At 42.2% G+C, this 72,089-nt stretch overlaps 2 long non-coding RNA genes and 1 pseudogene across 7 annotated transcripts; all 3 read right to left on the bottom strand.

The window, feature by feature from the left end:
• Positions 1-1,471: 1,471 nt before the first annotated feature.
• LOC120614533 (uncharacterized) lies at positions 1,472-1,586 on the bottom strand (annotated as a pseudogene).
• A 28,446-nt stretch (positions 1,587-30,032) lies between these two features.
• LOC120614383 (uncharacterized) lies at positions 30,033-52,115 on the bottom strand. Of its 6 annotated transcripts, XR_005655952.1 has the most exons (6): positions 49,470-52,115; positions 47,251-48,232; positions 40,541-40,592; positions 39,572-39,743; positions 35,332-35,525; positions 30,033-33,553 (listed from the first exon to the last, which is right to left on the bottom strand). It is a non-coding gene; the product is annotated as an uncharacterized LOC120614383 (long non-coding RNA). The 6 variants fall into 6 exon arrangements; XR_005655954.1 differs by lacking the exons at positions 39,572-39,743; positions 40,541-40,592 and having other exon boundaries at positions 30,034-33,553; positions 49,470-52,114; XR_005655955.1 differs by lacking the exons at positions 39,572-39,743; positions 47,251-48,232 and having other exon boundaries at positions 30,035-33,553; positions 49,829-52,096.
• A 1,240-nt stretch (positions 52,116-53,355) lies between these two features.
• Positions 53,356-57,619, bottom strand: LOC120614384 (uncharacterized). Its single transcript, XR_005655958.1, has 2 exons — positions 57,232-57,619; positions 53,356-54,950 (listed from the first exon to the last, which is right to left on the bottom strand). It is a non-coding gene; the product is annotated as an uncharacterized LOC120614384 (long non-coding RNA).
• Between the last annotated feature and the right edge of the window lie 14,470 nt (positions 57,620-72,089).

The following is a 72,089-nucleotide window of genomic DNA, read 5'->3' as shown; positions in this document are numbered from 1 at the left end:
GAATGGACCTAGAGGGCATTATGCTAAGTGAAATAAGTCAGAAAGAGAAAGACAAATACCATGTGATTTTACTTATATTTGGAATCGAAAAGACAGAACAACCAAACAGAACAGAAACAAACTCATAGATACAGAGAACCAACTGATGGTTGCCAGATGAGAGTAGGATTGGAGGGGTGGGTGAAAAAAGTGATGGGATTAAGAAGCACATATTGGCAGTTACGAAATAGTCACTGGGCTAGAGAGCACAGCGTGGGGAATATAGTCAGTAATATCGTCATCGCTGCGTGTGGTGTTAGGCTGGTACCATGGTTATCAAATGAGATCGCCTCACAAATTATACGAACATGTAATCACTATGTCGTACATGTGAAACTAATAGAATATCGAATATCAACTATAATTAAAATAAACAACAAAAATGGAGGGAAAAAAGATGCAACGTGGAAGCAGCATTAACCAGCCTCCAAAAGTGAAATTTGGAAATAGAGGATAATCAGGTGTTCTTCCGCCAAGGGCCGTTTTTATGTCCTTGCCACAAGACACTTTTAAAGGATTCATATTTTATTTTTAACAGGCCGTGTTGCCTTAGCCCTTTCAAGAAGCTGAGGCCGAGAAGAGAGTAGAGATGTACGGAAAAGTCCCTGGGGATGTTTCTGCAGGACCAAGGGCAGGAGCGGGGGGAGGCCGGCAAGCCCGCAGGCCTGGACGCTGGGCCGACGCCCCTGGAAAGAGAAGAGGAAGGGAGAGCCTTGGACTCCGGTGCAGTTCCCAAAAGGTTGAGGTCAAGCTGGTGGGAAGTTGGGGAGCCAAAGCCTGCTGTTGGAGGGGCCCCCCCAGCAGGAACTGGCCTGTGTCAGGACCCAGCGTGTTCGCTTGTTGGCTGGGAGCAGCCTGAGAGAGGGGACATCTTGGAGAGTGAGGAGTCCCGTAGGAAGGAGCCCTCATCCCAGCTGCTAGCACATCCCTTCGAGTACTTATGACCATCAGAAACTGTCTTCTTGATACAAACTGCTTCCTTGTTCGTCAGCTTCCTCCTCCACCGGAATATCAGCTCCCAAAGGGCAGGGACTTCGCCCGTTGTGTCAACTTCGGGTCCCCAACACAGAGCCAGACACTGAGGAGGTACTCGGGTACTTGTGGAAGGAAAGAATGCGTGGAGGGGAGATCTTGGCTGGACAAACTATTATGTCAGAACAGGAACTTTAAAACCAGACAAGCTTAACTCATTAAATTACAATAATAAATACTTAGATTTTTGTCTTGAAAATAAAGTAAAATGTATCATTTTGATTTTACTAATTCGTAATATTCAAGGATTTCATCAGGGGCTAAAATTTACCTAATGATAATTTAAATAGAAATGATTTACTAATTTATTTATTATTTATTTAGGTCAGGCACCCCTTGGTTGACCTCACAGATTGCAAGGACCTTGTCAGATTACAATCCCTTATTTTTTATTTTTTTACACCTACAGCACCTGGTCTTCCTAGGTGGTCTCCCATCCAAGTACTAACCAGGTCCGACCCTGCTTAGCTTCCGAGATCACACGGGATCTTGTTCAGTGTAGCATGGCTGTAGACATAATTTATTAATTTAAAGCGTGAATAAGAATTCAATTAAATATTTAAACTGTTTATATAAAAAAACAGTTTCTACTGTCTTCTATTTCTCTGTAATTATTGACTTACATACCCAGCCGAGGGAAAGAGCGTATCCCTATCTCTTTGTATTCCTCATCTAGAACGTTCCTGGTACAGAATGGATGTTTAACAGGTAATAGTTGAGTGAATATACTAATTCATGTTAAAAAAAAATTCATTTATTTAATAAAGAAGGTCTCAAAGAGCATTTGACTTAAAAATACTTCATTAGGCTAGTCTTACTGTTATCTGAATCTAAAGATACAAAAATGCTTGTCTTTAAAAATATCCCCTGAATTTAAAGCTGTTTGGTAGCATACCTAACATATACGTGTATAATCTCTAGTTTAGCAATTACACTTGGCATTCAACCCTGATAGTGTAGTAATAAAAATTAAGTATGAAAATTTCAAAGACGGGGACAAAATGAAGTATATATATCATTTTGGACTAAGGACAAAGAGGTAGGCAACTCGTAGTAGATGACAAAGAGTAAACATTTGGTAAACAAATTTTTGCAGGACCATCCAGAAGCAATGGGACACAAAGGGGAATCCAGGGGACAGATTTCTGCTTGGATCCTCCGTGTCTGCCGCGCTTCATTCATATGTTAAGGTGATTATGCTAAAATGAACGTGCTAAATTTCTCTCCTGAAGCAGGTTTTTCTATCTGAATTTCTTTAGGCAGAATAATCTGCCTGGCACTTTCTGGGTCCTGGCTCCCCACTCCCACGGTGCTGCAGTTATGAGATTGTTTTTCTTTTCGTGGTTTTCCCTTAAGTTCTTTTATCGTAGTGTATGTTCCAAGTTGCTTGAAACATAGCAACAGCCTCCTAACCAACCTCCTCGCTGTCACTGCTGCATTTTTTTTTAGATTAGCTAGAGCGAGCATAAATAAATTGTACCCCTGGCTTTCTAGTTCAAATAGAATAAAATTCAAAATTTTAACTGGTTGACAATAACATTTTTGATCTGACCTGCGATATAGGTCCAATAATTATTGGATGCATGTATAAAGGCATGTTCCATTTCTCTTATAATTCACCACTGTCTTTTCGAAGAAACGCCTACGTTTACACTGTTCTGTTTACTAAATTTCACCTAAATCATTAATGATGGATCATATTTCCCTCACTCGTACATGTATTTCACATTAAATTTCATATAAATACCGGTGAAAATAAGACAAATCACCTGAAGATGTTGCTAGTAACGTCCACTGAAATAAAGGAAGACGAATGAATGATGGTCGAGATGAATTCATGTCAAGCAGTTTTTTTCCTTATTGATCACAAGGGAAGAGTGAGTTTTGTGTAGCAAAACCCATTATCGTTTAGGAAAGATTAAACCAGTCGCTCTAGAAAGAAGTGCATTGTCATTTATTCAGTTCCTACCTGTGGTAGATAATTAATATTCGTTATGTCTTAAGTCTGGAAGTATCGGCAAATGCCTGATACGAGGAAAACAAATAAAGATGACTACACAGCAGTTTGAATTCAAGCTGAATCTTGTGCTTAGTTCCAGTCCAGTGTGTCTCCCTGGGTAGAACCGAAAAGGATTAGGTCAGTGCTGACTTATAGCAAAATCATGCCTGCCACGTGGGCAACTTTAAATTTTCCAGTAGCTGCATTAAAGAAGGGAAAATGCAACAGATGACATTCGTTTTAATAATACATTTTATTTGACTATTCGATATGTCTGAAATATCACTGTTATAATATGTAGTCAATATAAAAATTATCGAGGTTTCTTTTTATACTGTTTTCAAGTTCCAGTGTGCATTTCATACTTAAGAAATGTCTCGATTGAAACCACCCCGTTTCAAGGGCTCAGGAGCCATCAGTGACTAGAGGACTCCACGCTGGACAGCACAGGGCTCGGGAATAAGGTAAGAGGAGAAAGTAGCCAAACAAGTGTTTAAATTCAGTTTTCTGGGTGGCTCGCAAGACAAATCGTAAACGCTTCTCTGGGATTAGTTGCCCTCAGTTTTTGAGGTACCAAAGCTGGGAAACCTTTATTCAAACAGTCTGATATGAGTTGTCCAAGATTCCAGCCAGCCAAGGTCAAATAGTGGACGTACTTGGTTGCACACGGTTGAAACTTGGCAAGAATTCTTTCTGCCATCCAAACAAGTCTGCGATTCACCTCGGATGAGAGCAGGAGTCTTTTACTGCTCCACTGGCCACCCAGATCTTCAGTTAAGATGACCGCATACCTGATTACTTCTGAAAGGGCAAGGAGGTACTCAACTATTACCCCGAGACAGTAGGTATAACGTGAGATCATTTTCCTGCTGGCAAACCAGGACACACAGCCACCCTACCTCTAGTCAGTGTTTTTACCTCTTGAAGAAGATTGAACAACTGATAAAACCAGCATTTGTAGAGCTTCCATCCAATGACAAAATACAGTACATACTCTTTTCAAATGCACAGGGAATAACCACTAGGACCACACTGAATGCCAGAAAACAATTCCAACATTCATAAAATAGCCTAAATCGTATAAAGTTTGTTGTCTGCCCACAACAAATGAAAGCAGAAATCGATGGCTAAAAGAAAGGAATTAAGGTTGATTAACGTACTAATAGTTGATGAAATCCTAAAGTCTTATAGTCTTGATCAGGAAATCTTTTCTCTTTCCTTACAAAACGATGAACCCAGTTCAAAAATATCGAAGCAAACTACCGTCATTTGGGTCTCCCTCCAAGCATGCCCAGTAACTTTCGATTGAATAATTCGTATTACCTATAAAAACCTGTAGAGGCTCCTCTGATACCTTCTTCCTTAAATATTTACTTTTCTTCTGAAAGGCAATCAGAGAAGGAGCATGTAACCTTGATTCAGTGTGGGACCGGGAGAAATGGAGGTTGAATTTCAATTTTTGTAAGGGCTGGTCTATTTCCGGTTTGCTTTTACTCTCAACATGTAGTTCTTATGGGTCTCAACTCAAAGAGTAAAATTTTTACCAGTGCCTCTCATATTTATCGGGACGTGAACTCCAATTTGTGTCTCCCCCGCACCGTGATATCAACAAAAGTTTGCTAGGATTTTTCACCTGTCTGTCATTGTTTGTCTTCTAATTCCTTCATCCTGCACGGCTTAGTGATGGCGAAAAAGCAACAGAGAACGTGAGCTCGTCTCATTTCATTTTCTTTCTTTCAAGAATATTTATCCCCTAACTCCTCTTGCCCTTGAGTGTTCTCTAATGCCTTTAAGTTGATACATTTTGGTATTTATCCAGCTTTCCTTGATGTTATGAGAGGGAGTTGATTTGACATAAGCTACTAGAATTCTTAAAAATGGAGATAAGTCTGCACCTTTAAACTTCTAAATATCATTTTGATAAAAATTTCATTTAAATATCAAAGAATCCTTATCTATCTGCCAAGTAAAACAACAGCCTGATGTTAGGACACTTATTTCTTGACAACCACATGTTTAATAGATGACTATACTGTAGTCACGCCGGAAACCAAGTGATAGGAAATAAGTAAACCGTGAGATCGTATTACTAGCAAAATGTCAATTGAAACCAAAGAGAAAGATCCTGAAAAAGGAGTTCTGCAATGTCAGTGTGGGTGTGTGTAGGAGAAAGAGAACCATTAATAGCCCACTTATTTTTAGAAAAAAAAAAAATTCATTCTAAGAATAGGACCATTTATCACGTAGCACTATGAACTTTCAGTGTAACTTGGTAAAAGGAGATGTCAATGGCGGGGTGGGTGACGTTAATCACTCTGCGTCTGCTGAAAGTTTGAAAGTAAAGTGGCAGAACCGCGTTGCCTCCTCCCTTTAGCTATTGCAAAATCACAGGTGCATCCGTTACAGGCGACACAGACAGCGCGGCAGCATCGGTGCGGGAGAGCTACTCTGCGCCCACTCTGCAGTAAGCGTGGTGCCTTCACGCCCTTTACCTGGGCTGTCAACCTTCAGCAAAGCACTAACCCGCCCTCCTGCAGCAATAATGCTAAGTCGGAGAGCGATGCTACAATTGGCTAAACAGATGATGCCGGAGAATTTAGGGAAGGAATCCAAAGGAAGAGTGGGGGAACGCGAGGGGACCTCGGAGTCACAGTCACTGGGTTCAAAGTCCCAAGTTCTGTCCCTTCTTAACTATGTGGTCTTAGTCATGTGGCCCGAGTCTCTGCTTTTTTATGTGTAAAATGCAAATGATAAGACCTGCCCTGTCATGCTACTGCACAGGTGAGAAATTTCCAACAAAATGACAGACGAAAATAGGGTCCCGAACGATAATTGGTATTCTTATTATCGATTTCTCAAAACCTCTCGCATAGTAATGTATAGCTAGCTATTGATTGCCATGCAATCATTTACGTGGAAGACGATTTGCTCTAGAAATTCTTTCAGAATGAACTTTCAATTTTTACATTAAAAGAGCCATGTGAAATCAGCAAAGGGTGAGATGATGATTTCGTTAGAAGGATTCATAATAATCATCCCAGGAGCTCTTAGTAATTTCTCATTGGAAAATGAAACAATAAAAAACTATATGGATAAGAAAAAAAGAACACAAACTGAGTGTAGCATTTGCAATTACAACTTCCATGCAGGCTTAGTTCTCTATCATAAATGATTAGAAACACAAAATTAATTTGTGACACGATGACCTTGATGCTGATCAGTGCACTCTTTCTGGTACCACAATCATAAGGGTTATTCGTAAGCAAGAACCTCTGTTTCATTGGCCTTTCTACTACTGCCCATCACCTCCTTCACATCAACTTACCACCTCACCAGGTTTAGAACCCACAACCCGTGACTAGAATCGCGGTTTCCCACTGTTTCTTGCTCCTTCCCCTTCCATGATGAAGTTACGGCAAAACCCCACCTTCTCGCTATTGCCCCGCTTCTCCTTATAGAAAATCTCGAGTTTTCTCTGCTTATTGTACCTACACTCTCCCCATGCGTTCTCTGTTAAGCCCGCCCCCAACAGGTGATTGTACACGCCACTGCTCTTAAATCGTTCTTATCGAAGGCACCAAATCTAGCAGTCAACTCCGCATCCTCATCTTCCTCTGCAACGTTTGATGCAGGTTATAATTCTATGCTTACAAACAAACAAACAAACAAACAAACAAAACCTTCTTTAATTGGCTATAGAGACACATAATTGCCTAGTTTGTCTCAGACTTCTCAGGCTGCTGCTACTCGTGAATCTCCTCTGATGGTTCCTTTCCTTGATTTCTGAATGCTGCGATACACCAGGGCAAATTCTCAGACTCCACTTTGTCCATATTCACTCCCTCGATCATCACATCCAGACTATGGCTTTAAAAAGCATCTCCATATTTCATGAAATCTAAGATCCTGTGATAGGCTAAATGATACTCCTCAAAGATATCCAGGTCCTAATCCTTGGAATCTGTGTTACTTTTAATGGAAAAAAAGGGCTTTGTAAATATTCTTATGGAAAGGTTGTTCAAGATACTTGGGTTGGCCAAAATGTAATCACAGGTGTCTTTTATGAGAGGGAGGCAAAGGGGGATTTGACTCCAGAGGCAGAAGGCAATGTGGTGACCGAAGCAAGATGCTATGTCGTTGGCTTCGAAGGTGGAGGAAGGGGCTACAAGCAAAGGAATACAAGGAGTGCAGCTCTAAGAGTTGGAAAGGACAAGAAAACGAATTCTTCCGTAGATCCTCTGAAGGAATGTGGCTTTGATTTCAACCCAGTGAGACGCTGGACTTTCTGGCCTCCAGATCTGTCAAAGTATAAATTGGTGCTCCTTTAAGCCGTCAAATTTGTGGTGATTTATTCCAGCAGCCAGAGGAAACTGATACAGGTAGACTTTTTTCTTTACATTTTAACATCTTTGCGATCAGGATGCATCTGACAATCATGGTGTCTAAGTATTGCTTTCAGCCAGATGGGAGTTATGACCTACTTGGAATGACAGTTGGGTAGTGTTAGGTACATTCAGATTCTTGTGCAGCCAATCTCCAGGAGTCTTTTTATCTTGCAAAAGTAAACCTGTGTGTCTAATTTAACAACAACCCCCGGTGCCCGCTCTTCTACGCCCTGAAACCCACCGCCTCCTACTTTACCTCCGTGAATCCATCGACTCGAGGTTCCTCACGTAAGTGGAATCACAATGGTTTTGTCTTTTCGTGACTGGCTTACTTCACTTCGCATAATGTCATCAAGGTTCATCCATGTTGCAGCGTTACCAGAATTTCCTTCATTTTTAAGGCTGAATGTTATTCCATTGACCATATGCCCCATTCTGTAATGTACATACCACGCTTTGTTTATTCATGCACCTGCTGATGGACGCTTGGCTTGCTCCTCCCACGGCTTTTTATCAAGCTTGGAATAAAAGCTGTGGTCCTCACGCTGGCTTGCACGGCCCTGTGTGACCTGACACTAGCCGTCGCCAGCCTCGGTCACACTGCCACAGTTGCCTCGTGCGCCGGCGCTCCAGGACCCCTCTCGTCTCTTCCCTCACTTCCCTCAGAGCTCCTCTCGGATGTCCCTTTCTGAGACAGCTCTTTCCTGTCCACTTCATCTCAGACAGCGCTGCTCCACCCCCCGCCTCGCGTTATGCCGATTCACTTTCTCTCACGGCGCGTACTGCCTGACGTTATTTGTGTTTTTACGAGTTTATTTATTAATGGTCTCCCAACAAGAATAAAAACTCCAAAAGGGCAGGTATTTTTTCTTTTTACATGTTGCATCCTGAGCATCTAAAACAGGAAATAGCATGTAGCAGAAATTCAATAAATGTCCTAGAATGTAATCGAATCCAGCAATTAACTTTGGAGTAGTTTAACTTTTTTAACTAAAAAATTACAGAAAAATTGCACAGAAAATAGATTCTTCTATACTTCCTTTCCTTTCTCCAATTCCTCCTATTTTTAACATTTTGAATTAGTGTCATACATTTGTTACAATATTGATGAAGCAGTATTTATACTGTCAATGTAAAAAATGTCCAAAGCAGTAGAAAATTTTTTATAAGAGTTTATTTGAGCCAAAACTGATGACATATGCCGGAGAGCAAGATCCCCAAATGCTCCAGAGAATGACAGTTTGGCAGTTTCTGTTATGCACTTGAAATTAAGGAGGGTTCGTAAGGAAGAGCACGTGGAGGTGGAAGAAGGCAGACAGGGACTGGCGTACAAGAGAGTCAAAAAGACTGTACTCCCTTGAGGGTGGTTTCACCTTCCAGAGGTCTCAGAAAGAGGCATCGCAGAGGTGTTTTAACCTAGATGCAAAAAACAAGGGACAGGGCTTAGCTTAAGGCAAAGACAAACCTTTTACTAAAGATGTTGTATGTCTGGGGCGGTGACCGCCCACCTTGACCTGCCCAGCTAGGAATGTATGATCAGACCTCCCCGTGAGGCAACTTTCGGTCATTGGACTTGTCAGATTGACTACAGAGCTCTTTGACCCACATTACGTGATGATTAGCTAGCATCCATAGTTGACACCAGGGTGCGATCTTTGTGACATACAGTTTCGAAAAAAAGGTAATGTCGTGTATCCATCATTATAATATCACACAGAATACGGTTTTACTGCTCTAAAAATTCCCCAATTTCCACCTGTTCACCTCTCTCTTCTTCCCACCCAACCCTTGTCAACTACTGAAGTGTTCTAATTTTATGTGGCTCAGTGACTAGACTCTTCCCAGGACATTTGAAAGCCCACACTTGAGCTTTCTGCTGCTCCCGACACATTGCCTTCATGTTTAATATTCTTGCTTTTCCAAGGTATTAAGGAATTGCAACATATTTCTTGGGTTAAAAAAAGAAAAAAAAGCCACTTCAATTAATAATGTTCCATCTTGTACTCCTTTCAGAAAAATTGCTTGGTTCCTAATTATCAGCCAGCTGTGGTCTCTGAGGCCACCGTCTGAACGCTGTGATTAATATGGAAGCTCGCTGGGAAATAGTTTCTCACAGAGATTCATTTCCTCTTTTTAGGATTCTCCCTACTCTCACATTTTCTTTTTCTGTTCTTGTCTTCATTTTCTAACAGGTTCGAGTTATCGAGATGTCTGAATCTGATTTTATGCAGCGTCACTTTAATTGATTTTTTCCCATCAGTCCTGGGGGGAGGCCATGCTTGAAACTTGCCAAGTGGTAGATGCTCTAACATTGGTATTGGGAGTGTGGGTAGGGAATATGGAGAGCTGCCAAAGGGCCAAGTGTCTTTCTGTGGGGATGGGGACAGGCGCACTGCTAAGTGAATGACTTGTCTTTCCTGATAAGGAGAGGATCTCTATCTTATTTACTCTCATACTACCCGTCCAGGCAGTTGACATGTGACAAGGGCGAGTAAAGCTTGTGGTCTTCAGCCTGGCTCCCGGGGTCTCCTCCCTTCTTTACTCATGTGATGACTGGCATTGGATCACTTCCTTAGCCTTCAATACTAGGCTATTTCCTTGGAGAACGTGACCAGTTACAAAATCAAAGCTATTGCTACCTATAGAGAAGTCTTCTTAGCACTAAAGAAGAAGATAAAGTATTCGAGAGAGGAAATTCTTTATGTTTACTATATAAACCAAGTTTATAAGAATGCTGCATTTCCCCACATGGCTTGCCATTTCCCAAGCACATATACTTTTCTTTCACATATGTTGTCCATGTGTCCATCCTGATGTCAGTGTTTCCATTTCTTTCTTCCTTCTTCCTCTTCCTCTGTGAAGTCTTCTCTATGGCCCTGGGGTGAGTCAGTCCTTCCTTGTCCCATCTCCCCATAATTCTTTAAACACGATTTTAATATAACACTTTTACTCCTCTTCTAAGTGGCAGATTCTCTCGTAAAGGCAAGAAGTCCATCTGCAGCTCCACGGTCCAGAGTTAGGTGCTCAAGAAATTATCAACCGAAAGAATGAATGTAGATCTTTTAAACGTAGTGTTGTAGAGGTCCTGGATGGAGTGGATGCCATTGACCCTATAGGCAACAAGATTGGAGGACTGGTGGAACCAGCCCACTCCAGCCTGTGTTCATGGGGACCGAAAGTCTCTGGGGAAAGAATTAGTGCTACAAGACTCATTCCTGGAAAGACCTAACCGCTCCTGCCTCCAGGCCTCTGTCCGTGCGCTACACATTTCCTACCTGAAATGCTCCTTCCTTTCCTGGGCTAATTTATGTTTCAGAGCTGAAATTCAATACCATTTCCTTAGGAAGCCTTCTGTAGCCACCCAGACTGTCAGTCTCCCTGCTTGTCCTTCCCTCTCAAAGCCCCCTGATTTCTACATCAATATCTTCATGATGCTCAGTTACTTGTCCAGTGTCTGTCCTATTTGCTTATAAATTTCATAAAGTCAAGACCGTCTCTGTTTTGTTTACAGTTTTACCTCCAGTACTGGCCCGGTTTCTATGTACAATAGGAACTCAAAAATATTTGTTAAATAAGCAAATGAGCATATGCAAATGCCTACCTGACGTTTCACTTCTGTGACTCATAAGCACATCGAATCGAATATGTTGCAAACTTGAAATCCCCTTTGAAATCTGTTCTTCATCTTCCTCATCTTAGTAAAGGCATCAGCATCCATCCAGTTACTCTAGCCAGAAATTCGGTAGTTGATCACAATTCTTCTTTTCTTTTACTATCCCTCTGTGTTGAAACTATCAGCCAGTTCTTCCTATGTTAAAATACTTACGATTATCTCCATCGTCACTGTCTTCCTCCAGGCCACCGTTATCTCTCATGTGGATGGCTGCAGTTTGCCTCCTGTTCCTACTGGTACTCTTCCTCCCCTCTGATCGCTAATTAGACTGTTAATTGACTGCTAATTCCCCACACAGCAGTCTAGATGATCTTTGCAAAATGTCAAAAAAAAAAAAAAAGTATGCCATTGCTCTTCTCTTTAATGGACATCCCACAAACCCAGGCCACTCCTTACTGCTCCAATCCCACCTCCTGACACTCTGCCTTTCCCTCTCTCGGCTCCAGCTGCAGTGACTCCAAGTCTCTTTCAGATCATCCCATGTACCATGCTTCCTTTCTCCTTATAGACTTTGCTATTCCCTTTGCCTGGAAAACTCTTCACCCCGCGCCTTAAAGGGTTGTTTCCTTTTCACTCTGGGTCTTGATTTAAATGTCATTTCCCAGACGAGGCCACCTCCTGACAATTCCAACAGTGCCTGTCCTTCATCACAAGGCCTTGACTCTTTCCTTCCCAGCACCTCATGTCCACTTATTAACTTGTTCGCTCATTTGTCGTCGGTCTGCACAGTGGGATGTGGGTTCCACGATGCTTCTTCTGCACATAACTGCGCTCGATGAGCCTGTCGCAGGGCTCAGAGTATGATAGATGTTCAATAAATGTTCGTGGACTTAAAGAACAGATGAGGGGTTGGACCCAGTTCAGGGGCAGTGGGACAGTACAGGGTCTGTCACAACTAGCTTCTGAGGCCCGGATCATTGGTTCCCTTCAGCTGGGTCACTATCAGCCTCAGTGTGAACATCTGCCACAGTCAGTCTCTCTGGTGGCCAGTGAAGGCTGAGTTCCCGCCTCGGGCACCGTGGAAGGCTGGACACACTGGGTTCCCATCAGAGCCAAGGTTAGTTGGCTCTTGGATGGTGCCATATGGGAAGAGTTTGGGCCCAGCTAGGACCCATATGAGAAGAATTTAGGGGGCTGAAGAGTCTACAGAGTGTCTAGACAAATGCCGTTTTGTGAGATTGTGGTTAGGGACATGTGGGTTTGGGGGTTGCCTACGTCTTCTAAGCCTTGTTTCTCACTGGTTACTTATTTTGCGTTTGATTTTGGTCTTCGAGACTTTTAGAGTAGGCAGTCACTTGCAATCAATAGTGATGGAAGATGAGGACTCTGGGAGTTATTATACAAAATCTCAGTCCCAAGGGTGGTGGTGGTTGCCATTTTATGAAGTCATTTTAGAAGTACATTAAAAAGCAGACACAAAAGATCTTTGAGCCATGTCCCAGCTGTTGTAGAAACCCTTCAGGTATTTATGTCAGTGAGCACATTAGCAATCTTAATAGGTCACAAGTGGCTGCATTTTATTTTTTAAAGCATTCTTACCAGGCGATCCAATTTAAGTATACATTTGGGCTAAATTCTCATCTTTTATGGCTCTACGGGGGCATGGATTCATTAGCGAAAAGGCATAGAGTTCTTTAAAAGGAAGAATTGTCCACCAGTTGGTGAGTTAGCCTAAAATACTAAGAACTCCATCTTCTGTTTGAGTCTGTTCATTGTCAATTTTTTTCTTTCAGTGGGGCCGGCTCTCCTCAGGGGTTGACGTTTCTCATTGTCACACCGAACGGAGCCCTGAGTCCCAGGTGAGGAGATAAAGTCCCAGCAAGCCACCGTGAATTCTTCTTGCCCGGTATCCAGCCTCTCCAGGCTTCCACTCCCTCCATAGCTGAGGCTACTGAGGCCCGGTTTCAGGCTCAGCCATTTCCCGGTCTGTCACAGCTCCCACCCTGACGGTCTGCACGACGTCACATGCGCCTCTGCTGCAATTCTGACCTGGTGCCCAGGCCCTTCTGTCTTGTAGCCGAGAGCTAGTCTCTGCCTCGCGTGCCACTTCTGAGACTCCCGCTTCTCCTTTGTCCCTCGCGTCTGAGTTTCTGCGTCGGAAACCTGATATCGCTGTGGTCTCTCTTTCTAAGATGTTTTTCTCCTTTAAATTTCTTTTATTGCGGTAAGCTATACATAATGTAAAATCTACCATTTTAACCATTTTTACGTGCACGGACGCTCACGTTGTAAATGCATTCACATTGTTGTACACCCATCACCGCTCTCCGCCTCCAGAAATTTCTCATCGGCCCAAACTGAAACTGTGCCCATGCACCACGCGCTCCCTGTCCCCCCTCCCCACAGCCCCCGTGACCTCTGTCCTGCTTGCTGGCCATCGTCTCCTGCGCTGAGTCTTACCTCGCTCTGGCCTGCTCCCCTCTTTGCTCCTCAGGGACTAGGCAGGGACTAGAGTCTTATTTTTTGATTTGGACGTAGGTGGTGTGCCACTTGCTGACACAGTCTTCGTATTTTCCGTCTGATTGGACTTGCAGTCCGGGAAGACTGCACACCTCAAGCTCCACTGCCTTTCTTTGCCTGTCTCATAATCACCCTACACAGCATCTTTTTCCTACTCCAAGTCCCCCATCTCCCCTCCCGCCCCCCATCTTATTCCCAACCCTCTGAAACAGCATTCTATCTGCTAGGCTATGCTTCTTCTCAGCACCTGTGGCTCGACCCATCTCCACACTCTCTCATTCTGTGTCCTCACCCCTCCCAGCCTGCTAGTCCCCAGCCTACCTGGGGGGGGGGCAAGAGAACATTGCCATTCAGTGCACGGTCACATGCAGACAAAGCCACTGGCTCTGCGAGCTTTAGAAGTACAAGTGTGGCTCTCAATTCTCCTAGGAGCATATAGACTCAAATTCAGAATTATTAGCAGAAAGCAATGAGAAGTGACAAAGCACCAAACCAGGAAAATAGTCAGCACTCCTGTAACACAAATGAGGTGAGTTTTAAAAGGCTGGAATGACCCAACAGGAAATCTTATTTCGTTAAGAGATTGAAATGACCGACTTCAAAAGTTCCATTTCTCCAGATTCTCCATATCACCGCTTGAAATGTAGGCATCTGAATGCATCTCATTGTGTCCCATTGTACCTGGGCAAGTTAGATTGTTGAAAGCTACAGTCCTGAAGGAAAGCTTGTTCTCCTAAAGTACGGTATTCTTCTTTTCTTCTATTCAAGGCTGATTCAGCTAAAAAATGAGTTTTTAATAGTAGGTATTTTTAGAGGTCAGTGAAATATTACTGTGAAATTGAAAATAATGACCCAATTCCTCATCTCCTTCAATAGAAGTGACACATTGAAGATTTATCTCTCTGAACAGAGAGATGAGGTAGCATTAGAGATTCATAATAACTCTGTGAATTCTCAAGTACTTCATTTTTCAGTGATCCTTTAAAAATAGAGAGCCTATTTCTAAGAGCATTTGGGTCATCTCTAACAGTCCGATAGTCTTTGTCACATATCACTTTTGGTCAGGACCAAGGAAAAAGGTACAGGGACCAGGGTCTCGGCATCAGGCAGATGAGTGAGGAGCTTAAAGCTGAATTTTCAGCTGTAAGGTGAATAAGGTCTGAGGCTCCCGTGTAAAACATGGTGACTACAGATGATAACACCGTATTATATAACTGAAATTTGCTTAGAGAGTAGAACTTACATGTTATCACAGGAATAAAAGAAAAAAATATATATATATATTTTTTTATAAGCTGAATTATATAGTATGGAAGCAGAACCAAGTAAGGAATAGAGTGACTGTTCCCCAGCTGAGCGGGAATCAGGGAAATAAAGACCTGATTGGATTCATATAAGAAGCAGAGATGGAGAAAGCATTTGGAGGACAAAATTGCAAGAAAATAAGTGACTGGAATTGAGACCCGGTGAAGCCCACAAGAATTTCGTGCCTTGTTTGTACCAGCGCCCATTCAGGGTCTGCTAACATGTGCCAAAGAACGGGACACGGGCTTCCTCAAAACACATTGAGCTGTAGGAAGGGTATAGATTTTCATTTGCAAGACCTAAGTTTCAGTTTTAATTCTACTGCTTTTTAGGCATGTGTTTGGAGCAAATCACTTACCATCTCTGAACCTGTTTCTTCCTGCGAATAACAACAAAACCTACTTTACAGAGTCCTTTTAGGCGTCAAATGAGTTAAGGGAGCTTTGAGCCTTGGAAATCATTCTGTAGTTATTAAAGCTCAATTTTGCCGAAAGGAATGTTTTGCAGGCTCTTCGAAGAAAAATCCAGCCGTTTGTTTCATCGGAGGGGTCTGCTGCGTACAGAAAACCAAGCCGTGAGGGCTTGTATTTTCAGCTCTGTTCAAGAGCTCCATGTCCTGTTTTTTCAGCTGCTAATAATGGCAATTTCTGCCAAATATGTAATAATGATAATACGAACTCCAAATCTTTTCTGGCTGCCACTTTAGCACTTAGCCAGCACAAAGCCAAATGGCACACACTTTCCTGGAATATGTCAGTGTGATATCAGTTCATTTCATCCCAGACTTTCATATGCGATGCTTCCATGATCTGTCTTGTGATGTTATGTAATAGTCTTTTTAAATAAACCTTAATTTTTAGAACAATTTTATATCTACAGAAAACTTGTGAAGATAGTTCAGAGTTCCCGTATACTCTGTTCCCAGTTTCCTCTCTCACAAACTTCCATCAGTATGGCACATTTGTCGCAATTAATGAGCCAATATCGAAACATTATAATTAACTAAAGTCACAATGTATTTAGTTTCCCCTAGTTTTTACCTAACTTTTTTTTCCATTCCAGGATCCATCCAGGACACCAAATTACATTTAGTCATCATGTCTCTTTAGCCTCCTCCTAGTTGTAACAATTTTTCAGACTTTTTTTTTTTCGATGACCTTAACAGTTTTGGGGAGTATGGTCAGATATTTTGTAGAATGTCCCTTAGTTGGAATTTGTCTGTTTTTTTTTCCCTTCATGATTATTGGTTTTGGAAAGAAAGACCACAGTCTTTCATCACATCGTATTCAGGGAGCATACTATCAACTTCACTTATCATGGTTGATGTTGACCTTGACCACCTGGCTGAGGCAGTGTCGTCAGGTTCCTGCACTGTGAAGTTATTTGTTATCGTCCCTTTTGTACTTACTCTTCTGAAGAAAGGCTCTAAGCTTAAGCCACACAGCCATGCTGATGGAGGGGACAGTTATGCCTCATCTCTTCGAGGGTGGAGTACCTACATAAATTATTTAAAATTCTTCTGCATGAGAGATATTTCTCTTCCACCCCCTTGATTTATTTATTCAATTATTTATATCAGAATGGACTCATGGACAATTATTTCATACTTTGGATTATAATCCAATACTACCTCATCTGATTTTTTTTTTTTTGCTCAAATTGTTCCAGCTTTAGATATTGGCAGCTCTTTTAGTTAGCTCCTATATCCCTTTGTAAAGTCCCTCATGTTATGGGATTTTTTTATGGTTTCAGTTTAAATTTTGTTTTTGGGTTTTGGACATTTTCTGGCACTATAAAATACACATGACTCACCCTGTATATTTCCTGCCTCCATCCTAGAATCAGCCATTTTTTCCAAGGGTTCCTGATTCTTTTTATTGAAGAATGGTATTAGAAACCAAGATCTGGGTGCTGGGTGTGCTCCTTGTTCCTGGGGTGTTGTTAGTGCTTCTGGAACCTCTAAGTTGACAGAACCAATATACTAACCTGATATTCACAGATGTCTAAAAACTTTTCAATCTATAACTATTGGTACATATATTAAGCTAAACTTGAGTTCATACTGATGTCTCTATCCCTAACCCACGATTATGTGAATCACCGTGGCCTCCTCCCCTTTCTTATCTGTAAACTTCTATGCAAACAGTGAGAAACCTGGCTCTTGCCATCTGCCATCATTTACTTGATTATTCAATGTCAATATATGTGTATGGTAGCTCCAGAACTGTCAAACAATGCCCCATGAGAAACGACTTTACCGACTTATGTACAGTTTCTTACATCTAGTTTCTTTTGCCTTTAAGTCTTATGAACTCCACCCATTCACCCATTCCCTCAGTCACTCAAGTCAGCATCTTTTCCCCTACCTCCTTCAGCGAGGCTGTTTCTCACCCTGCGATACAGTTAGATTCCCTTTTCATCATCCACATTCCTCCCCGGTGTCCCCTGATGTCCTAAATGAGTTCTCAAACATTTACATAAACTAAGTTTCCCTCTGTGCTGTGAAGTTCAGTGGGTTTGGACTGATATCTAGTGCATGCATCCACAATGACAGAGTCATGCAGAATGGCTTTGCCACCCCAAACTGCCCCTTGCACTTCACGCATTAACATTGCTTCCACTGCATCCCAAACCCTCAGCAATCAAACATTATTTTCCTAACTCTGTAATGCTGTCTCTTCCAGAATGTTATGTTTTTGGAATTATACACTATAGAGCTGTATGCATGTAAGATGCATCCATGTTTCTTTTGAGTCTTAATAGCACATTTCTTATTGTGGTTGAATACTATTCCTTTGTATGGATGTATCACTGTTGATTTATCCATTCACCTATTGGAGAACATCTTGGTTGCATCCAGTTTTTGGTGACTGTGAAAAAAAGATGTCATAAACCTTCAGAAATACTTCATTTTTAGCACATTTCTATCAACTGAAAAAATTCCCTCGAACTCTTTGCAGTCAATCACTGCTTTCTCTCTAGTCCGTGACAGTTTTGCCTTTTCAAAAACATAATTTATAAATGTAATCATCATAGTCCAGTGCGTCTGGCTTCTTTTATTTAGCATTATGTGTCTGAAGTTCATTCGCGTGGCTGCGTGTATCAGTAACCTATTCCTTTTAAGCACCGCGTAACGATCCATTGTAAGGATTCACTACATTTTTTATGCATTCGTCAGTTGATAGATGTTGCCATTTTTTAGCTACTCTGAGTAATGCTACTAGGACTATTCACATACATGTTTGTGTGTGGACATATGTTCTCATTTCTCTTGGGTAGATGTCTAGGAGTGGAATTGCTGGACTGCTTGGTAAGTTTATATCTAACTTTTTAGGACACTGTCAAACTGGTTCTCAAAGTGTTTGTATCATTTCACTCCTGCCAGCAACGTATGAAGGAAGGTTCCGCTTCTTCCATATCCTCAGAACACTTGGAATTTTCAGTCTTTTTGAGTTTCGCTACTCTAGGAGTATGAAGTAGTATCTTGTGGTTTTAATTTGCATTATCTATTGACTGACGAATTGAGCCTATTTTCATGTGTTTATTAACCACATGAAATGTTTATTCAAATCATTTACTCATTTTTCAAGGCAGTTGTTTGTCTTACTATTGAGTTGTAAAAGTTATTAATTCTATATAAAAGTCCTTTATCGGATGTTTTGCAAATATTTTCTCATAGTTGTTTTCTTTTTTTTCCTTCGTGATATTTTGTAAAGACCAAAAGCTTTTTATTTTGATGAAGTCCAATTTATCAAAATTTTAATGAATATGCTTTTGATATCATATACAAAAAATATTTACTAACCCAAGATCACAAAGGTTTTTCTCCTGTGTATTTTTCTAGACATCTTCTCATTTCAGCTCTTATATTCAAGTCTACAGTCTACTTAAAATTATTATTATTATTATTATTATTATTATTATTATTATGCAAATGATTATCCAATTGTTTCAGCTCCATTTGTCGAAAGACTATCTTCCCCCATTGAGTTATCTTGGCACATTTGTTGAAAATAAATTGATCGTGTATACGTGGGCTTATTTCTTGAGTTTCTGCACCGTCGATCTTTATGTCTATCATTATGCTGATATCAAACTCCTATTACTTTGTGTTGAGCTTTAAAATCAGGTAGTTTAAGTCCTTCAATTTTGTTCTACTGTCTCAAAAATCATGTTCTATGTCCTTTGCATTTACATATACTTCTTAGGATCAACTTATTGATATCTAGTAAAAAAAAAAGCCAGCTGAGATTTTGGTGGGGATTATTTTGAATCTCTAGATCAATTGGGGAAAATTGGCCTCTTAACAATTTCAAGTTTTACAATTCAAGAACATGAGATATTTCTCACTTATTTAGGTCTTCTTTATTTTTTTTTTCAGCAACATATTGTAATTTTCAATGTAGAAGTGCTATATTTAAAAAAATTTTAAATATTTTGTTCTTTTTGATATTATTGTGAATGGAATTTTTTATTAACTGCATTTTTAGATTGTTGCTAGTATATAGGAATATATGGCTGTTTGTGTATTAATCTAGTATCATGTGACTTGGTTAAATTCTATTATTAATTCTATTAGTCCTTTCTTAGACTTTTTAGGATTTTCTACATAGATGATCATTTCACATATAAATAAAACATTTGACTTCTTCCTTTCTGATCTATATGCTTTTAGTTTCCTTTATTTATTTATTTATTTTTTGGTCTTACTTCACTGGTTAGAATCTTCATTCTATGAATTTCCTAAACCTAAGGAAGGAAAAAAGTTAGTCTTTCACCACTAAGTATGATATCAATTGTGGGTTTTTTATAGATACCCTTTATTAAATTAAAAAAATTATCTTTTATTTCTAGTTTATTGGGAGTAATTAACACGAATGGGTGTTTATTATCTGGTTCTTTTTTTGTATCTATTTAGATGATTATATGATTTTTGCCCTTTAGCTCCTTAATGTTATATATTATATTGATTGATTTTGAAATTTACTCTTTCTTGCAAATCCCATTTTTTCATTGTTTATCAACTTTTTCACAAATTGATGAATTTGATTTGCCAATGTTTAGCTTAGAATTTCTGTGCCTATATTCGTGAAAGTTATTATTCTATAATTTTATTGGTTTACTTGTGATACCTATCTTGCTTTAATATCAGGGTAATTCTGTTCTCATTAAATAAGTAGAAAAGTATTCCCTTCTCTATTTTCTAAGTTTGTGTAGAATTGGTGTTATTTTTTCCTTACTTTGATAGAGTTTACCAGTAAAGTTACTTGGGCCTTAGCTTTTCTATGTGGAAAGAGTTTTATATAGCAGTTCATTTACTTTACTTGATACAGATCTATTCGGACTTACTACATTATATCTTTATAAGTCAGTTTTAGCAATTTGTGTCTTTCTAGGAATTTGTCTATTAATTTTACTTAAATTGTCTAATTTGTTAGCATAAAGCTATTCATAACATTCCCTTATAATCATTTTAATTTCTTCATCTTTCCTCAGTCAGGCTAGGTAAAGGTTTATCAGTTTTGCTGATTTTTCAAGTAACCAGACTTTAGTGTAATTAAAATTCTCTATTGTTTTGCTGTTTTGTATTTTACTGATTCCATTCAGATCTTTCTTATTCTTTCCTCTGTTCTCTTTGGGTTTAATTTTCTCTTCTTTTCTTAGCTTCTAGTAACAGAAACTTAGACTATTTATTTTAGATCTTTCTTCTTTTTAACATAGCGCTTATAGCTATAGGTTTCCCTCTGAGCACTAATTTAACTGTGTCCCATAAATTTTGATGTGGTTAGTTCTCGTTTTTTTAATTAGTTCACAATATTTTCTAATTTCTCCAGTGGTTTCTTTTTTAAACTATGGATTCTTTAGAAGTATGCTGTTTAATTTCCAAATATTTGAGGATTTTCCAGATTTCTTTTTGTTATTCATTTCTCATTTAGTTCTATTATAGTTAGAGAATATGCTCTATGACTTCAATCTTATTAAATTTATTTTTATTTGTTCTGTGGACTTAGCATAAGATCGACGGTGGAAAATTTTCTGTATGCATTCTGCTGTTGGTAGAGTGCTTTCTGCGTGTCGGCTTGGCCAAGCTGGTTGATATTGTTCAAGTCTTTCTCGCTGATTTTCCTTCCAGTTCTATCAATTACTGAGAGAGAAGCATTTAAATCTCCAGCTTGTTGATTGTTCTGTTTCGCTATCATCTTGTCAGATTTGCTCTACGTACTTTGGGCTCTGCTGTAAGGAACATTACATTTATAATTGTTATTATTGTCTTGCTTCCTTTTTGCCATTATGAAATGTCTCTCTTTTTCTCTAAGAACATTTCTTGTCTTAAAGTTTATTTTGTCTGGTATTAGTGTAACCACTTCAGCTCTCTTAAGGTTACTGTTTGCACAGTATATATCTCTAAATATGTCCCCCATGGTATAAATCTCCTATAATTTACTTTTTGTTTCTCCATTGTTGGGCATTTATGTTAAGAATTGTTTTACGGATAGTTTCCCTCCAGTGTTCAATTATTTCCTTAGGATAAGAAATTCATTTAATTATCATTTTTCAAACAAGAAATGCTTTAATTTCTCCCTGATTATATGGACATAGTTGTTATCCTTGGGAAATTATAAATTAATAAAAATAACAATTATTTGAAAGGAATTGCACTATATGCCTTATACTTATACTTTAATATAATCCTCAAAACAATACAATCATATGGTTATTTTTCTTTTATAGATGAATAGCCTAAGGATCACAGAGATTAAGTAACTGGTTTGAGTATACAGAAAAAAAAAAAAGCATTAAATTAAGGAGCTAGGATTCAGATCCTGTCCTATCAGACGCTATATGATACTGTGAAGTTTGTCTTCAATGTCTGCTCTCCCTGCTTTCCTCTGTCACATAATTTTCTAACATTCCCCATTCTTCTCTCAGTTGCTTAGTGTTTTATAGCAAGTTTTCGGTCTCTTTTTTTGTTAGATAAAAAGATACTATGATATCTTCTGATATCCAGAGACTATGATAAACTCAGAGTTGTCCATAATTGATTATAGGCTGCCTTATATAAAACTATGGCCAAGAGTGAGAATTTTACCCCATTCTTATTTGACCTCGTTTTCATACACCATCCCCAACTCTACTGGAGGAGGATCAAGAAGAGAAATCCAAGATGAGGACTGCCGAGAGAGGGAGACTTTTGCTGTTGTCGTTCATGGGTTGTGTGCGTGTGTGTGCATGTGTGTGTGGGGGGGTGGCCTCCTGTGTACCTTGCCTAGATCTCCGATCCTGTGTGTCTAGGCTGAGGAGCAATCGCCCAGGGATCTGAATTAATATAAATTGCATATCATTTCACAACAGTTTCTAGGAGGAGCACCAAGCCCGATGTTGAAACTATAGAAAATATTGGCAAATAGACAGTAAAAATCCTTGTGTGAGTAACTGGAAAATAACATTGGGAAGGCAAAAATAAATTTTTTTTTGAATAAGAATTTATAGATATATAGATATAGCTTCTCTGTTCTTTGCCAAAATAGTGATCATCTTTTCAGCATAAAATGCCTCATTCAGCAATGATCTCCATCAGCGAATCCAGATTTTATTGTATCACCAAAGAGCTAAAAATATATTTGCCCTTTTGTACTCTGTGCCAATAGAAAGAAAAACACAGACGACTGGACTTAGCTGGTTTAAAGGGCATGGGGGAATTTCATAAATGTTATATAAACTGTTTTAGATACATACAGTGTTACTCTATTTTAATACCTTCCCAGAGCCACCACCTTTTTTTAATCCTTCAGAATGATTAAATTTTCATCTTTTAAAAAATGTTCTTTTCTGTTAAAAAGAAAAATCTGTCATGGAAACAGCAGCACATGTAAAAAGTGTGGGCAGTTACAATTTCCCAAACTCATTAGAATTCTCAAGTTCTGTCCTGATATTTGGGTAATAACAGGAGCACACAGGCAGAGGGCACCTAGAAGAGATGTTGAGCACGTCGTCTCATTCTGTATTTCACTGGGTTTGTGACGTGTGGAGGAAATCAGAGAATGAGATGTAGGAACAGAGAGGAGCCCGCTGGCAAGAAGACGAGGGCTTCCTGGATTCTTCTGTAAGATATGATATGTATGTGTAGACACATGTTCATATGTGTGTGTACATACACACACACACACACAATTTTTTCATTGTAAAAGTCTTAGAATGTTGAAAGTCTTGAAAGTTGGACTTGATTAACCAATGGCAATGCTTATTCTTCTCCATTTAGTCAATACCAAAGAGATTCTCTTTACCTCAGGCCCAGAAAAGCCTTTCGCTTTTTGTCCTCCAACCCCATCCTCATGCACATGACTGTTTGGTTGCTGGCCTTCCCACGTTGTTCACCTGGATAGATGTGTGTGGCCAAGACAGGTAGGAGGCAGAGACGAGACAGGTTGGGCATTCGCTCTATAACAAGTGCCTTGCTTTCCTTCCCACCTGAGGGCCATATTTCTGGGCGTGTAGAATGTATTGGCTTTTATCCTGATTTCCCAGACCCAACTGGAGAATTTAAATATAGACGCCTATCCTCTTTTTCAAGATGTCTAGAGGTTTACTTGAGGAAGTCACAAGTAAAACTGACTTTCCCAGGGTCACTAGGTTCTCAATTCCTTTCTTGATTCTCTTGAGAGTAATAAAATATCAGAAGATCTCCAAGATCAGCATATTAATTTTGCCAATGAGAAAACTGAGAGCCAGAGAGGCCGAGAGGCTTTGTCAGTCTCCCCACCCAGCCGGAGCTTGAACTGGCTTCTCTGAGGCCAACATTCTTTCCACTCAGCCACCTCCTTGCTGGATGCCAGCAGAGTAACTTTCTAGTGAAAAAGACTTTGAATTTTTACTACTGTTGTTCAAAAATGTTTTCTTTAGCATCACACAATGTTATGAGTTAGATTTTGTACAGAGACGTTATTTCTCATTATTTATTTTTATCCTCATTTTAGACATCAGAACACTGAAGGAGCGAGTGGCAGCAACTGTCATGGAGTCTCAGGAGCTCACCGAACGCTGCCCATCACAGAGCAAGTGCTCAGTGCAAGGCTCAGAAGAATGTGGCTCAAGGAAGAACTGTCACTGCCCATTTATACCGAGCCCCCGTCCCACCGCCTGAATATACAGAGATTTGGGTTGCCAAAGGCATTCACAGCCTTGCGTGAGACCTGCCTTGACATTAAGGCCACACTTTGATCATTCAGTCATATCCAAGAGCATTTGTTCAGCATCTGTGCGAGGCTCCCTGCAGGGGCTTCTCTTTGTGTCTGCGACATTCACAGTTCCCTGCTTCTCTCCTGTGGAGCTTCACCCCCTCCCAAGAAAGCTCCCCAGTGCATCCCACCTCTGGGCAACCACAGTAGGGGTCCTTTTCGGTTCCTCCCCAGATGTTATTCAAAGTTCAGGACTGGACTTATTGCCCATCTTCCCATCTCGGCTTTCATAGGATTCTGTGTGAGGAGCACAGTTACCAGCAGTCAGAGCTTATAGGGGTGAAATTTCAGCGTCTGTTTTCTTCCTTCAGAATGCAGAGGGAACATTTACAAGTGTTTTTTAGGAAAGCAATTTACAGCCAGTAATTGGAAGAGCTGAAGTGTTTTTGCAAGGCCGATGTCTCAGATTACAGGTTTATGATTTGCCTAAAAATAAATCATTTCTTTTGGGCTTGGACTTTAGAAAGAAGGAAAATAAAGTCTTTGAATGATTTTCTTCAAGTTTCCTATGACATTCTTTAGATCAGGAAGGGAGACGTGGAAAGGCAAGATGGAGTTTCTAGAGAGAAGGAGAATCCGACACTATTTTCCCTTGGTTCATTTATGAGATGGCGTTTCCCCAGCCACACACACTAATTCCATTTATGACTCACTCCGACAATTTATTGTATTTAAAACCACAATAAATCCTTTTTGCAGTGCTTACGTCAAATATACATACTATGTGTATAGTTGGAAATTCTTCCTCACAGATCAAGCTCATCGTATGGATGCAGTATTTGTGTCCTCGTTGCCATGGTGACTAGAAAGGTTAAAGCCAATGCCACAGACAACAGAGTGGCTTTGCAATAAAATATCACAGATATGCGTGTGCTTCTTAAAACATTCTTTTCAAATATGGATTAAAATATCTCAGGACCCCTGTCTTAAAATTTTCCATAACTAGAAAGTAGGTTTTACCTTAAAAGAATATCTTTAAAATAATCTCTTTCGACTCACTCCTTTCTCTTTAAACTGTAATACAATGGCCATTTATCTCAAAAGACAAACCGTGTAAATCATGAGAAATACTTTTTTTTTTTTTAATACGGACGAGACATTCCAATGAAAATAAAGTTTAACCAAGTGGTTTTCCTACTGAAATACACTGTCTTTTTCAAATCCCCCCGCCCCTCTTTAAATCCATTTATACAGGGACAATAAAGTATTTTTCCCAGTTTGTTTAAGAACTTGGTAAATAAACTCAGGCAACACTCGACAGAGCCAAGATGTTAAACATTTACTGGCTGTAAGAATTCAAACTCTTCTTTTTGTTGGCTGATGGCCCTCAGGTCCCTGACTAACCTTTTTTATTTCCTCGTGTACTTTAACCTGTGAGGCGGATCTTAAGGGTTTATCCTCAAAAGTCACACTAAATAGGAGTAGAGAAAGTAATTCTTAATTCTTAGACCATCTTGGCATTGGATAAAAGAGCAACTCACATCTTTTTTCTTACATTTCCAAGTACACAGGGAGGATGCGTGAAAAGCCTTATTGAGTCATTTTCCTGTGCCCGTTGCTGATTTCATTAGGATGCCAGAAAGAGGATTAACAGACCCCTTGGGCTGTAATCCCCTGCTTAATTTTTAACCTCTAACCTAACACCTGAATTCTCCACAATCCTTTCTTTATTTCAAGATATTTCCATGTAGGAAGTAGAATAAAAACATAATCATAGCAATATATTTAAGCGTTTATTTCCTGCCTTTGATGCCATCTCATATTTTATACCTAAGAATCAAAAATACCTCAAGCTCAATAACCTGGCCCTTCTTCTGCCATCTGGTGGAGAAATTGGGAGGCAGTCAAATTAACTAATAAACCAAGAGTTTCTTCACTGAGTCTTTAAATGCATCGGTCGGCAAATGTTTATGGGGCTGTTATTATTAACCATCATTTTATTCAAATAGTACTCATGGAGGCATTTGGTACCATTAAGCACCATACTCTTTGAATTAGCCAAACTCAGTCCCTGTTTCTGGAAGAGCTGTGAAATATGACATAATTAAAAGCTCCTGTAAGGCTTAGTTATTTTCCAGCCATCAATTCGACACACAGGACAAGGCAGGGACTCTTTAAAACAATGAGCTTACCATTTAGCTCATCTTAGTCATAATCTGCTTCATAATGATCTCCTGCCCCTCAGATGTTCGTGCTTTTCTGTGCATTTCTAATTAGAAGGAAAGGAGAGAGAGAGATGGTGGAGGAAGGAGAAACTCTAAGGCCTTACAAAGCAGAAAATAAAGTTTCAGAAACATTTTTCAGGAAACCGTGTGAGAGTCCCTGAAAGATCTCTATACGAGAAAAAAATAACCCTGTGCGCTGTCTCCATTTTTATCCATGCCTAATTTACAGCCTATGGAGAATAGCATGTGATAGTAGAGATGTGATAGTAATTATACTAACGGCCACAGATTGGGGGAAAGTGACAGCCTCCTCGAATTAGCTTGAACAAAACGACACTACAAGCCTCATTTGAATTGGCTTATGTATAGTCAAATCTGAGTTCTCTTCTTCTTGCCAAAATCCACAGAGAAAAGGCAGCCAGAAATCAAGTAGGAGATACCGTGGTCGCTATTAAATGTCCTGTTCGTTTCAAGGAAATGTGGCTCTTCGTGCCGATGAATTCTGGACGAGGGCACTTAAGGCAGAAGGACCACACTGTTTTATGATAAGAGGGGCTTTGGCTTGGTCTGCTGCTGTGTGCTCTGTGCTGGTCAGGATGTTGAAATTCTAGGAAGGTCCTTCATCATGTTCCAGAGTCATTACCGTGGCACAGAGAAGTGATGCAGGCATAATCAGAGCCATCGGAGGGGATGCGGGGCGCAGTCAGCCCCCACCCCTGCTACCTGCCTCCTCCCTTCCGCATCCTCTTGGCTCAAACCTAGGATGAGCAGTCAGCCAGAAACAATCCCCAGGCTTTGAGCGGGGGCAGAGGCTGCTCGTGGAACATCTCTGATTATAATTATCAATGGGTATATTTCAAATAGTCACTGGATATGTGATGTTTTTCTAAACAAAATGAAATTTTATGTAGTCCAAAAATAGGTTTTAAGATTAAACCTTCTGGGATTTTTGTAGCCGATTCTCTTTCACTCAACCTCCCACCACACACACACACACACACACACACACACACACACACACACACAACATCCTGATCGGCTGCAGCAACCTGAAAACTCAGTACATTGTCATAACTGACTCCGTTAAATGCTTTCCCCACCAGAGGATTGGGAACCCATGGAGGAGGACCTGCCAGCCACCAGGATCCTTAAAAATCAACTCACGTCAGTCTAAACTCATTTTTCATTGAAATGGTTCCTACAGCGTAAGTGCCGTGTACCCAGATGACAGCAAAACATCCTGAGACCTTACTCAAAGAAAGATGTTTCTGGAAGAAGTCTAAAGTACACTGTCTTTTTTACATTTTCTTTAAAAATTGAAAAAAAATAGAGAAGGCACGTCTTCCGAGCATTGCCCAATCGACACTTAACCACGTATGTTCTAGATGGCAGGCTGTGTGCGGATATTTGGTGACACGGATGACGTGGAAAGCTGGACCTCTGGGAGCCTAGAGACCCTGCTTTCTCTCCTCAGTTATGCTGATGACAGGAAGCCAGAGAACAAAAGACTGGACGAGAGAATCGGGAGCAAAAACCATGCAGACACTTACTGGGCTAAATTTAGCAAAGATCTATGTGAAACTCTGATCTAAATATAAAAAAATATACTAATCTAGCAATGCCACACTACAGAATGCAGAGACATGGCTTAGCAACTATTTCATGAAAAAGACTTCCTGGTTTGAGATGGCCGACATAGGGTGACCATATGATCAGCTCCCCCAAAGCCGGTGCAATGTTGGGGTATACCATATAGATAGACTGATCTAGAACAGATTGGCAACCACCCTCTTCTAATCTGTGATGGTTCTACTGATATCGGACTGATATATTTCTCGCTGGACACTGCGTATTAGTTGGGCTGTAGATAAACTCTAGGGCATTTCTAAAGAGATCCATTAAGATGATTACGGGCTGGAAACCAGGAACTGGTCCCCGGCAGCTGTTTATTGAGTGTCTACTTCCTTTGTCACTGATTTTGGTGCTGGGGGTAGATAATAAACAAAACACACAAGGTCCCTGTTCACATGGATATGACTATTTAATGAAAACGGAAGATAAATAACGAGTTAATAGGATAACTTTTACATACTGATACATGCGCCTTTAAAAACCACCCAGACCATGTCCTAGGAAGCACATTAAAAGGTGACTAGAGACAAGTTCTTTAGACTGGAAAGATGACAATGAAAAGAACACACGAATGTCTTATTAAAATATGAGAAGGGATTTTCTGGAGGAGAGTGACTAAATAGAACCATGAACAACAGAACTGTGACACTTGGACCCAGATAAATAGAATCATGACCAGTGAGAGACAGGCAGGCGGGACCAGCTTGACATAAGATTAAAGCTCCTATAAATCCGGTCACTCCAAAGAAGATCGAGGCCAGGTTAGAAGTAGTAACATTCTTCACCAACTCTCTCACCAAAGCTGAACCTTCGCAACCCTGGTTGTACAGGGGCAGGAGGCCCGCGATGGTGGGACCACGTTTGTGTCCCCCTGGTATCTCGTAGGTGCCTCTGTTAGCACTTCTCACTCAGCCCCCTTCTCCAGGCTCTGAGTAGCTTTATAAACTTCCCTGAAACCATCCTCTCCAGCCTCTCCAGCCTCAACTCAGGTTCTCGTCATTTTTACCTGGGTCCTTAGTCGGGAAATATTTCATTGCAAGTGACAAAAACCTAACTCGACTTGGTCAGTCAAAAAGGAAGGTATCAGCGTGTGTGACTGGCAAGGCCATCTGTCTGATGGATTCAGACACAGCTAGAGCTAGGTCCCAGATCCTAGAGACTCAAACAACATCCGTAAAGCTCCGTTTTCCCATCTTTCAGTACATTTTCCTCATTTTCCTCTAAGTATTGGCTTAATGATCAGAGGTCCTCTCCATGTCACAGGAAAGATGGCCTCCGAAAGCCAAAAGGTACATCCTTTCATCATGTGGGGGAGGGAGGAAGGAAGTCCTATTTTTAGGAGCCATATGTAAAATGCCCTGGGAGAAGTCTGGTCAGTGCTGCTTGGATTACATGCCCACCTGGATGGATCTCAGTTAATTGGGGCTAGGGTGCTGATGTGGTTGGTCTGGGTTTGGGTCCTATGTCCACTCCTGTGTGGGTGAACCGGGGGTTGAGGGCAGGGCAATTCTCTTCAAAAAAGCAGGCTAGACAGATCAAAAAAAAAATAGATGTCATCTATAGTTACACTATTTTAATAACATCCTAATTGTCCCATGACTTCTCCAGTCATGCCGTTCTCTGCTGGAAGGATAATCTTCCGAAATGGCAACTATAATTCTCTGCCTGACCTCCTTAAAGCCTGAAGTAGCTCCTACCTGCCTGCAAAGTAAAGTCAAAGCTCATTAGCCTCTGGTTCCATACCCACCTCTCAATCCGATTTCTCCCCAGACCGCCCTCATGGCCAAAGCTCCAGCCATCATGAATCGCTTGCGGTTCCCCAAACATACGAGATTATTTCATGCCACAGTCTCTACACACAGCATCCCTTCTTCGCCCCTGCCCCAGCCCCGCGGACCTCCTTCCAAGAGTTCACCCACCCTCGCTTCCTCTCCAAGCCCGTCCTACTCCCCTCGGGTCGGATGGATCTGCCCGTGCCCTGTGCTCTCCTCTGTCTCGCTTACACATTTGCTCGCATGCCACGAGCGCTCCGATGACCTGCGGGCTCCTAGAGGACGGGGCTTGAGCCTTCCGCATCCTTATGTTTCCGATAATTGCCCGGCAGATGACAAGTACCTAATGAACACTTTTAAGAGCGTGAAAGAGGGAGGCAGAAAAGAAGAAAAGAAAGAGAGAAAAAGGCCAGATTTCCCGGGGCCTGTCTTGTCCTCCAGATAATAAACAAATTTCGAAAACTGTGTGCTGGGTAAAAGGTCCTGGCCCTGTTGTCTCAGTCAGAGGAATGACTGGTGGAATTTAGAACTCGGTCTCATTGGAAGGCAGGTAGACGAAGGGAAGTTGGGAAGCAGGGACCCAAAGGTCTTTGTGGTGTCCTTTGTGGTGTGGACCAGTGTGGACCAGCCACTCATCCCACCCATAGGAGAAGCATCATCTTCAGTAAGGCACTGTGGCTGCCCTGTTCCTGGCTCGCTTCCTCCTGGGCAGTCATGTGGAGAAGAAAATGACGAAGGTGACCTAGTTCTCTGCTGAAACCTTCCCAATCATAGGTCTGCGTGTATTTTAATTATACCTGAACCCGGGAGCCCTCACCCAGACATGGCTGCAGTCCCGAGTGGACTGTCACTGTGGCTGTAAAGATTTGTCTAAGCTTGTGGTTATCTCAAGAGCCTGACATCACACTGATCATTAAGCAACAGAGCGGAGACACAGCTGGGCGTTGCCATGGCAACCCGCACTGGCTTTGCCTGCAGAGCTTGGTAACAAGAGCATTTTATTATGGGTCATTAAGGGCAAAAGGCTTCATTTACATTATTTCCTGTAAAATCCTATTATTTCAGGTGTTACACTCCATCGCCATCTCTGTGGCTCTTCTAAAAGGAATCATAAATGTGGGTTATTAGGTAGAGTCACAGTTATAACCTTCAGGTAAACGGTAAAGCACAGTTTTTACAAATGAGAAAAGCATTTCAGTGTAGGGGTGTGGGGTAAAGAGGCATCCAGTGTTCTCTGAAGGCAGAGAATTCTTATTCTGCAAAGTGAAAAGTCTCTCTTTCTATTGTCTGTTCCCCAGGGCCTGCGTCATGCTTTAGACTGCCTTGAATAAGGATTCTTGGGTCCTGCGATCTGCTAAATACTTATCAACAGATCTGACTCCACTGTATTTTTTTTTTATTATGGTAGGAATACTTAACACGAGATCTACCTTCTCAACAAAAGTCTGAGTGTTGCTGACTGTGGCACAGTCTTGCACGGGTCTCTAGAATTTATTTCTCTTGCACAACTGAAACTTGCTGCCTGTTGATTAATCACACCCCATTTCCTCCTCCCGCTCCTGGCAGCCACCATGCCACCGATTCTATGGGCTGGACAATTTTAAATACACCCTGTAAGTGGGATCATGAGCTATTCGTCTTTCTGTGATTTGGCCTCCTTCTCCGCCTCAGCTGCTGAGTCTCAGACATCTCTCATCCTGGACTAACCTTTTCTTCCCAGCTGTACCAAATCCAGGCAATGGTATCTTCCAGCACTACGTAAGCATTTAAAGCCCTAGAAGAGCCTCTCTCTTACGTAACTGTGCCTCGGAGGAGGAAAATGAGGTGTTCGGCCCCAGCCAGTGTCTTTCTGAAGCCCAAGCCGCCGGCATTGCAGGCTGACCTGGGGCTGATGGACAGCGATTGCCTCTGAACTGTGATAGCACAAGTCTACTTGGGGAAAGGACCTGAGAAGGTCGCTCATTCACTGACAGCGCTATCTGCTGCCGATAATTAGGGATATCAATTGTACAGAGGCAGTCCCACCAATGCCACAGAATACACTCAAGCTTCTAAATCCCTGTGGCCTAACTAACGATAGCTCATTTAGGCTTTCCTGAATGTTCACAGATCCTCTCGTGACCAAGAAAACTCTAAGATGACAGCTGAGAACTGAAAAGAACAAAGTCATCCTTCAATCTTCTAAGTTAATTTAGTACAGTCAGGAATACGTGAAATGCTCCCCTCCTCAGAGAACCACTTGCTAAATGAATGGAACATGAGCATGTCGTTGAATTAGTTCCCGATTTCACTGGCATTTTCCACCATCCTCCTAGGACGACAGTGATTGACTTCAGATGACTCAAGGTGGAGCAGTGGCCAGCAAGTGGGTGATGTTCAATGCTTTGCTTATAAAAAAGATGCTACAGATTTGCTGGAGCATATTTTTTAAAATATATTTTCCCTCTATTAATATTCACCAGAACCACTGGAGCTAGAACAAGTAGATTTTTGTGTCAAATTCCAATCTTCTAACTGTAGAATTAAGGTATCTCTCTATTTTAACCAGTTCAATCTCTTCCCTTAGGGCTGAGTGACACAAAGCAGGAGACAGGTGAATTAAGACAATCTGGTGAATGTTCCGGGGTGAATATTCCTCAGGGCGACAGGTGATCAGAGATGTGGGTTCAGTGCAGACTTCCCGTTGAGTGGCGTGAGCCAACACACAGCACCTCTGGCAAACCTTTAAGCCCAGAAGATACCACCTGAGGGTTATGATGCTCAGATGACTTTACAAGTTGCTTTTCTTGCCCCAGAGGAAGGAAGCAGGCTAGGTTAGATTTGGAAAATGGAGTTAAACTGTAGACATACAATAAGAATATGTAAGCATATGCTGTATGTAGAACAGAGGTGAATATGAGGTTTAACTGCTGGTTTTTATACCAATCGCTACTGCCTGTCGAAAGGGTTGCAGCTACATGATATGTCAAACACTCTTTTAAACAGATTCCCATTCAGGAAGTGCCCTATTTTAGGAGGTGAATCTTCCAGCTCCCTAAATCAATGAGTATACAAAGAATTATAATTAAAAGGGGCAAAGCTCTGAGGACAGGGGTTTCATAGTCAACTCTCGAAGGCTAGATTAAAAGATTGGATTTAATCATAAATTATTGTCCCAAATCCCCAGCTTTGCCTCCGGTATATTTACAGTTAACTCTCGTGAAGATTTTACAAGTGAGGAACTTCCTTGGCTAACTGAATAAAAATGGGATTTATACATAAAATTAATCCTTTGTAACTTGTACTTTAAATCTCTTTTATCCAGACTACATGGGATCATTTCTGTATGCACTACTAAAATAAAATTTGTGTATTTAATATTATAAGCAGAACATATAAAGATCATATTTGAGCGATGCGAATATCTTAGACACAATAAAGGAGATAAAGGAGGAAATTAAAAAACAATTCAATAAGCTGGAAATAGTTTTTTCGAATTAGTGGTACTGTTTACTTCTAACTATGCTCCTCCACTGCTTATTCCTGGCTCCTAAATAGGAAAAGAATTATTGTGCTTTGCATTACCGGAAATAACTGATACTATGACTGTTTGAACAACATGAACTAATTTAATTAATTTATCTATTACATCCTAAACTATTAAAAATTAAAACAATTCTGCTCTGAATTAAAGGACCGAGCTGCCTGCAGACATGTCTCACGAAATTCTTCTCTTTCATGTTATTAATTCTTGTTATCAGTTCTGAAGAAAATCATTACAATCACTTTCCCAGGCCTATCTCTCCTCAGTTCCTGAAGTAACAGTCACCTTATTCTGCTCCGAAAAGCTGTTATACTTGTCATTTAGCACTGGGCCTGTGAAAGACAAAAAAGTGAAAAGTGTAATTATTTTGATTTTTTGGCATAGGTAAAACTTGAATAATCTTTTATTCCTTTTTTTTAAAGTCATATCCATTTATGAGTGTAAATTTAAGCTAACACTTGAACCCTGGTTTCAGATTTTTTTTTGTACTGCTTACTTCAAATCACCTGATTCTGTACCTTTTGCTAATATGCGTGACCAAATGATATGTGACCTGAGTGTGAGACCCTCCATTCTTTAATTGGATGAAGTGGTCAAAGTGTCAAAACACAGTCCACTCACAAGAAATCTTTATAGGCTCAGTGGGAATCAACAAGAGCTAAAGCTCGAAGAGACCATTTAAGTCCCGGCCATTGCCAGGGTGGATTAGCAAAGAGATCTATAAATAAAATTTCGAACGTTATCTGTACGGAGTAATAATTTTGAATTGTTCACAGAGAGCCTAAAACTTAAGTTTTTAAGGGCCTCGCAGGCATCATCTTTGATTTCTGCAGCATCTTAATAGAGTCTTAGGGGTCTGACATCCTGGTTCTCAGCACATTCATCCTGAGCACAGATGGGAACACTAAGGTTAGTAGGCATTGTATTTATTCTGATAATGCATTAAGCCATATTATTTTTTACTTCATTTTTATTTCATTTTCAAGGGCCTCAGGTACATAGGACTGAATCGATCACGCATCAGACCAAGGTACACTACTACTAGCATTCATCTGAGGAAGGCCCTTGATTTATTACTTTTCTCCTCTTGTCCCATCTCCAATCCCATGTCCCTCCCTACCCTACTGGAAAAGTGTATAAAAGTATGTGCTGTCCTTCTAGTTTTACCATATGTAAGGGTAAGCAATTATGAACAGGAATGTTGTCCCTGGAAACATACCCCAGAGAAGAGCTTGTACACATTCGCGAGGAGCCATGTACCTATTTGTTTCTCACAGGGATGTTTGGGAGCAGCGAAGAGTTTGGAGCCACCTCCTCCCATCACTAAGTAAATAGATATGTAAAATATAGCTCGTGTGCTATGTAACAGTCAGAGGCAATGAATTCAATTCGCATATAGTAACGTGAAACAGAATGAGATCCAGACACAAAGAAACAATGTGAAGTATTTCTCAGATATATGTTTATTTATCTCTCATTTTTAAGGAAAAACAAATTGGATGTAGTTTAAGAATGAAGGAAAGGAAGAAAAATAAAACATGCGAGGGTAAGAGAGTAATTAAACAAAGGGGCCGACAGACAGAAATGATTAACTACGCATCAACACAGTGCTAAGTTCTTTCCATTCATTCTTAATTCAACCTTACAATACTCTTACGAGGAAGATACTATCATTTCTTCTACTAAGAGTTGAGGCAAAGGAGGCTCGGAAAGGCCGAATATCTCACCTGAGGGTTCCTTACAAGGCAGTGCAGATCCGGTTTACAAATGCAGGACACCTGGCTCAAGCCTCACCAGGCAGTTAGAAAATCACCCCAAGAGCAGAGTGTGTGGTGGGATCCAGCCCGTTCCTTAGAAATTCTCCCATAGCTGGGTTACTCTGTTAGAATCCTATGCTCAGCTCTCGACTATCAATTATTTTTGTTTCCCAGATTCCAGGAAGTGGATATTAAAGGTAGAAGACACAAGTATAACAGACATTGATAGATGTAGTCTGCTCTGACAGATAAATACCCTTGCATCTGATTTACGCATTACTGTTTCATTCATTTGGTTACCATCGAGTGACATCCAAGAAACAAAGAAGCCTAGGTGCACTGTTAAAATTTACCTGCTGGATGTGGACATCTAAGAAAATAGTTGCACAATGTGGTGACTCATCTGCGGTCATCGATGTACCTGAAAACCCGGTTCGACTCCACCTGCCGCCTCTCTTTAAACTCCTTAGATTGTTCTCAATAGATTCTTAAGCTTCTGGCAGTATGCGCTCTGTTTCTTAGAAATATAAACTGTCCTATAGTTGACCTTGAAAATATTAAAGAACAATGTTAATTAACCAGAAGAATCAATTACATTTCCATAAGTTTTATGCGATGCTTGCAGGTTCCCAGAGATTACATTTAACAATGATGAAATTTCATGGAAATGTGTGTGTGTGTGTGTGTGTGTGTGTGTGTGTGTGTGTGTGTGTGTGTGAAAACAAGCCACACATCTATCATTTATTTTCTTTATGATCGCTCTTGAAAGAGGTCTTTTGAGAGCGCTAGCAGAGATGGCACGAAAACTGTTTCCGATCAACAAAAGAACAAGGAGAAAGACAGGCGGGGGGGACACCACAGACACCCCTGAATAATATAGCGCTTCACATTTTTCCATTAAATGCGTTCAGTATGCAACATAGAGAAAGAAACAGACCATTTAACAGGAAGCCACAATAAAAATTATGGTCTATTAATAATCTCATATAAGTCCTAAAAAGCTAAGGGAAAAAGAGAAATTTTGAGGATGTGGTGGAAGCGGGGGTCAAATTTGTCTTAGATGAACTTGGAGATTCACGTTTCCAGAAATACAAAAAGAATTGAATAGTAATAATACAGGGCATATTTAGCAATTTCTATCACTTGGAAATTTACTAATACCTATTATAAATACCTTTATGCTCTACTAAGAAGACTCTAATTAAAGAATTCCACTTGGAATCCATTTCTTCATGTACAGTAATGATTCTTTATGTTTTCAGGGTTATGAAACTCTTTAAAAATTTGATGAAAGTTACGAACCATCTCTTTTTCAAAATGTACACACATACAGGCATCCATTTACATAACCTTATAAGAATTCATAAATCTGAAACCCAAGGACTTAGACTAGAAAGACCAAATTGATAGGCTATATAGCAACTCAATCTAAACTCCCTCTACTGATTCTTTTTATAAAATTTTCTAAGAAACGTCTTGACATTTGCCAGTTTCGCAGGTGCTCACATATTATAGAAAATGAAAACCAATCACCCTACTTCAGGTAAGGTCCAATTTTGACGTAATTAGATTGTTTATTTTACTAGAGCTGCCACTGAATTCTGCATTATCATGTTAAAGCCATATGCTAACTTTATTTAATAAATACTCTCATAAACTCTGACTTCAATATGATGAAATGTAGGGGAAATAATTTCTTTACTCATAGAGACATAGGAGAGACTCATTCGCAAATTTGTCTGGTTCTCAAGTTCATGCTGTTAATTAATCTCCTACAGGGCTTCCTGACAAACATGCTTTAAGGCATTAATGAAGCCTTCTAGACAAGCTCAACAGTCTAAGTCCTGCCTCATTTGAAAATAGCCTTCAAGGTGTTCATGCTGTCTGCCTTTTTGGCAATACCTGCCTCTCCCACCTCTTTACAAATCTGTAGATTCAGATGGGTCGTCACCAGCCCCCTGTCCACTCATCCTGAGTCCTCCCATCCTCATGGAAAAAAGGTCAATATAGCAGAAGTAGAGTTTCTCAGATGGTTACCAATCTGATTTACTCTTTTTCGGATAAAAACATTTGGTGAAGTGATCTTTTTAAGGCTATTATAATAATTATGTCCAGCAATCCTCTTAAGGTTTATTTGAATCGAGGTAATTTTCGTCCATCCACATTCCCCATCTGCTCTCCATGTTCTTGTGGCTGCTGTGTTGAGCTGTAAATCCAGTTTGGCTTCATGGACGATAATAAGCAAAGTGTCCTTGCTTTGTCTCCACTATAACTCAGCTGCAGATCATAGTGCAAAACCTTGATTTTGTCTATAGACATGTGTTGGCCAGCTTGTGAGAATTCAGTTGGTATTGTATACGAAAGTGGGTGGAGCTGCTATAATTTACATATATGTAACTGAATTTTTAAAAAATCTTTCTTTCAAGTGACTTCAATCCCTGATTCGTTTTCAATTGGGAAAAAGAGCGTCAGGTGCATGATCGTCCATGAGAACTGTATTTTGGCAGGCACAATTTATAGTTCGTTATCTTTCTTAGGGCGGTTTTTAAGAAGCAATTTCTATTATCTGTTAAACTGATGTGTTTCTTCTTTGACTTCCATACACGCTTTATGCCTATTTTCAAATTCTTCAGGGCATTTTTTTTTCTATTGCTTTAAAGTATAAGGAACCGCATCTATCAGATTACAAAGTATGTTCTTGCCTTCAAAGTGAGTTAAGCCTATTTATTACCTGCTTCATAACAAGCAAGGAGCCCAGCAAATATCCAAAAAAACGCCACAGTAAGGAACAGACCTTCATACTTATGTGGCTTTCTAGGGTCTTTCTGAGCCATCTTGGAATCCAGGACAAGCAACAATTTGTGGCTCTCAGCGCTGTCACCACCAGGTGACCCTCTCTGCTAAATCTGGGCAGGGAATGAGGGTCGGTCAGGTCCCTGAGCATTCTGGGTTGAATAATGCCACCCTCCCCCCACCAATTCATGTCCTCTTGGAACCTCAGAATGTAGCCTTATTTAGAAATAGCACCTTTGCAGAAGTAATTAGTTGAGACCAGGTCGTACTGGGTTAGAGTGAGCAGTAAATCCAACGACTTATGTCATTGTAAGAAGAAAGACAGAGACACAAGGAAGAGAGAAGGGCCGGAGAGATGCAGCTACAGGCCAAGGTTTACCGGGAACCTCCAGAAACTAGGAACAGGCCAGGCAAGCTTCTCTCCGCCCTTCAGAGCAAGCGACGGCCCTGTCGATGCCTTGATTTTAGACTCCTTGAGAATACGTTTCCGTCGTTCGTGAAAGCAGCCTTCGGAACGAACGCACTGAGGAGCTTGCGAACGGTGTTATTGAAGAGGACGAAGAGAGTTAAGACAGTCCAGAGAGTTAAGACAGCTCAGGACTTTAAGCAGCTGGACTGCGGGCAGCGGGTGAGAAGGGTGACTGGGGAGCCAGGGCACAGTGACCAGAGATGGGATGATCTCGTTTCAAACGAAAGGGTGATGACTACTGGGGTGGTGAGGAGAACCCGGATGTGGCTACGGCTGGGTTAGGGCTGCGGATGAAAGAGCAGACTTCAGGAAGGCACTGGCCCTGGAGGACCTCAGGAAGCTGTTAGTCGCCCCAGCCGCAGCAGCCCACGCAGACACAGGACCACTGAGCCCAGCCTGGAGATTTCGCACATAGCTCAACAGTAGCAAATGGAAGAGTTTTTACTCTGGATTATGGAAAGCGGTTCTTTGATTCGGGAAATCTAAGCTCAGGACCAGAGTCCAGATTTCATCCCGCTTTTGGGAGAACCATTTTACACTGGGACGCACAGGGGCTATGGCATCAACGAGACGTGAGTTCACATCCTGGCCCCAGCACTTTCTGGTTGCTCGGCTATCATGTTTTAACAAAATGCTATGGTCCATGGTGTCCTCATTTAAAATGGGAGTAAAAAAAATACTTTATAAAGTGGTCATAGGCATCAACTGAGGTAACATGTGTAAAGCAGCTAGCGTACGGAAGGTGATTGTTAAAAGTTACTTGGTCCTCTCTGTTTCTCACATCTAGGGCATTAAATAGTAATTGGTCTCTTCCTCTCTTTCACATATGTGTTCCTGAGAAACTAGGCAAAGTATAATAGCCAAGGAAACGCAGAGATCATGTCTGGTCATTTATGCTTTTATGATAAATTAATACGCTATTTCCCTGGTCAAGAATATTTGCTGATCAAGAATACTTTTTTTCGGTGAGAACATTTAAGTTCTACTCCCTCAGCAAATTTCAATGATATAATACAATATATTAACTGTATTACATAATGTACATATATAATATACTGCACATTATAATATATAACATACTGTATTATATGTATATAATACAGTGACTCTCTCTACATAATATACTGTATTATACAGTATTATACTGTATTAACAGACTGTATATAACATACTGTATTATATGTATATAATACAGTGACTCTCTCTACATAATATACTGTATAATACAGTATAATACAGTATATTATGTAGAGAGAGTCACTAAGTTTTACACTAGGTACATTATTAAAGGATAAATTATTTTTTAATGGTCAAGCTTACTACCTACTTACAAGCAGTCTTCCAGAGGCTGACGTCAGAGCCTGCAGTGGTGAAGAGCTGGACCCCTCGGGCTGCTCCCAGCGCCTCTCCTGGAGTTTAAGCACTGGCCAGCGGAGCACGGATTTTAACTGGCTCCTCGTACACACGGCTCGGAGTGGCCCAAAACAGCTGGAACCAGATGTTCTACAGACAGGAGAGGTACCCGTTGAAACTTTACTCTTCTCTAGTTCTATGAAATCATAAATTCTTTCCAGACGAATACCTCTTCGCATAGACTTTTCTGGGCCAAAACTCTCAAGGTTTAGAAAGTAATGATTGTCTAGTCTGGATTCAAACCAAGACCTAACATCAGAGTGTCTGCCAGGCTCGGCCACACTGGGCCTCCCTGTGTGTCCCCTGCACAAAGCCCCCTCCTTCCCATCTCTTCAAAAGGATGAAACTAGCCTGAAACTTTCCTTCTAATTTTTTTTTTGTTTTGCTTTGTTTAGAGTTTAGCTTTTCCCAGAGAAAGGCTTTACATGTTGATCCTATAACAATTCAATGATGAAGGCGCTGCCGAGAACATTTGCTTTGCGGAGCTGGATGAAGTGAACGGTTATCACGTTTAGAATTCTGCTTTCTAGAAAAGAAAAGACAGAAAGAACAGAAAATGGAAGGGAGGAGAAAGAAGGAGCAGAGGAGGGAGAAGGGGTCGGGGAAAAGGGAAGTTAGAAAGGAAACTCTAACATGGGGGAGGGGTGGAGAATGTGGACGCGCTCCCCTTTCGGGGTGTTTGGCAAACAGGCTCACCCTCCTTTTGTGTTCCCTAGTCTAAACTCCTCACCCCTTTCTTCTTATCTACCAAAGGGTGAAATGCTGTGACCGATGACCTCTCAGCGCTTAAATGAGCTCCTACAATTCATTCATCCTGTGCTTGCCGGAGAGTCTGCTTAGAAGAAATTACGACCAGGATGATAGCAGGTAACATGTAAAATACATACCCAGTGTTTGTCACTGTCCTCGCAACTGCCCCTGGGGAGATGCCATTTTTATCTTTGAGAAAAAGGAGATCGAGAGAGATTCAGAAAGTCGCTAAAGCTCCTATAGCTAGCAGAACCAGTATCCAAACCCAGGCCGGCGATCCAGTACCCAAGCCTTGAACCACCCAGCCACACTGTCACCCCTGGCATGGAGAAAAGGAAACGAAAGAGTCTCTGCTGGCACAAACTGGCAGCGGCACGTGGGCCTCAGTCCCCGGGGACAGTGTCGTAAGGGCTTTGCTTTCATGCAAACGGTATACCTTTATTCTTCATGTCCCCTTAGAAGGGAAGAGGTTTCCACTCCTCTTTTAAGGAGGAGAAGGGCGGGGCGGGGGACACCCCTGCTTCTCCACCTCCTTCACTCACCTCTCCCCAGAGGACGAGGAGTGACCGTCCCGCGGGGGAGTCTGGGAGAGGAACCCATGCGCTCGGCTCCGCAGTGTGATGCCTCCTCCCCGCCTGTCCTCAACATACTCCTTTGTCTCGTCACATTTGTGGGTGACTATCCGGAGCGGTGTTTGGCCCCGGGGACGGGAGGCCCGCGCTGGTACTGCCACAGGGACCCGGAGGGCGAGAACTTCTAGTTCTGTGGGAGCTCGGGTAGGCCCACTCGCTCACAGGTGTGACACCGGATTTTCCAGTCCTTCCCATCTGTGAGAAAAATGATGGTTTAATCTCCATCTCTCTGTCTCTTCAGCCTTGGTGCTCGATTTCCTCGAGCCTCCATTTCCCCAGCCTCACAGTGGGACTCTAACGCCCACCTCATGGGACTGGTCCAGCGGTGGGATGAGGGGGACTGTGAATCTCCCTGTGCTTGGCGACTTTCTGCTTCTTCACCCTTTTCTCCTCTCAGTCACGATCCAACTTTTAAGAACTGTTTTTAGTAAAGAAAGATAAATAGATCTGCCATTCTGTAATCCCTCATTGCAAAGATTTTATTTCATTTTTTTAATAATATTTCATACATTCAGGCAATAAAACTAAATTGGTGTAAATAAAAGTGTCACTGAGCCCGTATCTTCTGTAGATTTGGTCTTTGTGTCTTAAATTTCCAAATGAATTTATCCCATTGGAAGCATCTAGTGTAATTGTTTTCAGCAGTATATAATTTTTTAATTGCATGATTAGATTATAATGATTAGGCTCTTGAAAAGAGCCACAAAATAGAAATTTGAACACGTACAATAAGTTAAACCGTTCACACTTCAAAATTACTCTTTCAGCTTCAATTCAGTGTTCTATATTTTTTAAAGAAAGTGAGACAGAAATAAAATATCTTCGGACTTGAGGAAAACTCACTATCATCCAAATTTCATAAATCTATTCTTTCACGTTTGTCCTGATGAGACAGCTAAAATTTCAACCCACGGAAGCAGTGAATGCCTTTCCCCAGAGGGCCCACGAGTCAATGTCTTCTCGTGTAGAAAGATGGCAAAAACAATCCATCGACCAATGAGAAGTGAACATTTCTCACTGATGTGCAGGAGGGCTCTCCTTCCCTTTGGGAGTGAAAGCGACAAACTGGTATGTGACGTTGGAAGCAACAGGTAGCCAGCCCAGTGAGCAGATCCTTCCTTGCAGCTCTGCCTTTAGGCTCAGCACTTCAGGGGTTATCTGCCAATGCAGAAGACGCTGCTGGCGGGGCACCTGGAGGACAGGGTTACAGAGGCTGTGGCTCAGGATGGGACAAAGTGTCGAATGGAGCTTCGTGCAGGCAGAACTCAGTAGGGCAGGTGCGGGGAGGGTTCCTCTTGATTCCTGGCTCCAAACTGGGGTTCAGAGACGTCTGCAGTAATGGGACATGATGCAGGTCCCAGCCGAGCATCACGCCAGACATTTTGGTTCCCCCTCTTGGGTGCAGACCGTGGCGAATGCTGGCCCTCTCCAGCCTGGACTTGCTCGGTGTTGAATTTTCTGCCTTTCTTTCGCGTTTAGATTTCTTTTCACATTGGCCCCAGAACTAGGAAGAGAGAAATAACAAAAAGCAGCTCGGAGTGTTTCCTTGAATTCTGGGGGATTAGGCACACTGAGCTGATGCCGGAAAAGAGTCTGTCAGGAGAGATCCTCGCCGGCTTGTTCCTTCCGTACCCTCGGTCCATCTTTGTTTCCCAAATTCAATTCTACTTTTCAGAAAGAGCCGCAGAAGTGTGGCCCTTCTCTCACCCCCATTGGTTTAGGGAGCAGAAAAAAGAGAATTGAACAGAAACAGGGAGTGGTCGTGAAGTTTCAAATCCTATCCCTTTGTACTCCTATTCCTGATTTTAAAGATTGCTAACTCAATGTTTACCTGTCCTTCCTATAGTGGCTCAAAGGTTATGTCTGCCCTAACGTTTGGACGGCCATCAGGGCTGGGGTTTGAAATAAAGTAAAGATGCCATTTGCATTTTTTTTAAAGAGAGGAATAAGCTACAGGTATCTTTAATGCACAGTGTTTCAAGTGTGAGTTCCTTATTCCATTATGAATAAGCTTCAATATCTAGTTTTATTTGGTAATTAATGAAAAATAATGGGAGACCGTGTAAAGGTTATCTGCCATCTATTTAAATGACCACCTTGCTAATTAAACCAATTTGCTGGGGCGGTATTGTCATTGAATGTCACCTGCCTAAAATGTGGCTTAGCTTACTGGAATCAGACAGAAAGACCTACAACTCATAAGCAGGTACAAAGCTAGTGGCATCATATTTCATTTCGAGTTAAATTTATCCAACATTTCGAGAGCATAATAGAAAAGATATACTTTCAACTAAGACAAAAATTAGTACACGCTAGCAGAAACGTTGGCCTTTGTGAGTCCTGGGTTTAGCAAGATGAGGACTTGACCTCTAGGACTCGGCAGTGGGTTGAGGAGGAAGGGTTAATGGAGGAAGCCACGGCTGATTTTATACCTGGTCAAAGATAGTTCTTCTTGGGAAAGAAAGGCATGGTTAGGCCTCGTATTGGAGGAAGAATTAGGATCTGTGGCAAATCTAATGATGACACGTGCTTATATCATATTTTATGCAAACATTAAGGCAATCGATGGAAAATAATCAAGTGGTGTCACCTTCGTCTTCCGCTAACATTCCCAGACTCCCTACGGGAACAGTGGTGACAATTAGAGTTTAGCGGCCCATTCCGCCAGTCATTTCCACTCATCGGTGTGATAGTATTTGGCTGTTTCTTCCTCCCCCCATCCCACTCCCCACAAAAAGAGATAACCCCTCACCGAGGAAACCCTGTTAGCTGCTGAGGGGCTTGGTGTGAAGATTTCAATATTATAGGATAAAATAAATTGTTGTATTGTCCTGTGTCTTAGACATTCAAATATTTCAAGTCATACTTTAATAATAGTGAGCAGGTATTACGAAAATTCCCCTGGTTTCCTTTGCAAAAGGAACCTAAGCCTTTCCGAGGCCCTGACTGGTATGATTGCTGAAGGGACTAACATGGCATTAGTTTGGGAGGCTCCTGGCTGTTTCCTTCCAGAAATATCATGTAGCCCTACCCACACACTTCCTGCCCTAGTCCCAGTTCGGGACGCTGAGTGCGTGACACCTGGCAAAGGTAGGTGTTAGACTGTTAGTAGCTGTTAGACTATAACCCACATTTTAGTTTGCATAACTCAACTCTCCTTACCCATCTCCCCTCAGAACCTCAACGGGTGTAATTTCCTGAGCTGCAGTATTATCCTAGCCTCAGTGTGTCATTTTCTTTCTCGTTTCTCATTCTTCGCTGTTGGAGCTCAGCAATTAAATGATAGACAACTTGAATTTTTCGTAATGGGACTACCAGCCATGAAAACGCTGACTCGTGTCTTAAAAAGAAATTAAAATAGGCTCAATACACTGTGTCTTTCTATTCTTCTTCACAAAATATCTTAGTCTGAAATTAAAATAGGCTCAATACATTGTGTCTTTCTATTCTTCTTCACAAAATATCTTAGTCTGATATAAGCGACGTATTGTAGAGCAATGTTCGTCAAACTTTAGCATGCTGCATGGCTTAAAATCATTTGGAGAACTTATTTAAACCCAGACTGCTGGGCCCAGGCCCGGGTTTCTGACTCAGAAGGTGTGGGTTGGGACCCAAGGATTTGCATTTCTAATCGATTTCCAAGTAAAGCTGCCAGTCCAAGAGAATCCCAGTTGTAGCAAAAAGGCCAGACAACTGTGAGGCGGGGCTAGGGTGACTAACTCATCCTGGTTTGCCTGGGACTTTCCCAGGTTTCGTACCGAAAGTCCCACATTCTAGCGACTCCTTCAGTTTGGGGCGAAACAGGACAGTCAGTCACTCGAGGCGAGGCCAAAAATATTTTTTTAGTTTGGACAGAAATTTTGTAGTTCTTAGTATTTCCAACAACCATTTTCAGGTTTGCTGTGTTATGACTTTAGATGGTCGGAGGGATTTTTTTTTTAAATCACTGGGTTTAAGATACTCCATGCATCTAACATTCATACTCCTGGAAATGGTCTCACGGTATTCTGTAATAGCAGCAATGAGCCCTAAGGCCCCAAAGCTCTGTGAGGCACCATGTTAGCAGTTTGCATATATTATATCTAATTCCTACAACAGTACAGCGTATTAGAAATTACAGCTAATGCAGATGGGAACCTGCTCACAGCAGTTACAGGTGACACAGCTGGTTACCCTGCAGCTGGGCTTTGAGCCCAGATCCTTCTGGCTCCAAAGCTTGTCTTCTCTCCCTTACGATGATCTCAGTGATTATTTGTTGTTTCTAGGGTTTAACATTTGCCATTTGCCATCACTCAATTGGTATAGACGTTCAAAGCCAGTCATATGACGTGTGCACTAAATCTCAAAATACAGTGCATGCCACCATGTAAACACTGCTGTCTCCTCCTACGGGGACAAAGGGTCTACAGACGGGCCTTCCTCAATCAGGAACAAACCGACAGAAGCAAGAAAAGAGATAATTATGCTTTTTAAAATAAAAAAAATTGTTAGCGAAAAGCATTCATTGTCATATTGAATTATTTCACCTGTATAAGGCACAATATCATAGAGAAGAAAATTTGAAGGAATACGCCTAAATATAATGTGATCTTTATCAATCTCTTTATCACATTTCAACAGTTATGTCATTATTTATTGCCAAAAAAAAAAAAAAAGACCAATCCTTTCTCTTCTCCTCGGGGCCATTTTCAGTTCATCACGTGGACCTGCCGATGAGTCAAGTCTCACGTCCTTGTCCTGTGAGACCTCCAACAGCTGGATGAAATTCTCTCCGCGGTTTCTCCAGCCCCGTCCTTCCTGCGAGAAGGCGACCAGCTTCCATCCTTCCACCTGCTCCGTCTCAGGAACAGCTCCTTCTCTTTTGAAGGAAAGCCCTTTGCTCATCCTTTGGGACATTTCAAACTTCTTTTTTTTAAATGAGGAAGAGAAAACCTGTCTCTTTTCCCCTGGGCTCCCCACCTTGGTCATTTCATTCCGACCTTGCCAACCCACTAAACTCACCTGGTGAACCCCCTCCCTGCGCCCTGTGTTCAGCGCCTCACGGTGAGCGCACGGCTGTGACCGTGCAAATCTTCACTTGTTTAAAATGCCTTTGGCTCTTCGCTTTGTCCTGGCTTCACACTGGCCTTGTACTCGCTTCTTTTCTTGGCTTCTCCCTCCACCTTCACACACCTGCGCGCCCACTCCCTTAATCATTACGCCCTTCGGACATCAGATTTTGGGCAGCATCAAACAGTCATAGGAACAAAGCCTCAGGTCTGTTGACCACAGACAGTTTCGGTCAAACCAAAGATAACATCTTGACTTCAGCTGCGTTTCAGCCCCACACCCATGAAGGAGGAACGATCCCACAGGCCACCTCCCCTCGAGACCAGACAGAATGACGCCATGACTGACCTCAGGTCTTGATCAATGACCAGCTGCCTCGTACTCTAACCCTGACCATTGGCATGGCCCACGACCCGAACTCCCTCAGCCGCCATGGCTAATAATCTTGCCCCTGCATAACCCATTCCCTAGGGGCATCTGGGAGCCAGCCTTTGAGCACTAGCTCACCTTGGCGCCATTTCCTTAAATAAACGTTTCCTTTCTCTGCTGCAAACTCCTGCTTAGACCTGGTTTGGCGCTGATGCCCACAGACAAATAAATCTCCTTTTATTTCAATAAAATCGAAATCGGTTCTTTGCTTCATCTGCAGATTTTGTGACTTCAAAAGGGCCCTCTTCGCATTTTTGTTACTTTAAATATATTTAGGTTCATCAGAATGTTGGGGGACTTGCTTTATTATTTCCTTGCACAGGATGTTCTCCGTTCTCAGAATCTTCCCGTATATGTGTGAGCATTACGGTCCATGACTTCACAGTCACCGTTTTTTCTTTCTTGATTTCCATTAAACACAATTACTTAAATTGTTTAGTTTTGTTTCTAACCGTGAGAAAATGAAAGTTATGCAGGGGAAAGCTCTTCAAGAGTCCTATCACCTGTGAGCCTACTCCCGTCAAGGGCGAACACCTATGATCCCCTACTCCCAGGAGAGACGGGCCCAAAGACACCCGCTCAGAGCAGAAAATCCAAAGAGAAAAAATAGCTTCTCTGACCCCAAAGCAGAGTTTGTGGGGTGTTAACTGATCACTCCCAGCATCACCTCAAGCCTACGGCCTTCTTGGCTCTGAGCCTGGGTCATCGCCTACCTCATTTGTGTGACTCGGTCTTACCCGTGATCGGTGTCCCCAGTAGCGGCTGGCTCAATCTTTGCCCGTAGTTCATGATGTGAGCTGATTACCACGTGACTTTTGATTTTCCCGCAAATCTTGGATGAAAGAGGAAGGTGAAACTATGCACGCGGTCATGCCCAAAGTGAGGTCTGTGTTCGCGAGACTTTCAAAGTATGAGAACACAGCTGGAGAGGAAACGGTGACAGGGGTACCTGAGTCCAACGAACACAGCAACCTCCATTGTTCCCGGCTCAGCAAATAGCAACCGCAGAATCTTCTCCTTAGGCCAGCATTTCAAAGTCAAATATCTTGAACCAGACGCCAGGCAAAGAGGCAACAGTTGTTTTGTTTTATTCTTTTCATAATCAAATAAGAAGGATTATTAACAGAAAACAGACTAAGCCTAAAGGCCCAACATCATAAAAGGTTTTTACTTAACACGTGTCTCAGAAACAAAGTAAAAATGTCCTAACAACATTCAGCATTTCAAATTCAGATAATTGTGGAAACTGTAAGAAACCAGCAACAAACAGGTTTTTTGTCGTTGTTGTTTTGTTTTTATAAAATGCAAAATGCCTTTTGCTGTTGGCTCGTATGATCAAAATGCCCCTTTTTTTGGCAAAGACAGCGAGCAGATGCTATTTTAAACTCAAAACTGAACCAGATACAAGCTGCTGCTGGTTTCTTCCTCGTTAGGGCATAAACCAGCAGAACCCCCCAGGCTCTGGGCCTGCCTCGGGTCATTTCCTGACCACAAAGCAAGAATTTCAGAGGCAAGGACATGGGGCAGCTTCAACATCATTGTTTTAGACCATCAAGGGCACAGCTTTTCATCCGAAGTTCTGGTTGGCAAGTTCCAAGGAATATGATCTTTTAGCCAATAACCACCCCATCTCGGTATCGTCCCAAAAGGTTCTAATAGCAGACACAAGTTTGTCAATCAGGTTTGCAAAATATACAGCTTCTCCCCCAACACTTCTTTCTGAAAAAAAAAAAAAATAGTTCTTTCCAGGAAGCAAGGAATTGCAACCGAGAAATTATTTGTTTCTAGCCTGTGAGCAGCATGCAGAAACAGTATTTCAATTAAAATACCAGTTTGGTGATATCTGTTTAATCGTTAACAGATTATACTTTCTGGGTTGAATAACTGAAGATGACCCAGAAAGTTAAATAACTTAGATTACCTAGAAAGTTAAATAAGGAGAGTTTGGTTCAGAAACACAGATTAGAAAATTAGACTAATTAATCATTTAATTTTCCAAACTATATTCAGAAAGTCGAAGATTATTTAATCTGGCCTGTGCTAAAGTTTGTATTTCACTATGTAGGAAGAGAAATGCTTTGCTAAGCAAATTAGCAATCGTGTAATAAAATTATGTAGCGCATTTCAACCTACTAGAAAGAATAACAATAGACATAACTATTTTCTTTTTTTGTGCTTTATTTCTATTGAATTTGAATGGAAGAGGGAGAATATGATGTTTTAACACTGAAGATATTTTTTGCATAGTAATTCATGTGACTTTCTTACACGACAGCAAGAGGATGAAACAGTATGTTTAGAAAGACAAACAACAGGATGTTTGTAGAGACTCAAAAAACTGCCGGAAGTTTTGGTTTCAACATTTCACTTCTCAGTCTAGTTTTTTTTATTTCTGTATTTCAAAATTAAATTTCGTTACTTTCAATAAGTGTGGACATAATTACATTACGATTACAGTCAATTTGATGAAGGAAAGCACCAAATCTAATATGACAAGGACTATGTCCTTGAATCAGCAGTGCTGTATCAAACTATTTTTTCTCTGGACTAAAGACTTTCCCCTTTTTACTGTCTGGCTGGTACGATTTCCTTTTGGGGAGACAAAAAGCAAACAGAGTTGTTTCCCAGCTTTAGCAGAAGGACACTTTCTAATAACGATCCAAAGTGAGAATCAAGAGCCAGGTTAGGTGGACCAGGAACCAAGTAGCTCAACACCCAGACACCAAGAACCCACTGTGTCCAGAAAACACAGCTGGTCTCCACTAACAAGACCAGGGCCAACAGTCTTGCATCTGACCCAGCCAAGAAAACACAAGAAACAATCGTGCTTAAGCACAAGGCAGCTATATAATTTATTGTCCAAATTGGCACATTCTTGAGAGCGAAAGATGTTATTAATAATTATGGCAAGACAAAAAGTGTAGATCAAGCCTGTTCCAGGCAAGATAGGACTTACGGTCACCCAGTTAGAAGCCATACAGAGCTTTGCAGCTTTCAGATCATAAAAACATGGAGCGGAGAGAATCATCCGCCCAAAACTTTCATTTCGCAGGTAGAGCAGCAATGGTATAAGGCTATGAAGAGGGCTTTCTCAAAGGTTGGAAGCAAGTTACTGGCAGAATCAGGACTACAACTAGAATTTCCTGCTCCCGCCCAGCGTTCTCCTAGGGTACTACATACGTGCATAGCGTTTTATCCTCTTCCAAACCTGGTCAGAGCCTCAAGGAGCCCCACGGCCCCCAGGCCATAGCATTCGGGAATATAAACAGTTCATAGCAACAATAACAAAGAGCATTTTCCTGGTTTTTTCTCTACCTGTGATTTCAGAAATTTCATTTCTGCTTTAAATCCCCATTAAACAGCTCGAGGAGTGTCCTGGGGCCACGGCACGGCACGGCTGCTCATGAATGAAGCCCTCCCTGCATCGTGCGAGGTCACCGTGAGCTGGGGCTCCAAGGTCAGAGCTGGCTCCTCCTTGCTTGCCATTGGGGAAGCTTGGAACGCAACATTTAACCTCTCTTAATTTTTTTTTTTATTATTAAAAAATAAGATTACTTTCTGGAATTGTGACTATTACGTGAAATAATATAGAGTCGGTTCTTACTATTTCTGGTGGTTCTGTCCTGTAAATCACCATCAACGCCGAACAAGCCAAAACCGATCCACCATCCTAGGGGGGCTTCAAAGCCAGGTTCTTGAGAGTCTCGGTCACATTTTTGCCAATTGGTCAATATTTAACCTTGTTTTATATGTGTTTCTGTTTAAAGACCCCTTATTTAGTATATAGGATTGATTCGTTAATATCAAACTCATAGCCAACGGCACCCTAACTCAGGCTGGAACAAAGCTTATCTAACACGTATATTTTCCCCCTAGAGCAGATCACAGCTTTTTTGTGCTCAGAAACATGAGACAGTACTGTCACATTACACTTGGGGGCCACTTCAAACAGTGAGATCACCAACAAAAAGCACGAAACTGTGAAAACCATGGCACCGCATAGACCCCAAGAAGGACACTTGTTTACGGCATGAGAGGCGAAACTTGAAGACACAGTGAGTCACCCCGTTGGACCTCAGCCGGGATCACACATGCGTGTCAGGGGACTCAAATTTCTCTCTGCTCTGTACTTGTCTGTGAAGACCACAAAAGCTCTGTGAGTACTAATTTTGGAGTCACAAACAAATTTTAGCAAGTAGGTGAATATAGAATCCACAAATAATGAAGATGGTCTACATTCAAGAGCTTAGCACAGTACTGAGATGGGACCCCCAATAAATGCTAGCTGTTGCTGTCCTTAAGTGATTATTGTTAAGGGAAGCCCCCTGCCAAGGCCTAAGACACAGAGAGGCCACCTTCCACAGTTCCTGGGGACCCCAGTGCTACCTACTGTCACCGTCAACCAGAAGAGATGCTTTCTTCTTTAAGACAAACAGTAGGCTAGTCTAGCCCACTGCTCAAGCCTCGTATCCCACAGAGGATAAGCGTTGTGAGTTTTTCCCAAGTGGCACCAACAGCCGTCAGGTAACGGACTCCCGGTGAGCCCACTTTCCAGGTTCTCTAGGGTCACACCCCTCCGAATCCTTAGGTGAACCTCATGGGGCTCTAACTCAGACACCCTTTCCCCGTCCTGGGCCTTATTTCTCTGCAGTTGACCCTCTTGAGGTGTTTACATATTCCATATGCAAATGCATGACCCCCAGAAAGAATTAACGACCCACGTGATCAAACGAATTCCACACAGTTGAGGGCTTCCCATTCCTCTCACTGAAGGTACGCGGCCTGTTTTCTCTTCCTTTCCTTTTCCTTCGTTTTGGTTTTGTTTGGCTTTATTTCTCAAGTTCGCCGTTAGCTCTGTCTGTGGCCTCGCACGCTCTCCCGTTCCGGGAGCTCGCTCTGGACGTGGAGTTCACTCCTCCTCTGGCTGCCCCCAAGGTTTCTCTCTCCTTGTCCTCTCTGACTCCCCCACTTCTGGCCTGCTCACGGTCTCAAATTCCAAACACTCCCTCCTCCAGCCGATCTGCCTGCGGCTCTTTCTATAATTGAGCTTGTTGCTCTCCCCTGGCCGTGTCCTCACTTCCCAGAACGGCCTCCTCCCTGTGCGCTTCCTCCCCTGCGGCCTTCACACAGGGTCATCTTCTCTGGGGCAGGCCCAGACTGTCGCCTTTCCTCAGCGGGGGGGGGGCATCTTCCCCAGTCCCCTTCTTCCCGTGCCCTTTGTTGAGCTCTGGTCACATTCTTGGTTCCCCGCTTCCCCTTCCTCTCTGATCTCTGTCTGAAACCCATCACCTTTGACGCATGAGATTTGTAGGTTTGGATCGTGCAAAAAAAAAATTGGATCGTCTGAAAATAGATGGGTCCTCGAACAGTCTGCGCACCTCCCTGGCGGAACGGCTCGTCATTACACAGGCTCGGAATCAGCGCGGGTCGCATTCGCTCTGAACGGCAGCTCCAGCGGCCCGCTCGCTGCCACCGCCCGCCAAGTGCGCGCCGAAGCCTCCTCCCCAAGAGCTGATACCGTTATTCACAGTTCTGGAGTTTTAAATATGATGGCTAAACGTTAACTTGCTCTGCAGGTGAACACTGTGATCCTTGCTGCTTCGGATTTCCCCGCCCTGCCCCGCTTACCCAGCCCCCCGTTATACTCTGCCAGCTGCCAGCTTGGGCCGCCAAGGGTGGCCTGAAACATCGGTCCAATGACCTCGCCCGTCCTCCTTGTCCCATCTCCTGGTCTCAGCCCTGTCCATTCTTTCCTCGCACGGTCCCTGAGCATTTCTCTGCACCAAGCACTGTTCCAGGCATTGAGGGTAGGCCAATAAAACGATGATCCACGCCCTCTTAGTAGACTCAAACAACATAAATAGCCAATTTTTGTTATGTAGACAAATGAGGTGTGTCTACATAACAGATCATCTACAAAAAGTAGAGTATCTGGTACATTAAATGGTCCTCGGGAGAAAAGGAGGGGCGGAGCCAGGCGGGGGAGCGGGCAGGTGCAGGTCCAGGGGGGTCTCGGTTCAGAGAGTGGCCAGGTAGACGTCACTGAGAAGGGATCAAGGACGCGGAAACTCGAAGGAGGTGAGCGAGGAGGCCACGCGGACACGCGGGGCTCGTCCAGGCCGGGAGGGAACCCAGCGCTGAGGCCCTAAGGTGCGGGGTGAACAGCAAGGAGCCCCACACTGCAGAGCGCAGAGCCGAGGGGAGCGTCTTGGAGCCGACGGACCTCGGGCCACCTCGGGCCGTCAGCCCCGCTGACCTCACTGGCTGGGGCCGTGCCCTCTGCAGCTCTCCCGTTCCAGTCGCATCTGCATCCTTGGCTTCCCCGTGGGGCTGATTTCCGACACTTTCTCCAGGTTACGCCTCCTGCCAAGGTACCGTTTCTAACCTGATGGCTCACCAACATCTTACACTCGGTATGTACTAGATCCGCTTTCTCCCAAGCCAGTTTTTCCGGGTTCCATTAATGAAAATTCTTTTTTTTTTTTTTTTTGGCCATTGTATTTTAAAATCTCATTATTATCATCATCCTCCTTGGCTAACCAGTGTCTAAGTGCTCTTAAATTTATCTCCGTAAAAGGAAGCTTCACGCGGGATCACACGTCCAAGGCAACCGTCATTTTGACTAGAGTTTGCCAAGTCACATTCAGACCTCTGTAAGATCATACAAGCCACTAAAACTCTGATTACCAGTGTTATCTCACGATGAGTCCAGCAAATCAGGAATTATTATTCTTATTATTTTTTAATCTTAGCGTCATTTAAGAGTTTATAATAAAGGGCGATTCCAAGGTGTCAACTAGACAAGGTCACCGTAGTTTAATAAAAACACACAGAACAATGGGTTGTGGGTGGCAAGGTCTTTATTCGGTGCCAGAACATTCGGGTCCTGCTCTTTGCTGGGCCTTCCCTGGCATTCGTTTATCATCACTGAGGCTGCTTTGCAGCTCCTGCCTGGCACTATAATTCAGCAGTTTATCTCAGATCCCCTCAGAAAAGAATTCAAGGAATGAATGAAATTCCCGGAAGTAACCCATCGACCTTCCAGCCCATTGAAAGACTGCACAGCTTGGAAGCCTGTGAAACTCACTGCCAGTTTCCACCGGCGCCGTCCAGTTTTCAAATGAGAAAGCCATCATCCACCGCCATCATGGGGTACAGGCTGCATTTACTTCTTTCCAGGGATCATTATTTTCCTGGCATTCTTTGGGACAAAAGGAGGGGTGATGGCCTGTCCTGCCTGCCTCTCCAATCCTCGCTCTCCTTCCCTCCTTCTTTAACTCTGCCTCTCTCCCGAGAAGCCATTACACAGCCTGCCTTTAGACAGACAGAGACAGACACGGCTGAGACACGGCTGCTCCCTCTTGACAAGTGGGTGCCATTCCGCCCTCATGGGGCACCTCCCTTCTTGCAGTGCATAATGCATTCTCCATTCCTGTTTGCCGACTGTCTACTCTGCTTCCTTTGGGGAGGGGGAGGCACGCTCTAGGGAGGGTCCATGCCCCCTGCGTGCCACACAAGCTCTGGCTCTTTGGCAAAGATTCAAAACCAGCAGCGGGCCTAAGTCGGTGTCAGCAGCGTCTTCGTGCAGGGCAGGTGAAAGCGGCCCAGGTGACAATGGCCCGAAGCCCAATCAGACAAGTGCTGGGCTCGCTTGCAAGGCTGACCCCTCCGCAGACACACTTAAGGTGTTTCTACAGGTCTTAATGTTGGGGTTTAGGAGCTGGAGGAGTCTGATGACAGTTCAGAGACTAATGAAGAAAGGGAAGGGAACAGGGTTTGGACAGAAATAAGGCCAGAGGGTCTGCTCCCTCCCCAGGCAGCTCCTGACTCCCATGGAAAAGACGTCTGGGGCTCACACAGTTGTTCCCAGCTCCCGGAGTCTGTCCTCAGTCTGACGGCGAGACCAGGAATCCCCAGTGCTCTTGACGTTGCTAACACCGCCTTAAAAGAGGCCTGTGAGAAGAGTCCAGTTTACTTGGACTGGGGTCTGTCAGTAAGATCTTGTTAGAGGCCCCAGTTCTGAATTCTAGTGCCTCCAACCGGCTGTGTCTGCTTTGCATCCACTCTCACGAGGCCGAAGGAGCCGTGGTAAGCTGCTGTGAATTTTCAGCTCAGGGAATTCTCTCGAAGCCTCACGGTCTCAAACCTGAGCCGCATCACATGGCAGTTTGACTCAGCCTCTTTACTTAGTAGGTTTCACAGTTGACTTCCCCTTCCTCTGCTGTCCCACTTGGAAATGGTCACTGGGTTTTGGACAGGTATTACCGGTCTGCAATTCCCATAGAAAAGTGACTTGCAAATTTTCTCTAGACTCCATTCTCCGCTCTCAGAAAGGAGGGGTACCCAAAGTATGAAAAGCCAGGCAGGGAGCGAAGGCAGATAGTGTGTTCCCGCGGCATTAATGGGATCCGGTAACTGGCTGTGGGGCAGGCGACACCTGAGGGCAGAGAAGCTTACACATAACAAAGAAACTGCCCAGATGCAAGGGGTCTACATTTTCACAGCGGCAAAACCTTGAGAACGCAAAGCTTGAAAATCTTGCATTGGCCTGACATATAGTGACACGATTGCAATTAGGAAAAGCACAGTGACCAATCTGATTAGCCAATACGGAATTAAACTCAGTAAAAAAATACTCAACTCCAATGGACAAGAAATGTATATTTTATTGTAGACTTTATCATAAATCATCTGGTCGCATTGGCCAACATATTAGATTTATCATGCATATGGGCACATTCTGGAAAGATATGTTTGGTTCTTAGTTCATCATCTCTGCCAAGGAGAATCCTGGGTCATTTACCTTGTGTCATTTGTCTTTGACTAGTTAGCCTTCTAATTGTCCTCATCTTATGAAGAAGAATGATGGGAAGAATACATAGGGAGAATTGTCTGGAAATGGTTTAAAACTTTGACATGATTTCCTGAGCCATCCTCTGGCTCCTTGGTGATCTGCACTGGAGAGTTAAGCGCACAGATCTGCTTAAGAGGCTAACAGCGCCGAGTACCCCCAGGGCCCTGGAGGCTGAAATATGGGTGCACCCAACTCCCACAGTGCTAAGTCTGAGCTCCCCGCCCAGATGGTTGCACTAAAACCCTCTTTTCACAGAAAAGAAAACCATTTTAAAACCTCTCCTATGCACAAGCAAGCACGGGAATCAAATCTGAGTCACTCATTTAAATCCAAAGCACTATTTTTAGTTGACAGTCTCAGCTGTTAGTTGACACTGTCCCGATATCTGGGCTTCTTGGTCAGAGTTCGAGGCGTTTGTTGATCATTAATTGACTAGGTGAAACATGACTTATTAATGGGTTTCGGTTCGAGGCTGTGACTAGGTGGCATAATGGTCTTGCCCTTTTCTGCTGAATGATTGCAGTTCAGTAGCTAAGAAGCCATGACCAAACATGGCTCTCAGCCATGTCTTTCTCATCTCTGCTCTTTCCGAAACATGCAGGGTTTTATCAAAGAGCTTTTTATTTGATGCCACTACGTAAGTGTAATTTGGAGAAAGAAACATTTTTTTTAAACCGAGGCATTTTTAAAAGGGGGCTTTTGTTAAAAATATATAAAGCTGGATTTCCCCTAGTGATATGTTTATATTCATGGATCACCCAGGCTTTCTGTGGCCCAGGCTTCCCACACATTCCCGGAAATTTGGTAAAACCTTCTGAGAGGAAGCCTCTCGAAAGATCTCCTTCTGTTTTTTTTTTTAGCACCTCATTTGTCCTCGGACTATTATTCAGCAAGGTCCTAGAATCCAGGGCCCAGGGAATGACCAGGAAAGGGTCAGGGTTCAGGACTTCTGGGGGTGCTGGGCGGGAGGTGGGTCTTTTGGCCCTTCTCTCTGTGGTTACGTTCATTGTCCTGGTCTAGCTGCTTTTTATGCATCCACCATACTTGTTTGTTTATTTGGTGAGTAAAATCTTTCTCTTGTTAGTTCTCATGTTTCTAGATCCCAGCATAATGGCCTGATGACTGCCAGGAAGTATTTTTCAGCCCAGGTCGACCAGTCAGGTCAGTAACCACAGTCCGGGAACTCGAGAAATCTTCCAAGTCTGAAGCAATTTAATTGACCTTAATAACTTTTCACAATAAGTGGAAAATGTGGAGGCCAGTTCTCCATTACTTAGTAAATTCAAAAAGAGGCAAAAACAATCGATTCCAGTTTTTACCCAAATATGTCAGATGATGGCTTCAGGTTTTCCATGTTATTGTATTATTCAAATGTTTTCCACCAAATGCAAAAGCTTATGGTCTCCCAGAGCTTCATTATCATCAAACATCCGAGCTACCAGAAAAGGAACTTGGCAATGTGTGTCAAAAGGCATAAAATACGCATATCTTGGTGCAAGTGATTTCGTTTCTTGCAAAGCTTTGACATTTATCCTCAGGAAATAAGCAACAACTATATACAAATGTTTAGATAACCACGCAATCATCTTGAAGCGGATCACTTGTCCAACAAGAAATTTAGAAAAACTCATGGTTATTCTATGTTATGGAATACTATGCAGCCATTTGAAAGCTATAGCTTTGAAGGTAAGTGATGGCAACTATTTTATATCACAAAAGAAGAGAGATAGTGTGGAGGCAGAGACAGAGGACTGGTGGAAGGGGTGAGGCTGGGAGGTGGGGGTCGAGGAGAACAGATCGCAAACAGCAGTACGTTGGATATGTGGAATCAAGGGCAGGGCCGAGGTGTGGATGGGCTACCTACCACTTGGAATGTTGTGATGAGCCCATACAGACTCCTCTGAGGTCTTGCTCACTTGCCCGCTTGCTCAGCTGGCCGGTGTTGGAAAGCGATTCAGAGAGCTAGAGCGTCCTGAGAAGCAGTTGTGTGACATTATGAGCAGATGGAGACCACATGTCTTCTGCTCAGACCGAGGAAACTTCTCTCCGCTTCCCCACTGCACTGCCTTCTGGGGCATTCTTAAGTACCTGGTCACACTCTTTTCTAATTAAAGAAAGCATCCCGATGAAGATTGCTTCATCTCAAAGCTTTCCCATAACTACAATACTCTACTCCTTCTTCCCTTCCCAGGCACTCTTCTTGAAGGATTAGAATCAAAATATCAACTTCCCTTTAATCTATCCACACTCCCCAGCCCCCTAAAATCAGTCCCCGACTCCCGCCACGTCTCTGAGACTGCTGTGGCAAAGTCACCACGTGGCAACCTAGTTATAGAATCCAAAAGACTCCTGCATGTTCTCATCTGCTTGGACCCAACACATCACTTAACCATTCCCTGTGGTATTTTCTCTAAAACTCTTCGAAGGCATCTTTCTCACCTGATTCTCCTTTCGTTTTTACCATTCCTTCTTTGTCTCTTTACCCGGCACTGCCTCGTAGGCTGGCTTCTAAAAAAATGTCTCCTTATTTTTCAAGACTTGGCTCCAAGTTCAATACCACTGTGAAGTCTTTGTTCACACACTTGAGTTACCTCCTTGTCTCTTGGAGGTGGATTTACATGGAGGTTCATAAAGCTTGAAACTAAGGATGCTTCATTTGCAAAGGCCCCTTCCAAGGCCCCAGGCATCACACGCCCTTGAGGCCAGAGATCTTTGTAGATTTTGAAGGCGTCATCTATTTTAATTGTAAAAAGCTAAGTGATCCGAACAGACACTTCTCCCTAAAGGACATACAAATGGCCAACAAATATATGGAAAGATGCTCAACATCGCTAGCTATTAAGAAAATGCAAATCAAAACCACAATGAGATACCATCTCATACCTGTTAGAATAGCTATAATCAACAGGACAAGTGATAATAAATGTCGGAGAGGATGCGGAGAAAAAGGAGCCCTCATACACTGCTGGTGGGTCTGCAAATTGGTACGGCCACTATGGAAAACAGTATGGAGGTTCCTCAAAAAACTAAGAATTGATCTACCATATGATCCAGCAATCCCTCTACTGGGTATTTACCCCAAAGACTTGAAAACCCATAACCGAAAAGATATTTGCACACCGATGTTCATAGCAGCATTATTCACAGTGGCCAGGACATGGAAGCAACCAAAGTGTCCTACAATAGATGCTTGGATAAAGAAGCAGTGGTACATATATACAATGGAATATTACTCAGCCATAAGAAGAGATGAAATACTGCCATTTTTGACAACATGGATGGACTCTGAGATAATCATGCTAAGTGAAGTAAGCCAGATGGAAAAAGTTGAAAATCACATGATATCACTTATATGTGGGATATAAACCTAAAAGCGACAAATGAGCAGGACAAACAAACAGAGACTCATGGACATGGACAATACACTAGTGGTTACCAGAGGGTAGTGGGGAGGTAGACGAGGTAAAGGGGGTCAAATATGTGGTGACGGAAAGAAATCTAACTATGGGAGGTGAACACACAGTATAAATATATATATGCTTTACTGTTAAAGTATACAGTTGAAACTTACTGGATTTCGTTAACCAATGTCACCATTAAATAAACAAACAAACAAGTAAATTTAAAAAAGCTACGTGCCCTGTCTCTTTCCACTCCGCCCCACCCCGCCTGGCACAGGTGTCCTCAGTCGGGTAGCCTGGAGTGGCCAAGAGCATTGGGGGATCCAGTTCAGGGAGAGGCGAGTTAAACATTTATTTGGATCTCGTCGGGTACACTCATGTGGTTCGTAAACGCTTCCATGTCTAGTTAAGGGAAACTAGCTGTCCTGCTGTGGTGTGGTTGCCAGGGACTCCTGCTGCCCGCAGGCTGACTCACCCGGCGCGGTGACACTCCTTGCCAGGAGGCCAGAGGCTTCGTCATAGTAACGGCCTGTCATCTGGGCACTGGGCCCATAAGGGCAGTTAGGGAAAACAGGTGCTGAGATGTCACATACTTTCTTCTAATCTTTAAATATGTAAAATTGAAATGGAATGATTGGACCTTTAATCACACTGAATCGAATTGATCAACACTAAAAAAAAAAAATTTAGTGAACTATGCTTGAGGAAAGACTGAATGACGATTCTGTCTCTCTGTGAAAAACAATCATAAAAAATCATCGTCATGTGAAGAGGTGATCGGAGCATAGAGAAACTATACAGGGAAAGCGTTATAGAAGTTTGTTATGCAGCGAGTTAATAAAAATACTATGTCAAGTGTTTTCTCCCTGGATTTCGTGATATTTGTGGGACTCGTCGGAGTTTTGAAATTTGGAATCGGTTGTCATTTCTCTTCTCACTGTAAATAAAATTTCTCTTTTATACATAACTGTATATTTGTAATTTAGTATTTTTTTTTTCCTTGAAGAGAGCCTTGCAAATCGCATAAACTTCAGGCTCTGTGGGCCCAAGGTCACCTGGCCTGTCCCGCAGACCCAGCTCGCAGCCTCAGGTATATATGTACCTTGTAGCCCCATGGCTCAGCCCGGGTCCTACGTGAGGCTCAGTAAATGTCTGCTGAAAAATATTTCATCCCGAAATCTTATGAAGTTACACTCAGGGTTTACTTTAACTTAATACAGTCAGAGGACAAGAACTCACAGCGGCCTCGAACACACCAACCCAGAGCGGTTGCATTCAGCTTCCGTGCCCTTGTGTTCACATAGTGCGTCTACATTCTGTGTCTCGTTGAATCTTTACAATGTTCCCCACACTTAACAAGAGAGAGGCGGAATAAAGGAGGGAAATGTAGGAATTCCTGTCATGACTACAGGTGGCTCAGAATACAGAGTGCACAGCATGAAGAAGAAATTAAAGAAGGATAATGACCAATATCTGCTTAGGACTCCTTGAAAAACTGAGGTCCTCAAATTCCCTTTTCTGCAGAGACCACCCAGCTTTAAGGAGCAGAGTTGGGGCTGAAAACTCATCCGCAAACACCAGCTCCTTCACTTTGATGTTTGCCTCTGTCTCAGAGGCCTCGCTATTTCAGGGGACGAACTTTACCCAAAGGCCTCATCATAGGCCAGGTGCTGAGTCTGCAGAGCACACGCCCAGGTCCGGCTTTCTGTGCTTTCAATCTCCCTCGTTCCCATTCTGCAGATGCTCTTTCCTGTGGGACTCTCCTTAGTTTGATCTAATGTGGATCCCTTCCCTTATCCTTGGTACTTAATTTGCTCCTCTTCTGAGTTTTATGATCAGAACCCTATGACCTTACCTCACTCTTGACCTCCATTCTAGCTCAAGTTCTTTCTTTCTTTGATGACCGGTCTTTCCCTGTCTAGATTTTCATAACCATGGAGACTCGTCCTTTTCTTTTATCCTTTGTAGATGTTCACCTGGCATCTTCATCACTGGACGCTTGTGTTTTAATCCAGTTTATCCCCATCCTCCAATCCTGTCAGTCACTTATAAATAACTATGAAAGTAGCATCCCCACTTTCATGTCTATAGACTACACCTCCTTACAGAGAGAGAGGGATGGGGGTGGGGGTCAGGAGAGAGAGAGACAGAAGAGAGAGAAAGACAGAGAGAAAAAGAGAGTGAGAGAGAGAAAGAGAAAGAGAGAGAGAGAGAGAGAGAGAGAGTGCCAAACCAGAATTTATAAACAATGGGAGGAACTGGCTAACCCAGTTAGGGAGGTCAACAAAAGTTAGTGTAAGATAACCAGGATAAATAAAAGAAAGAGGGGAACATAGAGACACTAGTCACAAAGAAGACAGAACTCGCATTCACTGTCCTAAATAAAATAAAAAAGGAAGATTTGGAAAACAAAGTAGAGGGTGGGCTTTTAGAGAAAATTGAAAAATAAGTCTAAAGCCTTGAATCATAGGACAGATATTTGAAACAAGGGGCAAAATAAAGAAAATATAGAATTTTTATGTCGCACTGGTAAGAGAAAGGTCCCCTTCTGTCTCAGAAGAATGACCAGGACTAAGTTGAAGATGCAATTCCTGAGCCTCCAGGGTCCATGGTGAACACAGAAGGAGGAAAACACCCGATCACCAAGAAAGACAGCAGCTGTTGCAGGCAGATTACATTCCCGACTTGTGGAAAAATAAAGATCTAAATAGTTCTTTATGTGCTGCATTTCGAAATGTGATATTTAAAAGAATAATAGTTAGATTTAAATAGAAATGCATTCGCACAAGAAATGTATAAGGTTAAAAGGGGGACACAATAAATTTATTTATATGAGAATTTTCCAGAGGTACATGCAAAGCACATTCAAGTTTGAAGATGTGGTGACAAATTATTTAAAAGATAATAAGAATATTTGCTTTTGTTTATTGGTTTTACTCAAAGGACCAGTTACTCATCATTGTACGTTTTTAAGCCTCATTAATTAAAAACCAGTTAACAATAGTCTTAACCTGGATTCTTTTCCAGTTCCCTTGGCTATGAGTGTTTCTTGAAAGGGAAATATAACCAAGTTTTTTTCTACCTTTTCAGAGGGTCTGACGTGCACAAACACACAAGAAGCGAAACAGGTTTCTTCTACTGATGGGGACATAAATTTAGGCTCAAAGAACAGTCCCAGGAGAGCGTCAGATCCTGAAAAAAGGGTAGGTAGGAATTAAAATCTGCATTATCTGATCGTGGCCAAATTTGGGGGATGGCATTTTGCACATAGTAAGAACGCTTCTCTGTGTTTACATTAGAACACTTCTACGCAATATGCAAAATAACACACACTTCGCCAACGAATGAAAGCTTCCATTTGGGAAAATGAGTCTCCAGGTTTTACCCTCACAGGTCCTGTGAGTCTTGGGGTAGATAAAGGCCGGTGACGATATCCACACTGTTTTTCATCCCGCTTCTCATCCTGCATGAGGACCACAGAATTGCCAGGGACTGGACACCACGTGCTGACCAAACAGTGACCAGCACTGATGTCTCTCAATTCATGGGGAAGGCCCCAAAAGAAATCTGAGCAGGAGAGAAATAGCAAGAAGAGTATGACAAAAGTTGCATTTTTTTTCTATTATACCCCAGGTCATGCTGGGTCCCCAGAAAGGTTCAATTTTCTCGGTTGTTAAAAATAAATGCACACTCACTCTGTGACACCTCCGTGTCTCATCCTTAGGTATGTGTGGTACTCCCGATTCGGGCATCATTTCCTGGTAGGAGAAACACAGATTGTATCATCCCTGAAATCCTTTCCCAGGAGGGGATCCGATCTCACAAACAGAGATTGTGTTTCCTGGGGATGCACTGAATAGCCCCACTGTTTTCTCGGAAAGCTCTTTATGTGTTCACTTTGTGCTTAACCAACCACATCCCCAAATAACTCAAGCAAAGAGTCACAGTGAAGAGTTTACATGTGAATTGTTCTGGACAATTTTCTGGCAAGAGGTGAAGCGTTCCAACTCAGGGGCTATTTCTCACACAAGAAGAGTAGGCGTACCTTGGCTGACCAGTCTTTCAGCATGCTCCGCCCCGACTTCTTTAGCTGCGGTGAAGGGTGTTACAGCCGTGAACCAAATCCCAGCTGTGTGCTGTGATCAGGGCACCTCGACCTATGAGGGTTAGTCAGCGCAGGTCTCAAGGGAGGAATTTATGCATCTTTAGAATCATCTCATTGATGAATTGAAGCCAAAGTGTTTAAATCAAGGGTGATGTCTCATATGCTAAGCTGAATTAGTTCTGAGCGTCTTACAAAACTGAGATTATTACAATTCAATGTATCAGTGAAACTTCATCTATATGAGCAAGAGTCGAGACTGAGGTCACCGTGGCATTTACAAGCACGGCTGTATAATTTTTTCACATTTGTCCTATGGAAAGAGAGGTCGCTGTCTCCTCTCCACACTTCTAGGCTCTGACTGAGATAGATAGGTAGATAGATAGATAGATAGATAGATAGATAGATAGATAGATAGATAGATAGATAGAAAGAAAGATAGATAGATAGATAGATAGATATCTCGAAGTACTAAAATAGCCTAGAAATATATATATATCTGTTTTTATGCCATTACCGTATTATTTTGATGATCGTAGTTTTGTAGCGTAGTTTGAAATTAGGGAGCGTTATACCTCATTCTTTCTTTCTTGAGATTTCTTTGGCTATTGACCTTTTGTGGTTCCATATAAATTTTAGGATTAGTTTTTCTAGTTCTGAGAAGAAGGCTATTGCTATTTTGTAGGAACTGCACCGAATCTGTATATCGCTTTGGGTGGTAAGGTCGTTTTAACAATATTAATCCTTCCAATCGACGAGCGTGGTATATCCTTCCATTTATTTGTATCCTCTTCAATGTCTTCAGTGTCTTACAGTTTTCAGGGTTCAGGTCTTTCACTGCTTTAAATTTATTCCTAAGTATTTTATGCTTTTTGATGCAGTTGTAAATGAGATTGTTTTAATTTCTCCTACTGATAGTTTATTAGTGGTGTAGAGAAATGCAACAGATCTCTGTGTATTGATTTTGTATCCTGCACATTAGTGAATTCATTGATCAGTTCTGATCGTTTTTTCAGTGGAGTCTTTAGGGTCTCCTATATGCAGTGTCACGACATCTGCAAATAGTAGCTATACTTCTTCTTTTCTGATTTTGATGCCTTCGATTTCTCGTTTTCTGCTGTGCCTAGGACTCCCAGTACTATGTTAAATAGAAGTGGTGATTGTGGATGTACTTGTCTTGTTCGTGATCTTAGAGGAAAGTCAGCTTTTCAGGATTGAAGATGTTAGCTGTGGGCTTGTCATATAGAGCCTTTACTACATTAAGGTATGTCCTCTATACCCACTTTGTTGAGAGTTTCTATCATAAAAGGATGTTTTTATGTCAAGGATATTGAACTTTTTCTGAGATATGATTTTTACCCTTCATTCTTTGATGTATCACATTAATTGGTTTATGGATGTTGAAGCATCCTTGTATTCCTGCAATAAATCTCACTTGGTCATAGAGTATAATCCTATAATGTATTGTTGAATTCAGTTTGCTAATATTTTGTTGAGAAATTTTGCATGCATGTTCATCAAGAATATTGGCCTGTAGTTTGCTTTTTTCCTAAGATGTTTGTTTGGTGTTGGTATCAGGACAATGCTCATTTTGTAAAATGAGTTTGGAAGAGTTCCTCTTTCTTCAATTTTTTAAATAGTTTAAGAAGGATAGGTATTAATTCTTTACATATTTGGCAGAATTCTCCTGTGAGACCATTTGATTTTGGACTTTTATTTGTAGGGAGTTTTTTGATGACTGCTTCAATTTCAAAGGTAGTAATTGGTCTGTTCAGATTTTCTGTCTTCTTGTTTTAGTCTTAGAAGATTATATGCTTCTAGAAATTTATCCATTTCTTATAGATTGTTGAACTTGTAGGCCTATAACTGTTCTAAGTATTCATGAATGATTCATTGCATTTCTGTTCTTCTTTTTCTATTCCTTTAAGTATAAGGTTAGATTGTTTTTGAGACATTTCTTGTTTCTTGGGGTAAGCCTGTGTTGCTATGAATTTCCCTCTTGGGACTGCTTTCACTGCGTCCCATAGATTTTGGGTCATTGTGTTTTCATTTGTCTCAAGGTATCTTTTGGTTTCTTCCTTGATCTTGTTGTTAACCTATTCATTGTTTAGTAGCATCTTATTTAGCATGCATTTGTTTGTTTGGGGTTTTTTTCTTGTATTGATTTCTAGTTTCATACCATTGTAATTGGAGAAGACTCTTGATATGATTTCAGTCTTCTTAAATTTATTGAGACTTTTTTTGTGGCCTAATGTGTAGTCTTTTCTGGAAAATGTTCCATGCGTGTTTGATAAGAATGTATATTCTGCTGCTTTGGGGTGAAATGCTCTAAAAATGCCAATTAAGTCTATCTGGTCTAGTTTGTCATTGAATATTGCTGTTTTCTAGTTGCTTTTCTGTCTGGAAGTTCAGTCCGTTAATGTCAATAGAGTGTTAAAGTCCCCCACTGTGAGTGTACTATGGTCATTCTCTCTCTGTATGTCGGTCAATAGTTGCTTTATTTAGCTCCTCCTATGTTGGGTGCATCAATGTTTACAAGGGTTATATCTTCTTGGAGTGATCCCTTTATCGTTATGAATGTCTTGTTTTGTCTCTAATTGCCTTTGTTTGAATGTCTATTTTGTCTGATGTAAATATTGCTACTCCTGCTGTTTTGTTTCCATTTTCATGAAATATCTTTCCCATCCCTTTACTTGCAATCCGTACATGACGTGAGTCTCTGGTAGGCAATGTGTCTTGTTTTCTTTTGCCAAGAATTATAATCCCATTATTTTCTTTTTCCTCCCCAATTTAACTATTTTTAAAAATGACAGTTGACATTCAGTGTTCTTTTATATTAGTTTTAGATGTACAACATAGAAGTTAAACATGTATAAAATCTGTGCAATAATCCCCATGATTAGTCTGGTACCCAGCTGGCACTATACATAGTTGTTACAGTATTATCGACTGTATTCTCTAAGGTAGACTTTACGTCTCCATGACTACTTTGTAATTACCACTTTGTATTTCTTAATCCCTTTACCTTTTTCACCTAGACCTCCAAACCCCCTCTTCTCTGGCAAGCATCAGTTGGTTCTCTGCTATCTATGAGTCCGTTTCTGTTTTGTTCATTTATTTTGTTATTTAGATTCAACAAATAATAAATGAGCTCATATGTAGTATTTGTCTTTCTCAGGCTGACTATTTCATTTAGCATAATACCCCCTAGATCCACTCGTGTTGTTGCGAATGGTGAGATTTTGTTCTTTTTTATGGCCAAATAAAGTTCCATTGTATATATGTTCCACGTCATCTTTTCCAGTTGTTTATCCATTTCCATTGAGGTTGCTTCCGTGTCTTGGCTATTATAGATAGTGCTGCAGTGAACATAAGGGCGCATCTATCTTTTTATATTAGTGTTTTGGATGTCTTTGGATAAATATCTAGAAGTAGAATTGCCAGGTCATGAGATAGTTCTATTTTCAGTTGTTTAAGGAACCTCTGAACTATTTTCCATAGTGGTTACACCAATTTACATTTCCACCAATGGGGCATGAGGGTTCCCTTTTCTCTGCGTCCTAGCCAACACTTGTTGTTTGTTGATTTATTGATGATAGCCATTCGACAGGTGTGAGATGATATCTCATTGTGGTTTTAATTGGCATTTGTCTTATTGGTGACCTTGAGCATCTTTTCATATGTCTATTGGCCATCTGTGTGTCCTCTTTGGAGAAACGTCTGTTCAAGTCCTCTGCTCCTTTTTAAACTTGTTTCTCTGGTGTTAAATGGTATGTGTTCTTTAGATATTTGGGGTATTAACCCCTTATTGGGTGTGTAATTTGTGACTATCCTCTCTCAGTTGGCAGGCCGTCTTTCATTTTGTTGATGGTTTCTTCGCTGCGTAGAGCTTTTTAGTTTGATGGAGTCCCATTGTTTTTTTTTTTCTTTCGTTGCCTTTGCCCATAGAGATATATCCAGAAAGATATTGCTAAAACTAATGCTAAAGAGTTTGCAGCCTGTGTTTTATTCTAGGAGTTTTGTGGTTTCAGGTCTTAAATTTAAGTCTTTAATCCACCTTGAATTTATTTTTGTATATACTGTAAGAAGTTGGTTCAATTTGTTTGGGTTTTTTTTTTTTTTTTTTGCATGTGTCTCTCCACTTTTCCTAACATCTCTTATCGAAGAGCCTGTCTTTACCATCTCTTTACAATATACATTATATATTCTCGTCTCCTTTGTCAGATTGATTGACCATATCGGTGTGGGTTTATTTCTGGGCTATTTTATTTCATTGAGATATTATGGGCTATTTTATTACACTGAGATATATATAGACTATTAGAATTCAGAGGAGGAGACACGGTGTTAGTTTTCATATCCAGACCTTAAAGATTCTGGGCTTTCACTTCCTGTCTCTTGGGATGCTGACACTTGAGATCTAACCTCCATGCTGTAAGGAAGCCCAAGCAGCACGTGAAGAGATCCACAGGAGAGGAACCAAGGGCCCAAATGCATAATCTGGGCTAAGCTCCCAGCTAATAGGAAGTACCAGCTTCTCAGCCAAGCAAATGAGCTATCGTGGAAGTGAGTCCACAAGCCCCCAATCAAGCTGTCCCCCTGACCCCACTTTAGCAGATGAGTCATTGTCCTGCTTAGCCCTGACAAAATTGCAGATTCATGATCAAAATAAATTATTGTTTTCAGTGACTAAATTTTAGAGTGAATTATCATGTAGCAACCTAGAATCGACACAGTCAATTTGCCACAGGATGTATTTAGGCATTCTGAAGATTAAAAGTGATTTTTTTTCTTTAATCTAATTTTGAGTTTGAAATCTAAGAAAGTAGATTGAGTTTAAGAGAGGACATACTTTGCAGCAAATATAAATTTGATGCGTTTTGCAATAAGCTCCATTAAATCAATTTCTTGTGTGTTTAAAATTGAAAGCAGCAATATTAACAGCAAACACGTGGCACTATCAGCAAATTCAAATGATAATATTATTCCTAACTTGAGTTTCTCGTTGTTGTTCCCTTTGACATTTTTGCCTTCAATTGCATGACTCTCGGTGATGGGCTATTTTAGCACTTTAATTTTTCTGGAACATTAGATTACATGGAGAAAATTGCGATTATATGACCATTAAGATGTTCAGCATAGGGCAGAATACATCAGCACAAACCTTATGAAATGTAAAGTAAGTGAAACACTAAAGAACCTGATATATTTATTACAACACACCTCCAGTACATACAATGAAGTTATATTATTTATGCATCCTTCCACTTGACAAACATGTAACGAGCTCCCCCTGCACGTACCAAGCATCTGCTGGGGGCTAACCCTAAGAAGGCATCGTGAATAACAATGCATAACAATGACTAGCTCTGAAAAGGAAAACTGCTCCTTTTTCTTCTCAGTCAGGTTCAAATACCTCCCACTCTTTTCTGTGAAGGATTTCTACTGATATATCTGGGAACACTAGGGTTTATGGTCCCCTGTCTGTCTCCAATGGGGCAGACATCGCCCAGGGAGACCCACACACTTCAGGGGCTGAATATCCTGGAAAAGGCAATACATTGGCTCGGATTTCTTTATATTTAGCCGACATGGTGGTATCAGTTATTTTCGCTCCCTTGCTGTTCTTCCCCTAATTGTGGTGACAGGACCGCGATATTTCCTTCAGTTCAGTGCCCACATTTGCTGCTGCCCTGGGTCACATAAGGTGACACATTCCATTCTCCTCCTGGCTACGATCACTGGTTCGGATCTGGGAAGGAGTCGCAAGCCAGGAAAATCGGGGCCTTCTTTGTAGCTAAGATCTGGGGTTGCAAGCCCAGTGGGTCTGAGTCTGGATCTCACTGCAACCAGGAGGGGAGTGTCTGACCTGGGGTGAACCTAACGCAGAGGGAAACGGCGGACATGGAGAGATCCATCAGGCACTGGGCTGGGAGCAGGCCACATGAGCCAGTAAGTCTCATCTTTTTGCTGAAGCTCATTTGAATAAGGTTTCTGTCATTTGCAACCAAAAGATTCCTAAAATAGCTGATCTATCGGGTGAACCTATTTTTTTGGCCAAGAAATGGTATATATAGAGGCAAAATTTGAAAGAAGAGGTGGAGAAGAGCCCAGAGGCCAGGGCCCCCTCAGCGAGGATGTTCCAAGCAGCTAACGATGAAGACGAGAGTCCCAAAGGTGCCTGTGGTTTGGGAGTCGAGATGAAGCCGCGGAAACCAGGGTCCAGGGAAACTTCGAGACGGTCTCTATCTGTACATATGGACTCGATACTTCGCAACGCTAGAACGTAAGTGTTATAAGATTTTAGAAGTTTTCTACAACATAATTTAAAGTTTCCGAAGAACACCCATAACGCCATGTCAACCAACCTTCACGACCGCCCGCGGACTTCATCATTATCCCACATCGGAGGCGACCGAGACCCAGAGACAGAAGCACATGGATTTGGATCCAAGTTAACTGACCCCAAAGTCAGTGTTCTTTCCACTGTTCCACTCTTGTTTGAGAAAACATCGATTATCTTTTTTGTGCTCTCGCACTTGAAGCATTTTTATTGGGGGAGAAAAAGGAAATAGTAAGGATTCTGATATCAAAGTGTTTCAGAAACTTGTCTCAAACGAAGATTGTAGGAATGCAAAGCTGCCTCTTTGAGATGGCAAATTGAAAAGAAAAAAAACCTCTCTTTTTTATTAGATCGGGATAGTCAGATAATATTTTTAAACCGTTACTAGATTTTTCTGACTCTCCGAACAGTAACCCCCGCCTCGCCATTCCCCACCAGCCCCGTGAGAAGCGGGGGACGGTTAGGGGAATTACAGGACAGTTGACAAGCCCCCTCTGATATTCCAGAGAGAGTTTTGCAGCAAGACAATCAGCCGGAGAGGTTGGCATCGTCAAAGGTAAAGGACTTCTGAAATTAATTTTGTCCCATTTAATTAAGAATCTGACCAAGAGGAGAAAATCGTAGTTCTGTATAAGAGAAGGCCCAAGAAGAACGGAGGAAGCAGTCACAGAAAATCCATCCGCTTGCTGTCCCAAAGAGACCGTGGGGGGCAGGCGGGGTGCAGAGGGGCGTATGGGAAGGAGATAGTGGGAAGTCATAACCTGATATTCCCACCCTGAGAATTCGATCCGGAGCTGGGAAGCCTCCCTGGACAGGCTGAGCGGAGCATCGGGGCAGACGGGCTCGTGCTGACTGCCCTGTTCCCTCAAGGGCTGAGACTCAGCCTGGGGAGGAGGATGGAGAGCACGATCAGGCAGAAAAAGTGTTCGGATGCAGGTCCTAAACCTCTGACAGCTTCTGCGTAGCACTGATAGTAGGTTGGGAACTTTAGGGCCCGATAATTATGGGGCGGGGATTATATACTAGAAGCTGTAGGGTATACGGCCTAGCCCAGGGACCCCGTGGCAAATGTGGGAGACTCAAGCGATTCACGTCAGGGAGAGCCAAGAGAAGAGAGAAGGTTGGCAGAGATAGGCCCAGCTCCAGAACCAGTCAATAAAGAAAAATCATTTGGTCATCAGCCGCAGACGCCAGCAACGAAACGGGTCCGCTCCCTTCAGCAGGTGACAGCCAGGGCCCACTCGGGTGCAGCAGGAGGCCAGCAGTTCCTTTCTCCCCAAGTCCTGAGGTCATGTGAGGTGTCCCTCCATAACCCAAACGCCACCAAGAAAAGGGGAGGAATTCGAAAGTCTGAGCAGTTATCCCAAAGGGTTGATTGAGACCTAAAGAGAATGGTAAAATGATTGGACCAAATTGGACCGAAATTGGTGTGTGAGTGGTGGTGGTGTTGGGGGCGGGGACACCTCGGTAAGGTGGAACCTCCTGAGGACTCTGGACCCCATTATCAGCATGAGTGCTAATTCCCCACCTAAGTCTTAGCGCGCTTTTATTCTTTCCACCTCAGAGTGATTTGATCTCTTCCTTTGGAACACTCTTCCCCTGGCTCGCTTAATAATATATATCATCTGGAGAATTTATTAAAGACACGGCTCTTTATATTTTCCACACAGTACTGCCAGACCCTCTAAGGGAGGGTCTGAGAATCCATAATTTTTACAAGCACCTCTGGGGCCCCTCGTGATCACTTTGACAAATGCTGTTGTCGATTCTAGTGGAATCTAACCTGTGAAATGTGTCACACGGCCTCTAAGTGTGTGGCCTGGCGGGCCGATGGTTCTGGCTGCGTCTGCCGCTACCATGCATTGTGAATCTTCTTAAACCGCGACTCTTCCTAATTATACTTCTTTCTCCTTTGATGTTTAGGGGCTCAAATGTCCACTTCGTTATCGTGCCTACACACAGCCAAATTAAATTCTGTCAATTTGGTTAAAGATGTTAAGCCCTTTGTTTTGAGCCCTGCCGACCGACCAATCAACAGCTTGGATGGCGACATCCCAAGTTTTCCTCTGGCCATGGGGATTGGTGTGGGGCGAAGCTGATGAGGTGGGTTCTCTGATGAAGTGAAAGATGCCCCGTCTCCACCCTAGGTGCAAATGGGGCAGAAGAATTAATGAATCTCAGTTCATATCATCATAACTGAATGACTATCAGTTTGCTGGGGGTATTCATCACAGAAACCTTCATTTTTGACAAGCTCGCCCAGAAAGTTTGCAGATGACACACAGCACCAGAGAGCAAGAACCTATGCTTATATCAGCCACAGTCCAGATTCTGGAGTAAAGAAAGGTGTTTTCGTCAGGAATCACGGTAATTTCCAGAAAAGAAAAAATATGACAACAAAAAGCGCATGGCTTGAAGCCTGTGAGTCTGAACCTGCAGCTCAGCTAGGAAAATGCCTCTTCCAGGACCGAGTGATCAGGACGAAACCTTAGAGAGCAGAGCAGAGGCTGCTGGTCAAATGGCAGCCACCCGGACCCAGAGGGTGGCCCAAGAGGGACTCGTGAAATACCGACGGGAGAAGAGGGACAGAGGACGGGTCAGACACGGTCTCCATCCTCCCAGCGTCGACAGACCTCTGCCCCTGCGAGAGAAGCAGCCCGTGCCTGGTGACGGTCCTACAGGGGCGCAGGATCCGGGAGGGCTCTGAGAAGGCGGCGTTGGAGCTTCATTCTGCAAAACGAGTAGACTTTTGTAGACTTTTGTTCCTGGTTTTATTTTGTTTTCCTATTCCACCATGTTCCAAAAAGGTTTGGAAGCAATTCTGAGTTGGGCTGTTCCCAGCTGAGCAGTGGTTTGCGGGCGGAGGAAGCAGCAGG

This window comes from Pteropus medius, unplaced genomic scaffold, assembly GCF_902729225.1.
Source record: "Pteropus medius unplaced genomic scaffold, Ma_sr-lr_union100, whole genome shotgun sequence".
Taxonomy (NCBI): Eukaryota; Metazoa; Chordata; class Mammalia; order Chiroptera; family Pteropodidae; genus Pteropus; species Pteropus medius.
The sequence above is the reverse complement of the archived record's forward strand: the minus strand, read 5'-3'. Positions and strand labels throughout refer to the sequence as shown.